Source organism: Sorex fumeus, unplaced genomic scaffold, assembly GCF_029834395.1.
Source record: "Sorex fumeus unplaced genomic scaffold, SorFum_2.1 ptg000070l, whole genome shotgun sequence".
In the NCBI taxonomy this organism is placed as follows: Eukaryota; Metazoa; Chordata; class Mammalia; order Eulipotyphla; family Soricidae; genus Sorex; species Sorex fumeus.
The window spans coordinates 3099710-3171798 of NW_026606127.1; the positions used below are offsets into that span (position 1 = coordinate 3099710).

The 72089-nt window shown below is 39.4% G+C and overlaps 3 pseudogenes; 2 read left to right on the forward strand and 1 right to left on the reverse strand.

Annotated features, from left to right (window-relative positions):
* Nucleotides 1-15437: 15437 nt before the first annotated feature.
* Nucleotides 15438-15534, forward strand: LOC130037145 (uncharacterized; annotated as a pseudogene).
* Nucleotides 15535-44270: 28736 nt separating this feature from the next.
* LOC130037206 (uncharacterized) lies at nucleotides 44271-44381 on the reverse strand (annotated as a pseudogene).
* Nucleotides 44382-50959: 6578 nt separating this feature from the next.
* LOC130036969 (uncharacterized) lies at nucleotides 50960-51056 on the forward strand (annotated as a pseudogene).
* The last annotated feature ends 21033 nt before the right edge of the window (nucleotides 51057-72089 follow it).

A 72089-nucleotide genomic window follows, 5' to 3' on the forward strand; every position in this document is an offset into this window, starting at 1 on the left:
ATATACAAATATATACAAATATAAATATAAATATACAAATATAAATAAATAAATAAATAAATAAAGACTCCAAAGAAATGTACCTTCATTTTACTTGTATGTTTATTGTGGTTCTATTTTCTTCTTAATATAGTTATCCCATGAACAATACAAATATGAACCTCTATATGATTTTTTGTCAATAATTATATTTTGAAACTTTTTTGGAGATTGGTATTGATGTAAAATAATTAAAGACGATCAATATATCCTAGAAATATCAAAAAATCTAAGACAAAGTATGCCATGCATGTATAAAATATATGCAGATAATTTATTTGATTGGCCCCCCGGAATTAGTAGAGGGGTTAAAGCACTTACAATGAACACAGTCAACTGAACTTAATGGCTGGCATCACCAGGAATGACACTTGAGCACAGAGTCAGAAGTCCCAAGCACCACATACTATGGCCAAAATACCCCACAAAAACAGAAATACAATTTATCACTTATTACTATAAAATACAAATTCTTTATAAAGATCATTATAAAATCCATTATAATTTTTTTAAAATGTATCAAAATTTACAGATTTACAGGCCACAAATAGCATTACTTGCAGACAATGTGAGTAAATATTATTAAAAACCATCTTCTTGGTCAACAGCAGACTATCTCTTATATTTGGGGGTTTTCAAAAGTTATATAGCAGTTGGCACCCTTAACCTCTATGTTACTCAAGAAACAGTTATATGTTTTTCTTTTCTTCCTTTTTTGTGGGAGGGTAGCACACCCAGATGTGCTCTGGGCTCACTTCTAACTCTGTAGTCAGACATCACTCCTGGCAGTGTCAGGGTTCTGGGGACTAAGCTCAGGGTAGCTGCATAAAAGGTAAACACCCTCTACATACTGCACTAGCTCTTTGGCCTATATGTTTCTTTTTAATAATGACATGTTAATAAAACATTTTTAATAATTAAAAATCATTTGCAAATTGTGTTTGAAGAAGGCAAAGAATACATGTTGTAAGTGACCATATAAAAGAAAGAAAATTAAAGTAAATTCCTTGGTAAGTTCTGGTAGTCTTGGAACCGTGTTGCCCATGGGGTAATCAGCTAGCTAAGTCTTCCTTAACTTGGATGTTCCTTGTTCACATCCCTGATATCACTCCTATCCTCCTCAGATCCCATTCCCAGTAAATGGTGTGCTCACCAGATCTTGTGGTTTCAAGCTTTGTTTTCAGAGGAACCCAAATTTCAAGTCCTTCCTTTTGCACTTATTGTCTATTTCCCATCATTTCAGACTTTTCTCCCAGCATTTTTTCCTCACTGAATACAACTGACCTTCAAGGGAGTTGAAGCTTGTTAGTTTTGAGAGATGACTGGGATCATTTTCCTCTAGCCATACATGAAAGGTAGCAAAACACTTTTCAAGTTTTTCTGTTCACAGCCATCCAACTACCCTTTCCTGGGAAAATTGATTAGCAGTTTAGTCTCAGTTCTGTCAGAAACTGCATTTGTTTTCCTCCATTTCCACCAAAGTAGTTACTGGTACCAAGCAGACTTAGTGAAATATATGTTCCTGTTAATACACTTGCTCTTGGGATACATGTGAACATATTTCATCTGGCATTTATGAAAGGTGGTCATCCAGTTTGCTTTTCTGGTGACATTCTGTTTCTCACTATTCCTCTCCACAGCTAAGTGATGTGAAAATACCATCTTTAGTAAATGGTATGATTGAAAGCTCCAGAAGGAATGCCAGCCCTTTCAGCTCTCTCGGTCTTATATGTAACCTGTTCTTTGAAACCTATCTTATTTTCATATTTTTGTTTTGCTTATCATTTACGAAAAACATGTTAAAGTATTTAGAAAACATCTACCAAATCTCCCATGCTGATCACCAGCTGTCCAGTTCCCTCCCCTTCCCGATTTCCTTCCCATCCATCCATCACTCCATTAACTCTCCTAGGACCATCTCTTTCCGCCACCAACTTCCACGCTCAAGGTTAAGCGGTACCAACCCCAAGATTCTACCAGTTGGTGGTTGGTTGGGTGGGAGAATGATGTCATAAAGTAGGCAGTTGAAAGGTAGAGGGTAGCCAATCAGGAGGTCAGATTCCCAAGAAGAAAACTGCATTGGATACAGAGAGATGTAGAATGAAGCAGGCTAGGGAGATGGAATCCTACAGGACAGTTATAACAGTTTCACCTTCCTCAGACTCTTCTGTTAGAAAAATACTCCCATTATACTCAAGAGCTTACACATTTCATTAACAAATCAAGAAAATTACTAAATAATCAATTATATTGCACTGTTCACCAACATCATTAGGTCTTATTATTAGTATATTTTATATAACTTTTGCAGCACAGTGGGTAGGGCATTTGCCTTCCAGGAGGCCAACCCAAAGTTTCATACACGCAAGCCAAGTGCTTTAGCCCTGAGCCACATAATCAGTCATCGGTAAGTTAACTGTTAATTACTGATCTTAAATAAACAATCAGAACATTAGACAAATAGATAAAAATGTTCACATCAATATAGACTGAGCAGTAAATCATTACAATTATGAAAAACTCCAAAAATTTATTGTCACTGAAATTTATTGTTTAAAAATCATGCGTGTGTATAGACTAATGTAAATACATAATTGAAAGACTATTGTAAAATCCATTATAAATTTTTAAATGTATCAAATTTACAGGTTTACAGACCACACTATCTTCGTTGTCTATGCACCAACATCTCATTATGATGAATGAGAAATCGAGAAGTTCTACATGGAGCTAGAGGAGTTCTATAAAGAAGACCACACCTTCTACAAGATCATTGTGGGTGATTTTAATGCCAAGATAGGACCGAGAAGATCAGCTGAAGAACTTCACATCGGGACCCATGGCCTAGAATGGAACAAACAGGGTGAGAGACTGTCTGAGTTCATCATGTTGACCAAGACCATTCATGGTAACTCACAGATCTAGAAGGCAGAATCTAAATGATGGACATGGGAGTCTCCCGGTGGACGATTCCACAACGAAATAGACCACATCATATTCAATCAACGGTTTTCCCTGACTGATGTTGCTGTTGTCACAAAATTTTGAACGGGATCGGACCACCGTCTCCTTCGTGCAAAATTCTACTTCACAGAGCAGGGAGAAAGGACTGCAAAGTTCAAAAAGAGAACTCCCAGAATGACTACCAACTGAGAACTCTTTGGTACTATTGCGGCAACATGGGAAGATGCCATTGTTGACAACATTGACAAGGAATATGATTCACTGGTTCAGCACCTCCATGAATGTGCGAGGAACGCCAAGAGAGAGATAGCCACAAAAAATCGCCTATCTTCGAAAACTCTTGAGCTAATTCGCCAGTGTGGTTTGGCGCATGCCTCAGGCAACCGCAAGCTAACGTCCAAGCTCGCAAAGCAGAGCAGAGATGTGATCAAGGAAGACCTCAAAGAGAGAAGAGCAGAAGTACTGGTAGATGCAGCAGAAGCCGGGAAAAGTATTCGTAACGCCCGCCAGTCCTTCGCCAACTATAAGACCAAGATGACTGCCCTCCGACGTCCTGATGGATCAATCACATCCTCCAGAACGGCAATGGAGAAGATTATCCATGACTTCTACTCAAATCTCTTCGATAGCCATGTCCACTTGCCGACATACCAAATTCCACAGGATGGATATGTTGTTCCCAAAGTTCTCCCTTCCGAAATCCGACACGCCATTTTGTGGGTAAAGAAACAAACAGCACCTGGCCCAGACAAGGTCAGACCTGAACACCTGAAGAACCTGCAGTCAGTACTCATCAATACACTGGCTTGGCTCTTCACTCGCTACCTGTCTGAATGCGAGGTTCCGTCCCAACGGAAAACCAGCAGGACCGTACTACTGTTCAAGAAGGGAGACATCCATGACATTGGCAACTATCGCCCGATCTGCCTATTGTCTGTCATCTACAAGTTGTTCACTCGAGTCATCCTAAATAGGATTGGCAGAACACTAGATGAAGGACAACCATGCGAGCAAGCAGGGTTCGGCAAAGGATTCAGCACCATCGACCATATCCACACGATAACCAAAATCATTGAGGTTTCTCGGGAGTTCAAGATGCCGCTCTGCTTAACGTTCATTGATTTAAAGAAGGCCTTTGATTCTGTTGAGACGGAAGCGGTCATTGAAGCCCTAGCCAATCAGGGCATTCAAGCCCAATACATCAGGATCCTCCGTGAGCTGTTTTGCGGATTCACTACCAGGATTTCACCATTCTACAAAGAAGTGATCCTTGATGTCAAGAGAGGGGTGCAGCAGGGTGATACCATTTCACCGAAACTCTTCAGTGCCACCCTTGAGAACATCATGCGAAGACTGGAATGTGAAGGAATGGGAGTGAAGATAGATGGTCGATAATTTGTATTTTAAAAAACCATCTTCTTGGCCAATAGCAGACTATCTCTTAAATTTGACGATTTTCAAATGTTATATAGGAGTTAGCACTCTTATTCTCTATGTTACTCAAGAATCATTTATATGTTTTTCTTTTCTTTTCTTCCTTTTTTGTGGGGAGGGGAGTGCACCTAGATGTGCTCCGGGCTCACTTCCCACTCTGTATCCAGAGATCACTCCTGGCAGGTTCAGGGTTCTGGGGACTGAGCTCAGGTTAGCTGCATACAAGGTAAACACCCTCTACATACTGCAATAGCTGTTTGGACTATATGTTTGTTTTTTAAAATGACATTTTAATAAAACATTTTGATAATTTTAAAAACATTTTAATAAAACATTAATTAAAATGATTAATGCAGGCAAATACTGTTTCAATTATTAAAGTAAATTTAAAAATTATAATCATACTCTGCAAAGCATAGAAACACAGCAAAAAGTAGATGGTATATATCTTATTTGAAAATTTGTAACTGTATCACATTGTCATTTTCCGTTTCAAGGATGAGATGAATCCATACAGTAGATTTGTTCACTCACAATGCTACATCCTCTCCTGGATGCTTATTTAAAAATACTTGCCAATGTTCCTGTTTCCAAATATTTTGAGTACTACTGTCCTGTTTGCTATTGTTAGACCTTTCTCTTGTTTTATTTTGTTTTGTTTTGTTTTATTAAACACCATGAGTTACAGTTGTGGACTTACAAGTTGTGTGCTTGGGTTTCAATTATACAATGATTGAGTACCCACCCCAACACCAGAGCCCATTCTTCACCCCTACCACTCCCAGTATCCCTCACACCCCCTATCCCCCATCCTGCCGTGCCTTTGTGGCAGGGAACTCCCTTTTCTTCTATCTATCCTTTTCGGTGCTGTAATATGTAGGAGAGACTTAGGGTGGCAATCATGTTCTGTCTATAGACTGCTGTCAGCATGCATCTCCCATTCTGGGTGGATCTGCTCAGCACCCTTTTTTTGGTGCTCCCTTCTCTATCTGAGCTGCCTTTACCCCTAGAGTGTGAGGCTGTTATTTTAGCCATGGAGTGAAGAACCTGGTATTTATCACAGCTGTTCTTGGTGTTATTCTCTTAGTTTGCTACTTTATGTTAACCAGTTGAATGCAGTCTTTCTATGTGTGTCCCTCTCTTTCTGACTCATTTCGCTTAGCATAATATTTTCCATGCAGTACCACTTGTAAGTAAATTTCATGACTTCATTTTTTTCTAAATGCTACATAGTACTCCATTGTGTAGATGTACCAACGTTTCTGTAACCAGTCATCTATTCTCAGGCAATCGGTTTTTTTCCATATTCTAGCTATTGTAAATAGTACTGCAATGAAAAAATAAGTGCAGGGGTCACTTCGACTATACATTTTTGCTTTTCTGAGGTATATTCCCAGGAGTGGTATTGCTGGGTCAAATGGGAGCTCAAATTCTAATTTTTTGAGAATCATCTCTACTGTTTTCCGAAAGGGTTGAGCCAGTCAGCATTACCACCAGCAGTGAAGGAGGGTCCCTTTGTCGCCACATCATGCCAACAAAGGTTGCCTTTGTTTTTTTGAATGTGGGCCAGTGTCTGTGGTGTGAAATGATATCTCATTGTTGTTTTGATCAGCATCTCCCTGATGATTAAAGATGTAGAGCATTTTCTCATGTGCCTTTTAGCCATTCGGATTTCTTCGTTGATTAAGTCTCTGTTGATTTCGTTGCCCCACTTTCTGTTGGGGTTGGATGTTTTCTTCTTGTGGAGTTCAATCAGTACTTTGTATATATATGATATCAACCCCTTCTCAGATGTGTATTTGGAGAATATCCTTCCTCATTCTGTAGACTCTCTCTGTATTTTAGTCATTGTTTCTTTTGAGGTGCAGAAGCTTCTTAGTTTAAGATATTCCCACTTGCTTGGCCAGTGACGTGACATCCTTGAAGATACCATTAGCTTCAATGTCATGGAGGGTTTTGCCAACTTTGTCTTCAATGTACCTTATGGGTTCCAGTCTGATGTTTAGGTCTTTGGTCCATTTTCATCTTACTTTTGTACATTGTGTTAGGCAGAGATCAAAGCCCAGTAGTTTGCACGTAGTCGTCCAGTTTTGCCAGCACCATTTGTTAAAAAGACTTGCCTTACTCCACTTCGCATTTCTTGCCCCTTTTTCAAAGATTAGATGGTCATATGTTTGAGGGGAGATGTCAGTATATTCAACCCCGTTCCATAGCTCTGCAGCTCTACCTTTGTTCCAGTATCATGCTGTTTTAATTATTACTACTTTTAGTAAAGTTTGCGGTTCAGGAGGTTAATTCCTCCCATTTTCTTTTAACCAAGAATTGCTTTAGCTCTTCGTGGGGGCTTATTGTTCCATATAAATTTCAGGAGTGTTTGCTCCAATTCTTTGAAGAATGTCATGCATAACCTAATAGGGATCGCATTGAATTTGTACAGTGCTTTTGGATGTATTGCCATTTTGGCAATATAAATTCTCCAGATCCATGAACAGGGGATATTTTTCCATTTCCTTGCTTCCTCTTTTATTTCAAGAAGCAGCGTTTTGTAGTTTTCTTTGTACAGTTCCTCTACTTCATTAGTTAAACTAATTCCTATGTAGTTGATTTTCTGGCACACAATTGTGAATGGGATTGTTTTCATCTTGTCATTTTCTTCTCTCTCAGTATTTGTGTATAGTAAAGCCATGGACTTTTAGGTATTTATTTTATACCTGTAAATTTACTCTCGAGTCTATCATTTCTAGGAGTTTCTTGGTAGAGTTTTTAGGGTTCTTTAAGTATAGTATCATATCATTTGCGAATAGAGAGCGCTTGATTTCTTCCTTTCCTATTTGGATGGCCTTAATATCTTTTGCTTGCCTAATTGCTATTGCTAGTATTTCCAGAACTATGTTCAACAGCAGTTGAGAGAGTCAGAATCCTTATCTCGTTCCGGATCTTAGGGTGAACGCTCTCAGATTTTCCCCATTGAGGATGATGCTTGCTGTATGCTTGTGGTAGCTGGCTTTAACTATATTGGGGTAAATCACCTCAATCCCCAATTTGGCGAGAGTTTTCATCATAAACGGTTGCTGTATCTTCTCAATTGCTTTCTCTACATCTATTGATATGATCATATGATTTTTATCTTTTGTTGATATGATGGATTATGTTGGTTGATTTCCAAATGTTAAACCATCCTTGCATCCCCGGGATGAATCCCACTTGGTCATGGTGTATGATCTTTTTGATGAGCTGTTGAGGTCTCTTTGCTAGTATTTTGTTCAGGATCTTCTCATCTGTGTTCATCAGTGATATCGGACTGTAGTTTTCTTCTCTCATGGTGTCTTTGTTTCCATTTGGTATTAGAGAGAGATGGGCTTCATAGAAACTGTTTGGGAGAGTTTCTGTTTTTTCAATTTCCTGGAAAAGTTTGAGAAGGACGGGCAGTAGATCCTTTTTAAATGTTTGGAAAAATTTGGTAGTGAATCCATCTGGACCTGGGCTTTTGTTTTTGGGAAGAATTTTGATTACAGTTTCAATTTCATTTTCATGACTAGGTCTATTCAGGTATTTTATATCCTCTTGACTCATTTTTGGGAGATTATAGGAATCCAGGAAGTTATCCATTTCTTCTAACTTCTCTTTTTTCTTGGCATACAGAGACTACTTTCAAAGTAGTCTCTGATGATCTTTTGAATTTCTTTGGTTTCCATTGTGATATCTCCATTTTCATTTCTGATTCGGTTTATTAGTTTTCTCTCTCTCTGTTTCTTTGTGAGTGTTGCTAGTGGTTTATCTATCTTGTTTATAGTGTCAAAGAACCAGCTCTTGGTTTCATTGATCTTTCAGATCTTTTAGCTGGTGTCAAAGAACCAGCTCTTGGTTTCATTGATCTTTCAGATTGTTTTTTAGGTTTCCATGTCGTTGATTCTGCTCTAAGTTTTATGATCTCTGTCCTTCTGCCCGATTTAGGCTCCTTTTCTTGATCCTTTTCTAAGATGTTGAGCTGTGAAATAAGTTGCTTATGTGCATCTTTTCTTTCTTCTGTCCTTAGATATGCTTGCAGAGCTTTGAATTTTCCCCTTAATAGGGCTTTAGCTGCATCCCATAAGCTCTGGTAGTTCGTGTCTTCGTTCTCATTTGTTTCCAGGTATCTTTTGATTTCTTCCTTGACGTCCTTCTTGACCCACACATTGTTCAGCAGTGACTTGTTTATTTTCCAGGTGTTCGATTTGGTTGTCCGTGTCTGCGTGTGATTCACATCTAGCCTCAGTGCATCATGGTCTGAAAAGATTGTTGATACTCTTTCTATCTTCCTGATTCTATTGAGGTATGTTTTGTGGCCTAGCACATAGTCGATTTTGGAAAATGTTCCAGGAGCACTGGAGAAGAATGTGTATTCTTTCTTTGGGGCGTGTAACGCCCTGTATAGGTCTATAAGACCTTTCTCTTCTATTTCTTCATTCAAAGCCAATGTTTCCTTGCTGAGTTTTGTTCTTGTTGATCTATCCAGAGGTGATAAGCGATGTTGAAGTCTCCATCTACTATTGTGTTGTTAGCACTGTCCTCTTTAAAATCTGTTAGCAGTTGTTTTAAGTATCTAGCTGTTCCTTCATTAGGTACTTATACATTTAAGAGTATGATTTCTTCCTGTGGAATGTATCCCTTGATGAAGAGAAAGTGGCCTTCGCTGTCCCTTCTAATATTTTTCAGCCTGAAATTAATGTTGTCGGATACTAGTGTGGCCATCCCAGCTTTTGTGATGGAGCTGGTTGCTTGCAGGATTGTTTTCCATCCTTTCACTTTGAGTCTGTGTTTACTCTGATTGTTCAGATGAGTTTCTTGTAGACAACAGAATTGTGGTTTCAGTTTCTGGATCCGTTTTGCCACTCTGTGTCTCTTGGTAGGTGCATTTAGACCATTGACATTAAGGGAGAGTATTGTCATGGGGTTTTGTGCCATCTTCCTGTAGGAGTTGATTGTGTTTACACGTGTTTTCATTCTTTTCTTACAGGAGTCCCTTTAGTTCTTCTTTTAGATTTGGTTTTGAGTGTATGAAGTTGCTGAGTTTGTGTTTATCTAAAAAGTGGTGTATCGTTCCATCGAATTTGAGTGAGAGTTTTGCTGGATAGAGTATTCTCGGTGAGGCGTTCATTTCTTTGAATTTTTTCACTATATACAACCATTGCCTTCGGCTTTGAGGGTTTCCACTGATAGGTCTGCTGTGAATCTAAGGGGTGCTCCTTTGTATGTAATTTCCTTCTTTGACCTTGCTGCTTGTAATATTGTGTCTCTGTCCACAGCATCCATCGTTCTGACTATGATATGCTTGGAGTGTTTTTTCTGGGGTCTCCTTTAGCTGATACCCTTCTGGCTCCTTGGATCTGGATGTCTGCTTTCCTTAACTCTGGGAGCTTTTCAGCAATGGTTTCTTTTACTCTAGCTTTTTCATTGGGGTTGAGGTCTTTTCCTATTGCTTGTTCTTCCCAGTGGGATTTCTGTTGCTCATCTTCAAGCTCGCTGATCCTCTGTTCAGCTGCACTTATCCTATTGCTAAGGGCACTTACTAACTTTTTAATTTCATCCACTGAATCCTTTATTTGTGACTCTTCTTTTTGTAGCTTTTTAAAATTCTGTTCTCTTTTCTTCCTGTATTTTCTTGGCTCTCTTTTCTATTGTTTTTTCATTTCTTCTTTTAGTCTTTGGATATCTATTCCATTGATTCTTTGAGTAGGTCCTTGAACACCCTCTGCATTTTATCCTGGAATTCTTTATCAAAGAGAGTGCAATTGTGGAAAACCTCGGTTGAGGATTCGGGATTCTTTTCTTCATATTCTCCTCGTGGTGGAGATTTGCGCTTTGGAGGAGGTACTTTTTAGTTTTGAGCTTGTACAGCACATTTCATACAGGTCTTTTGTTATAAATGGAGTAGGAGAGTGGGATGTTATTGTATTCTAGTAGAGGTGGTCAGAAATTTTTAGTCGGTATTAAGCGACTAAGTGAGAGATGAAAGTCCTGAGTGCCCAGATTGGGAAATATAACTGCGGCTGGCCACCCAGGAGAAGGCCACTCCCAATTCTGGGAGGAACTGCTCCCTATATGGTGGCCACGCATCTGGCTCATCCCAGGGTCACTCCCACCCAGGATCCTGGAATGTAGGAGGAGCAATGGAAAATCCCATGGAGCTGCCTCAGGTGTCCCCTGCTGGAGGGTGTCCAGTTCTGCAGGAAAAGTCGGGGGCTGGGGCTGAGGAGTGGAGGAGTGGTGAACCTGGCTTGTGCTCCCTCTACCCACCTGGAGGGGAGGGGCTGATTAGCTGATGGATAGTCCAAAGGAGTTGCTGCAGTTGTTGCCCGCAGGTGTACCCATGTGGAGGGTGTCGAGTTCAGCGGGAAAAGGCACGGAGCTCTTGTTTTATTTTTACTTTATGTTCCAATCTTAATGGTATCACCAGCTACTCAGTCAACCTAGCTAAACCCTAAAGTCTCTTCCACTTTCTCCTGCACAAGTCTCTGCTTTCTGACAAAAGGGAGGATGACAGAATGCTGACATAAATCTAATACCCAGGGCCGCAGGAGATAGTGTAGTGCTTATGGAACTTGTCTCACATGCATTCAATTTGACTCCCAGCACCACCTGCTTGCCAGAGTATCAAAGGCTGTTTAGCCTCAGAGGACCCCAAGCACCATGGCCACGTTTTCTGAGAATTGTCTGTGGGGCCCCCACACCTCCTGAGCATTGCTTTAGAGTCTCTCCCAGCAACCAAAAAATATGTAGTGCCCCAGAAACATGTACTTGTCTTAAATAGGGAGCCTCACTTGAGGTGAGGTTCACAAGGAAATATTGCATGAAAACATAAATCAAAGAGCAGGGGAGACAGTGTAAATCAAGTGAGTACAGATCATATATTTGGTGAAATGTGTTAAGATTCAGATGCCCTAGTCTTCGCACCAGGGATATTCCTTCAAAAATGCCCCAATATACTGGAAAGGTTCTAGAACATTAGATGACTGAAACTCAATTATGAGCAACTTTGTAACTTTGTATCTCTTGGTAATTCTAATCGTTAAAGTAAATTTTAAATACACCCATCAAAGTTACCTTTTTGCCACTAAATGGGAAAGATACTTTCTAATACTTATCCTCAGCAAAAGCTCAACAGAGTGTGACACTTGCCAGGAAATGTCCTCCCTTGTATTTTTCTCATGATACTTATTAGTACTTCACTCTTCTGTTTCTTCCCTTTACTCATGCCAAATCTTCCCATCTCCCTTGCAAGCTTCTGAAACATTATCCATTCAACATTGATGCACTTTGCCACTGCTCCTCTTGACGTCTTGTCCATGAACTGATTCTAAAACATAACATAGCTGCAATTACAGTATTTATGCAAAAGACAGTCATTGATATATCTTTGGGTTTAGCTTTCTACAAGCTATTGGCACACAGGTGAGTAAAATTTTTTTTCCTACAGAGAACACAAAAATAGATATGCTGGGTTTTAAAGTTCCATCAGTATTCTGAGGTACAAATGAAGGATATATATTTTTAATGTTTTATCCAATATCTGTGAGATAAACCATTGCAAATCTATTCATAATTTTCTTCCAGTCATACAACGATCCAACATCCATCACTCCTCTAGTGTACATTTCCTAAAACCAATATTCCTGGTTCCCTAAAACCATCCCCCAACACCCTACCCCCACCCCCAGTGTGTCTCTATGGCAGGCTCTTTAATTCTTTCTCTCTGTCTCCTTTTTATTTTGTGCATTAAGGGTCTCATACAGGTACTAAGAGGTCATCATGTTTGTTCAAGGAATTTAGCATTTTTATCAGGAAGGTAAGCCTGTAGTAGCTTTGAGGTATGGAAATGTCTGCTGAGGCTTCCATAAGTACAGGGCAGTGAGGGTGGGATGCCCATCCTGCCCAGAGAAAGCCTGGAGATTTCAGTCACAAAACCCGCATATCCGAATTTTCAGCTGTAATATTTCAGTGAGAGCCATCCTGAGACGATGGAAACCAGAGGAGAGCATGGTGGCGATTTTGGATTGTGGGAGCAAGTGGCTGCACTGGGTTCTGGTTGGGTGGGCACCAAACTAACCTGCCTCCCTCCGATTTACCCTAGTGTGTTCAGCCTTTTGCAGGTCCAAGGTTAACTGTGGCTGTTGATGTGTTCCAGATATGTCTATGGGCCTCTGAAACAAGACCAATGCATTAGCTTGTATAGCTGAGCCAGGGGTGGTTTGTGAACATGGCTCCCACATATCTTTTGGGAGTTTAATTTCTCGGGAAACGTAGTCCTGAGTTGTTGGGAGCCAGCCAGAGGTACAGTGGCGATTTGAGGTTATCAGGAAGCACCATCAGACTGTTGATGTACTCACCTGAGGGTACAGGTTGACTTCCTGCAGGCACTGCACCACCAGACTAACAAATATTCATTGAATGAATGAACGAATAATCAACATTTTCAAAATGTGTCTCTTTTTGCATTTCAGAAGGGTATCTTCTAACAGGAAAATAATCTTCATGGTATAATCAAGACCTACGATTTATTCTTAATATATTTAATAAAAGCTACATATTTTGGAAATTTATACAAAGAAATTCTTTTAAATTATCTGTCTTCATAATTTACTTGTAAATTACTAAGATATCACTGTTTATTCCACCGTTCTTAGCATAGAAATTTACAGACAGAATGTGCTAAGTAAAAATTCATTTTGGAACTTCTGTTCAATGTAGTACTGGAAGTACTTGGAAGAGAAAATAGATAAGAAAAAGATATTAAGGGTTTTTCATGTATGAAAATTAGAAATAATCTCTCACTCTTCACAGAAGATATCATACTATATTCAGAGAATACTAAAATCTCTACGAAAAACTCCCAGAGACAATAGACATTTATAGTAAAATTGCAGGCTATAAACTCAATACCCAAAAGTCTATGGCTTCTTTATATGCAAGTAATGAGAGAGAAGAAAGTGACATGAAAAAGCAATCCCATTCACAATCGTGCCTCAGAAAATCAAGAACCTTGGAATCAGCTTAACTAAAGAGGTAAAGGACCTATACATCAGGAAATTAAAAAGGACAAGAGGAAATGGAAACATATATACTGCATATGGAATGGGAGATTTAACATTGTCAAAATGGCAATTCTCCACGAAGCATTGTAAAAATTCAACTTGATCCCTATAAAGATACCCATGACATTCTTCAAAGAAATTGATCAAGCACTCCTGAAATTCACATGGAACAACAAACGCACACGAATAGCTAAAGCAATTCTTGGGGAAAAGACAATGGAGGCATCACCTTCCCCAACCTCAAACTCTACTACAAACGATAATAATGAGAACAGCATGGGACTCAAACAAAGGCTCAGCTGTAGACCAATGGAAAAGGATTGAATATACTGACACACACCCTCAAATATATAATCATCTAATCTTTATAAGGGAGAAAGAAATGTGAAGTGGTTCAAGAGAGTCCTCCTTAACAAACGGTGCAGAAAAAACTGGACAGCTACATGCAAAAAAAAAAAAATGGCTCAGACCTCTACCTAACACCATGCACAAAAGTCAGATAAAAATGGGTCAAAGGCCTCAACATCAGACCAGAATCCCTCAGGTTCATTGATGACAAGGTCGGCAAATCCCTCCACGACATTGAAGCTAAAGGTATCTTCAAATATAACACGACACTTGCCAAGCAACTGGAAACAGAGATAAACAAAGGGGACTATCTTAAATTAAGCAGCTTCTGTACCTCAAAAGAAACAGTGACCAGAAACAAAGACTCCGCCATGCGGGCAAGATACTCGCAGAAGCCTACCAGGTTCTCTGAGAGTGAGAACTGGACAATCAGAGTTGCTGTCTTCTAAATAGGATCCAGTCTCTGGATGTTGGCCATTGATGGCATTACATGGATCCAGGGGCAGTTCGTGGTTGTAGCACTGAATTATTAGAAGATGGGGGATCTGGAAGGAGGGGGCACAGTCTTGATCTGATCAGACATAGAGATCTCATCCCCCGGTTCTGCACATCTGGGTTCCTCTTCCAGTTCCTTCATGCATGAGGCTCCTTCAAGCTTGGGAAGGGTGGTCTTAAGCCTACCTATGGCTGGTTGCAGAGGTCTTCAGCTGCCAGGGCTCTAATCAGGTCCGTGAGGGAAATTCACCCCGGAACCTCCAAGGGGCCTCGGTGAGGAAAGCCATGTGCGAGGTCAGGACACTGTCGTTTTAGACATATTTGGAATTAATTTTAGATCGAAAAGTACACATCATTCAAAATACTTATGTGCTTAGTAATAAATTACTACGCACTTGGTCAATCACCTCAGAGACCCCACTCTGCTCAGAGAACTAGATTTTTTAATTACAGGTCTGTTTTTCCCATGTGTCATGACTGACAATCACTATCAGTAGATATGAAACTCACTACACACAAAGATGCACACAGGTTACTTTGAGTCATCTATGTTGTTAATGTGAGTTGGCCATTAAACTTCACTGAGACCCTTTGTTCTGTCCTTTATAGGAGCCTCATGAGTCTCACCTTCCATTCAAGTTGAACTTGTAATAAGGTGGAATGAAATCATCAATATGATCCTCACCTCATCCTTCAGGAGAAAAATCCTACATACATTCAAGGTGGTCAAAGTGCAGACAACACCATCCACCTTTTCCTGGAGATGTACACAGGACTGAGGTGAGAACAGCAAAAGGCTCTATTTTAATGTTCTTAATGAAGGATTCAGGGAACAACATTAAACAAACTCATATACCATCTTCCAAAAGAATTATTTTGTAAAACTAATGCCTAGGGGGTAGGGTAAACGATAATATAGTAAAAACCATATTTTTATTTCTGGGACATTAAAGTTCTAAATCTATTTATTCATGCTGCTTTGAAATACATTCCTTGATTAGCAATCATTGTCTGCCATAGGAGTGAGGAAGGACAACAGTCAAAGTAATAAGAAGAGAAAAATATGGAAAAATTAACTCCTAATAGGTTTGATAACACATATATTAAAATTGAAATGATACAATGATGAGCATGGTCCTTGTACAGAGATAACATGCAAACTTGTAAAGCATTCCATATTTTTGTTGCAAGAAGAATTAACAGGTATACTTTAAGCTAAGACAATCCCCACAAGTACAAAAATTATATATAAAGAGAGCACAAATCCCCAAAACAACAATCTCTCTCAATGTCAATGGACTAAATGTGCCAATTCAGAGGCACAGAATAGGAAGATGAATTAGAAAACTGAACCCAACATTCTGCTGCCTGCAAGAAACATGTCTGAACAATCAAAGCACCCATGGGCTAAAAGTAAAAGGCTGGGAAACAAGTTTTCAAGAAAATATCACCTCCGCAAACCTGGAGTGGCCATACTAGTATCAGACCACAAGAACTTCAGATTAAAGGTTATCAGAGACAGTGACGGTCATTTCTTAATGATCATGGGATATGTACATCAGAAAGAACTCACCTTCCTCAATGTATATGATCCTAATGACAGACCAGCAAAATACTTTAAAACAACTTCTAATAGACTTATAGAAAAACATTGATAGCAACACAATACTAGTAGGAGATTTCAACACTTCTTTGTCACTTCTCGATAGATCAAACAGACTGAAGCTCAGCAAGGAAATATTTTCTTTAAGGGAAGTAATGAACAACCGATGGCTTAGGGAAGAATCAAAGAGGAAATAAAAAGTTTCCATAAACAAATGAGAATGAGGACACGAGCTACCAGAACTTGTGGGACACAGCAAAAGCAGTGTTAAGAGGAAAGATTATAGTTCTGCCAGAATTCATCAGGAAGAAAGAAAGGGCCTACAAGAATAAATTAGAGCTCAAGATTTTGGAAAATAACCAACAAAAGTAGTCCAAACTAGGATGGAGGAAGGAAATAATAAAACTTGTACCAGACATCAATGAGCTAGAATCCCAAAATACAATCCAGAAGACCAATAAGAACAAAAACTGGTTCTTTGAGAAAATAAATAAGATCATTAAACCATGAGAAGCCTCTCAAAGGAACAAAGAGAAAGAATTCTAATAAATCGAATCAGAAATGCAAAGGGGGTATCCTAATAGAAAGTACAGAAATCCATAGGATCATCAGAGATTATTTTGAGAATCTTTGCAGCAGGAAATGAGAGAATCTTGAAAAAATTTATAAATTATTGGATTCCAATTACCTCCCAAGGCTGAACCAAGAAGATTTGGAATACTTGACCTATCACTAACAAGGAAATTGAAATAATGGTCAAAATTATACCCCCAAACAGAATCCAGGTCCCAGATGGATTCAATAGTGAACTATTTCAAACCTTTAAAGAGGAACTGCTTCCAACATTTTTAAGATTTTCCAGGAAATTGAAGAAACAGAAATACTCCCAAATAGTTTCTGTGAGGCAAAGATCACCCTAATACTCAAATCGACAGAGACACCACAAAAAAAAGGAAATTGCAGACCTATTTCCTTTGTGAATACAGATACAAAAATTTTCAAGAAAATACCAGCAAAGAGAATCTAGAAACTCAACAAAAGATCACACACTATGACCAAGTAGGTTTAGCTTGGGGATGCAAGGATGGCTTAACATTCTCTAGTCAATCAACAGAATACACCATCTCAATAAAATAAAGATAAAAGTCATATGATCATATCAATAGATGTAGATAAAGCATTTGATGAGATCCAGCACCCATTCATGATGAAAAACTCTCAAGAAAATGGGAGTTGAAAGTACTTTCCTCAATATAGTCAAAGCAAATTACCACAAACCCACAGCAAGTATTATTCTCAAGGGGGAAAAACCAAAGGCTTGGAGCAGAAATCAATGAAATAGAATTCCAGAATACAATCAGGCACAAAACAAGTTACCCACTCTCAAAACTCCTATTCTTCATAGTACTTGAAGTACTTGCCATATGATTTTGGTAAAAAAAAAAAAAATATCAAGGGCAACCATAAAAAAAAGGAAGAACTCAAGCTTTTACTATTTGGAGATAATATGATACTATACATAGAAAATCCCAAAGAATCTCCAAAAAAGCTCCTGGGAACAATAGATTTGTTTAGTAAAGTAGCATATTGCAAAATCAATATCTGGTACGCCATGGCTTTCCCATATATTAATAATGAAAGAGAAAAAAGAGATAGAGAAAAACAATCCCATTCACAATAATACCTCAGAAAATCGAGTATATTGGAATCAACTAAAAAGGTTAAGGTAAAGGTAAAGGTAAAGGCCCTCCCGTTGATCGTCGATTTGCTCGAGCGGGCCCAGTAACGTCTCCATTGGAGACTTTGTTGTTACTGTGTCTGGCATATTGAATACTCTCGGTAGCTTGCCGGGCTCTCCGAGAGGGGCAGAGGAATCGAACTCGGGTCGGCCATGTTGACCGCTTGTAAGGCGAACGCCCTACCCGCTGTGCTATCAACCCTTATGTCCTCTCTCCATTTTGAAAGAAATTTCAAATAATTTCAGCAGATCTCTTCAATAGATAAGAATTAAGCATGCATGTGTATGTGCACGCATACATAATACAATACGTCTAAAAATTAAAAACAATTTCTTAATACCATTCAATCAGTATTGACATTTTCTTTCTGTTTTGGAAGGTACATCCAGCAATACTCAGGGTTTACTTAAGGAACTATACCAAAAAAAAAAACCTACAAAACACTACTTCACAAAATAAGAGAGTATATGAGGAAATGGAATCACATCGCATGCTCATGGATTGAGAGGTTTAACACTGTCAGAATGGCAATAAACCCCAAAGCTCTATAAAGATTTAATGCACTTTCTATAAGGATACCCATAACATTTTTCAAATAAATAGATTAAACACTCTTGAAACTCATACAAAACCATAAACTCCCATGAAGAGCTAAAGCAATCTTTGGTAAAAAGAAGGGAACACCTTCCCCAACTTCAATCCCTACTACAAAGTTGTAGTCATCCAAATACCATGATATTCAGATAAAGACAGGCCTCAGATCAATGGAATATAGTCAAATATCTTGACTCTCGCCCTCAGATTATTATTACCTAATCTTTCATAAATGCTCAAGAAATATGAAGTTGAGCTAGGAAGTCTCTTCAGCAACTGGTGCTGGGAAAACTGGACAGCAACATGCAAAAAAAATGAACTCAGACCTCTTTATAGTGCCAGGCACAAAGTCAGATCAAATGTATTAAAGGCCTCACTATCATTCCTGAATTCTTAAGATATTTGAAGAAAAATGTGGGAAGATCCCTTCATGACATTAAAGCTAAGGGAAACAAAAGAGCAAGCAAGCAAGAAAGAAAGAAAGAAAAAAATTAAAAATTAAAAAATAATGCTGTTTGCAATGCTAAGGATCAATCCCAGATCATCATTTTCTTGCGTTTTTGGGTCACACGTGGCGATGCACAGTGGTTACTCCTGGCTCTGCACTCAGGATTTACTCCTCACGGTGCTTGGAGGGACCATACAGGATGCTGGGAATCTAACCTGGGTATGCTGTGTGCAAGGCAAATGCCCTACCTGCTGTACTATAGCTCCAGCTCCCCCCTCACTATGATTCATCATCTTGAGGGCCTCAGATTTATACCTTCCATTTGGAAACTTCATCTTTACATTGACACAGTAAATTGAAACCACAGAACCATTGAATGGCATGTTATAATGGTAGCAGCCATGAGCAAATTTTGATAACCCATAAGTTGTCATGAATGAATTCTGTTTCAGAGGCTTCACTTCTGAGGATACCTGTCACTACCTCCTTTCTGTTACGTATCCCAGGATCAGAATCTACATCAGGCCATCAGTAGAAATTGTCCACCCGAAATCTAGCCTTCCACTGGGATTAGAATCCTTGATCCATGTAACTTGTAATTTTTCATTCATGATTTGTTGACCTTGTTTCAGGTGGATGCATCCAGAGCATAAACTCAGCTTTCCCGTTGTTTCCACAGGAAATCCAAATACCTAAGAATGTTATCATTTCTGATGCCACTGTTACAGATTTTTTTGGAATCCCACGGTAAGATACTATCATTAATGTTATAATATTACTGTTCTCCATAGTTCAGATCTCCCCAAAGAACTCTCTACCCACCTCACTCCAAGTGCAGACTCCAGTTTATCATGATCCTGAACATACTTATAATAGTTTCACTCAGGTTTTCCCCTAAAGTGCACAAGTTAAGTTCATACCACTCCAAGTTCTTATTCCTAAACTACCAGAGTGGGCTTGGTCCTCAAGATTTGATCTCATAAGAAGAAATACCGTGCTTCCTTTCTCTATATCTCTCTTTGCTTGCTTTGTTAAATGACTGTTCTCGCTTGAACAATTATTCCATTCCACCCTACACCTGTTTCACAAGTTTCTGAGTGTTTTTCAGTAAAATCTATTTAGCTTCACTAAACTAAAAATTTTAAAACACCAGAGCATTGTTAAAACCAATATTTGTATCTTTTAAACCACAAATTTTGAAAATGAAAGGTGGTAAAGCAATGGAATACTACTCAGTTGTATGAAGTGAAATTTTCTTATTATTTGTATATAAAATGGATAACATGAGGAAATTATGTTTAGTGACATAAACCAGGCAGAGAAAGATAGGCATCCTACAAGTTCATGCATATGTGGCATATGGAGAAAACAAATTAAAAGAATAAAATGAGACAGACAAACATCTAAAACATTATTTATATTTATAATTCATAATTCAATTAACAATGGTTTCTCATACACATAATTCCAACATGACACTCCTCATTCTCTCAAAGAATAAACCCTTCCTCTCCCCCAATCCCCCATAATTCCTCACTCTCAATCCCCTGACTCAATTGTGTGGATCAGTTCTCCCCTTAAATTGCTCTTGAACCTTTGTTTCTACCTTGCTGTGTGTCTTTACATCCCACATATGAGAAAAATCTCTCTGTATCTGTTCATTTATTTAAGGCTAACTTTACATGCATGATATCCTCTAGTTTCATCCAATGTTGAAAATTGCATAATTTTAATCTTTTCAAAGCAATAAAAACAAACTTTAGAACTATGAGACTATTTAGTTACCAGATCGAAAAGTATAATCAAAGTGGAAAAACTGAACAATGGTGAATGACAGAGTAGGCCTTTCAGTAGTGAGTGTAATATGATACATGCACGTTGATTCTGCATAATCCTAAAATTTATGAAATTCTATAATGTAATTCTATAAGGTAATTTTAAATAATCAAAAAAGTATTTAAATAATTTACATTTATCTAAGATTTTGACGTATCTTTTGTGTCAAACTATCAGAAATAAAAAGAATGTGAGATAGAGATATGGTGTATCACTATACTTTTAAACAAGAGAAGCGCTAAAAATTTCTGTGTCTTGATGAACTCTCATATAAATTGACTCCAAAATCAAATTAATATACTCAAGGAAAAATAAAAGTCAACCAATGTAATCTTTTTCCTTCACTCAGGTTCCCATCTGCTGATCTCTCGCAGACAAAAAAAAATTTTTACTTTATTTTTTTAAAAAATTTTATTAGTGAAACACCATGATGTACAGTTGTACATTTACAAATTTTTGTGCTTGGGTTTCGATTATACAATGATCAAGTGCCCATTCCTCCGCCAGTGCCCATTTTTCACCACCATGGATTCCAGTATCCCTCCCACACCAATACCCCCCATCCCACCCTGCCTCTGTGGCAGGGCATTCCCTTTTGTTCTCTCTCTCCTTTCGGGTGTTGTGGTCTGCAAAAGAGGCATTGAGTGTCAATCATGTTCAGTACATAGTCAGAATTTTTATTTTCAAAGGATTTCTTGGCAGAGGTTTGGCATTCTTTGCTAGAAACCAACTCCTTTTCTTCTGCTTTTTTTTTCTAGAAATATATACTTATACTAAGACTGATTAGTCATGGCACCAAATTGACAAATGTCCCTGTTTTTACTTCAGTTCTGTTTCCTCATTATCACAAATTATTAGCAGTGGATAGAAAATAACTAGCCCAAAATTCGTGGGGGAAAGGGAAATGTTTATGCTTACCATAGTTTGGAAAATCCCTGTCACTAGTATTGTGACATTCATCTAAATTTGTAAACACAATGATTAAGAAGAGGTAAACCATGACTGCCACTTCAAGGAAGAACGGGCCTTCAGCAAATATCCATGGTTTCAGAAGGATGGCTCTGGCTTGGATGGGGGACAAACATGAGAGCTGTGAGCTACCGGCAGTTAACACATGCTCTTAGGCTATGTGGTGATACTGCTGAGAAATGTGGCAAGCCCTGATTAGGTAGGGTCATGGTGGAGAATGGAATGATGACAAGAAAACAGAGCAACAGGGCAAGATGATGGATTCCTTTGTATAAAATTTTCATCTCTAATGCATTAATCTCTGAAAAAGAGAACCAACTTTTTATCATTTTCCTGGCAATATATTATCCTTACATAGTGCTTCAGGAAAAAAACGCTTCCCTTGTTAGTTATTATAGCCTGAATGTCTGTGAGGTCTTTGAACTCTTTCTATATATACAGTGCTGATGACTGAAACCAATCTCACTTTTTAAGTATCTAAACTGCAATGTTCTCACCATTTAACTCACTAAACTCTGATGGCTCCAAATCTTCTAAGATTAGCTTTCATCTCTTCCATGATATCCAGGCTTCTCTTCCCAACTGTCAAATCTCCCTTTCTTTCTCCCTCTCTCTACCAACTATGGTCTCCCTGCCAAAATTTGCTAAGACAAGCTTTCTTGAAATATAGACGTAAGTTGACTTCTCTTTTTTTTAAAATTTAGGCAATTTTGATTTTCAAAGTCATTTATAATGGAGATTTGTCATACAATATTCCAATTCTAATCACACCACCAGTGTCTGCATGCTTCCACCAACAGATTACACATTTCTCCCTGCATTCCCACCGATTTCCTTGACAAACACATTTTGAAGTTTTACTATTGTACTTTGGGTTCCATACTTACAGTAGTGTTGGCATTGGTGGTTAAGACATACACCTCAAGTTTTTCATGCTGGCCTTCCTAGATCAATGCCCACTGACACTATGTAGGGGAAACATATGAGAACAAATCAGTAAGCTCCAAATTTTTCAAATAATCTTTAAACAATTCTGATCAAAAAGAAAACAGTGTTTACTGGAGGGGACAACACCCTGTCAGCCTGCAATGTCTTTTCATTTTTCCACATTACAAAAGAAGAAATCATTGAAGGAGGTCTGTCATTAGGCAAGTTAGGTGACCCTGCTGAGGTGTGGTCAACAGGGTGTTTTGTGCTCTTCTCTCCTTCCACCAGAAGTCCCAACCCTATGATTTTTGTCTCTTCAGTCCGCATAAAATGGAAAAAGTTTTACCACACAGACATCCATGTAATGAGCCCAGCCAAGGTGATAAAAGTAAATTTCAGCAAATTCATAGGTTAGTCATGCTGGTAGAAACTAAATATCATATTTTTGTATTGAATCTGCAGGATACACATATTACAAACCTTTTCATGATTCAGTTTCAATCATAGGATATTTTAACACCTAACCTCCACTAGTATACAGTTCCATTGCTAATGTCCCCAGTTTCTCTCCCACCACTCCCTCTCCCAACACCAAACCCCACCTGACAGCCTGCTTTCTCTACACTATGGCAGGCACCTCTCTCTCTCTCTCTCTCTCTCTCTCTCTCTCTCTCTCTCATCCTTTGGGCATTATGGATTGTAATACAGAGAGAGAGAGGTTCTCACGTTTATTCATTGGCCTACTTTCAGGACTCAGTTCTCACCCAGAGTTTTCACTCAGTTCTCACTTCCAACTATCATTGTCATAGCAGTCCCTTCTTTATTCCAAATGCTCGCCTTCAGCACTTGTGGCAAGCATCCAACAATTGACCAATTCTCCTGGCCTGTGTTTCTGCTATCATTGGGTATTAGTCTCATACTCTGGTTTTTTATATCCAAAAAATGGGGTAGTCCAATCGGTATACACCTTTCCTTCTGACTTATTTCATTGAGCATGATATTCTTCCCTGTACATCCATTTATAAGCAAATTTCATGATGTCAGTTTCCTGCAAACTGTGTAGTATTCAATTGTGTAGGTATACCATAGTTTCTTCTGGCTATTGTCAATAGTACTGCAGATGGTATTTCTGTTGTAAATATCATGTTTAATGTAACTTACATAGCAAAATACTTCCCAGGTTCCAAACATACATAATCCACTCACAAACACAACTTTATTTACTTCTTTAAAAAATATAATTTATTATGATGCTTTCTAAAAAACGGAAGCGATTAACAAAAACTCAGGGAAAACATATTCTATAAAAGCCAAAAAAATAACCTTAAGAAAGGACAACAGGTACGTGTTCTTTCTCCTCAAAAATCCATGTGTTTCTTGATATATTGTCAATATCTTTCTATAGCCTTAAAATTCTTCAACTTCATTTCTAAACACTATTTAAAGTTATATTAATTTAATAGGTAAAATAAGCTTTATAGAATATTTATTTGATTCTTTCATATTTTGCATAAACAACGTTTGAATTAACCATAGCACTGTAGCACTGTCCTCTCATTGTTCACTGATTTGCTTGAGCGGGCACCAGAAACGTCCCTATGGTGAGACTGTTTGGTACTGTTCGTGGCATGTTGAATATATCACAGGTAGCTTGCCAGGCTTTGCCATGAGGGAGGGTTACTCTCAGTAGCTTGCCGGGCTCTCTGAGAGGAGGAAAGCAACCAAACCCAGGTTGGTCGCTTGCAAGGCAAACGTCTTACCCACTGTGCTATGGCTCTAGCCCATATATATATTTATACATATATATGTGTATTTACACACACATATATATCTATATATTCCTCTTACATGGCTCTTAAGCTCCAACTCATATTTCTTTCTCCTCCAATTATTTACTACTTCTCTCCCCATACTTGGGGCGCAACTAATTTTCCGAGTGTCCTCAGATGCATTTCTGAGCACATGATAAAGGAATGCATAACACATACATGCAAGGAAGGCACAAAGCATATGTAGAGAAATTTCATATAGACATATAATTGTGATGACTAGTTTACAAACTGTATTCGCTTCAAGTACAGAGTTCCTGATCTCTGCAACTGTGTATTCATACTCCATGTACTGTCAAATATCCAGCTATTGTCCACAACCAACTAACAACACTCCCCTACGCATTTCAGTCATTTACTTCCCCTCCTATTAGGACGATTTTGATGTCAGAGTGTAAAGGTTTGATTTTACTTTTGTTTTATTAGTCCATTTAATTTTTTTCTTTATATTCCCGAAACAAATCAAATATTTTTTTTTTTAAAATTAAGGACAGTAGGTGATATCAGGCAACAAATGAAATAGTTGATGTGGCTGAGAATCAGCAAGAGTCTTCCAGGTCAGTGTGAGGAAAGGAACATCTAGTTGTAATTCCCAGCATATTTTCAAAGGGCTGGCTTGGAGCAATGTACATACTGGAAAGAACCGCAGGACAGTAGTAGTGTCTTGAACATATAGGGGCCTATTTTCTTCTTTGAAAATGTAATGGTATTGACCTCCATTGCAAACCGCAACACCCTAAAACAAAGAAAAAGCAAAGGGAATGCCCTGAGTTGGGGCAAAATGGGGGAGATGGGGGGTGGGAGGGTCATTGGGTTTCTTGGTGGTGGAGAATGTTCACTGGTGGAAAGATGTGTACTTGATTCTTGTATATCTGAAAATCAAGTACAAAGGTATGTAAGTCTACAACTGCACCTCATGGTGTTTCATTAATAAAAATAAATAAATAAAAATTAAAAAATTAAAAGTGCTATCAGCTGGTATAAGAAAAAAAGGTAATGGTGTTGACTAGATTACATCAAGATCATTTTTATCTATAGGATGGTATGATTCATCTTTGATTCACTGATTGATACTTTGAAATGTCCCAGTTCATCCTCATTCAGAGAAGTCATTTATTTCTTCGAGTATTGATTTGTACAGGGAATTCCTCACAACATTCTTTATATAATGTCTATTGCGGGACTCAAGGATAATGTTCTTATTACCATTTTCAAAGAATACAAAAATACTCTTTTAATAAGATTTTCTTGGTTCTCTATCTAAAAGCTACATGACAACAATTAAGTTTAACTCAATATTTTCTAAAGCGCATTACATTAGTACTTGAAAAGAAATTTTAAAAGACTCTGGGAGAGGGGAGGAGGAAAAGTCATGGATCTATAAGGATTAGTACAAGTCTTTGGGTGTGTGGGGCATGGGAGTGTGTAGAAAAGTTAAGATCACACTCAGCTATGTGATCTAATTTCTATATATCTATTCTCTAGATACCAGCGATATATTCACACAGGTGTATTCATATGACTATCATGTACACTAACCCTGTATCATGTACATTCACCTAATCCCAAAGGCTTCAGCGACATGGCAGCACTGAGAAGGATGAGAAAGGAGAGGCCGACAAAATCTCAAGGCCGACCTAGGCTGCCACAACGAAGGAAGACAAAAATGATCGTCTGTACTTTCAATGCATGTACGCTAGCATCAGATGCATCCATCGAGGACCTGATGGTACAAGCGCGAATGATCAAGTACGACATCATTGGTCTGACCGAGACAAGAAGACAAGAATCTCACGATGCCGTTTTCGACACTGGAGAATTGTTCCTGGGAACTTGCGATAAAAGAGGCGTTGGAAGTATCAGTGTCCTTGTCAACACAAACTTGGCCAAGAGCATTGATTCATTGGAATGAATAACAACCCGAATCAGAAATTTACATTTGAATAGATGTGGCTCACTGCCTGCAGTTTCTATCTTCTTTGTCTACGCACCAACATCTCATTATGATGAAAGAGAAATCGAGAAGTTCTACATGGAGCTAGAGAAGTTCTATAAAGAAGACCACACCTTCTACAAGATCATTGTGGGTGATTTTAATGCCAAGATAGGACCGAGAAGATCAGCTGAAGAACTTCACATCGGGACCCATGGCCTAGAATGGAACGAACAGTGTGAGAGACTATCTGAGTTCATCATGTCGACCAAAACCATTCATGGTAACACAGTTCCAGAAGGTAGAATCTAAACGATGGACATGGGAGTCTCCCGGTGGAAGATTCCACAACGAAATAGACCACATCATATTCAATTGACGGTTTTGCCTGACAGCTGTCTCTGTTGTCCCAATATTTCGAACGGGATCGGACCACCGCCTCCTTCGTGCAAAATTCCACTTCACAGAGCGGGGAGAAAGGGCTGTAAAGTTCAAAAAGAGAACTGCCAGAATGACCACAAACTGGGAACTCTTTGGTACTATTGCGGTAACATGGGAAGATGCCATTGTTGACAACATTGACGAGGAATATGATCGACTGGTTCAGCAGCTCTATGAATGTGTGAGGAACTCCAAGAGAGAGATAGCCACAAAAAATCCCCTATCTTCGAAAATTCTTGAGCTAATTCGCCAGTGTGGTTTGGCGCATGCCTCAGGCAACCGCAAGCTAACATCCGAGCTCGCAAAGCAGTGCAGAGATGCGATCAAGGAAGACCTCAAAGAGAGAAGAGCAGAAGTACTGGTAGATGCGGCAAAAGCCAGGAAAAGTATTCGTAATGCCGCCTGTCCTTCGCCAACTACAAGACCAAGATGAATGCCCTCCGACGTCCTGATGGATCCATCACATCCTCCAGAACGGCAATGGAGAAAATTACCATGACTTCTACTCAAATCTCTTCGACAGCCATGTCCACTTGCCGACATACCAAATTCCACAGGATGGACATGTCATTCCCAAAGTTCTCCCTTCCGAAATCCGACACGCCATTTCGTTGGTAAAGGAACAAACAGCACCCGGGCCAGACAAGGTCAGACCTGAACACCTGAAGAACCTGCAGTCAGTACTCATCAATACACTGGCTCGGCTCTTCACTCGCTACCTGCCTGAATACAAGGTTCCGTCCCAATGGAAAACCAGCAGGACCGTACTACTGTTCACGAAGGGAGACATCCATGACATTGGCAACTATCGCCCGATCTGCCTATTGTCTGTCATCTACAAGTTGTTCACTCGAGTCATCCTAAATAGGATTGGCAGAACACTAGATGAAGGACAACCATGCGAGCAAGCCATGTTCCGCAAAGGATTCAGCACCATCGACCATATCCACACGATAACCAAACTCATTGATGTTTCTCGGGAGTTCAAGATGCCGCTCGGTTTAACATTCATTGATTTAAAAAGGCCTTTGATACTGTTGAGACGGAAGCGGTCATTGAAGCCCTAGCCAATCAGGGCATTCAAGCCCAATACATCAGTATCCTCTGTGAGCTGTATTGCAGCTTCACTACCAGGATCTCATCATTCTACAAAGAAGTGATCGTTGACGTCAAGAGAGGGGTGCGGCAGGGTGATACCATTTCACCGAAAATCTTCAGTGCCACCCTCGAGAACATCATGCGATGACTGGAATGGGAAGGAATGGGAGTGAAGATAGATGGTCGGCAACTACACCACCTCCGCTTTGCTGATGACATTGTTTTAATAACACAAAACATCAGCCAAGCGGCACATATGCTGGCCGACGTTGACCGTGTGTGTGGAAATGTAGGACTACAGCTGAAACTTACCAAGACAATGTTTATGAGAAACAGCCTCGTTCCTGACGCCCCATTCACTCTCAATGGAACAACCATCTCCGAATGCAACAGCTATGTGTACCTAGGTCGAGAGGTCAACATGACAAATGACCTGGCATACGAGCTGTGCAGGAGGAAGAGAGTAGCTTGGAATGCCTTCAAGAATGTCGAAGAAATAGCTAAGAGGACGACGAACCTTCGGCTCTAGGCACATCTCTTTGATTCCACTGTACTTCCTGCATTAAAATATGCCTCAGAAACCTGGGCCTTACGCAAACAGGATGAGAACTCTATTCAGGTTTCCAAAGAAGAATAGAAAGAGCTATGCTTGGAATATCACGTTTCACTCAAATGAGAGAAAGAATCTGGAGTTATGACATCTGTTGACGATCATGAATCAAGGACGCTGTCTCTTTTGCCAAGGTGTCGAAAATCAGATGGGCTGGTCACGGAATGAGATTTAAAGACGACCGCTGGATTAGAGCTGTTACCCACTGGACGCCACGGAATGTCAAAAGACCGCATGGCCACCCACCTACTAGATGGTCAGACTTCTTCGTCAAGATCACGTATGATCGATTTGAGGCCCTTCATGTTCCCGGAGCGAACAGATGCCATTGCGCTACACTAGCCCGTGACAGGGACAAATGGAGACATTACTGGCACCCGCTCGAGCAAATTGACGACTAACGAGAAGTTAAGTGATTAAGTGATCATGTACACTAAGGAAATCCAGACAAATAATTCTTAGCACTGACATTCTTGGAAATTTAAGTAGTAATCAGATTTTTATAGTTACGTTGTTATGATTTCATAGGCAGTGTTTCTTTCCTTAACCAACCTGGAATGTCTTTAAAAGACCAAATATAGGAACATTCTTTCATTTTTAATTTAATATAGAAAATACTGAATATACAGGTTAAATAGAGATGAATATCTTTTTCAATAGTCTCTTTGGGACACTGTGCTTTACTTGTTTTATTAGGAACTAAATGTGGTACCCTATAATCTCTAATTCCATCCCTAGTCCTCCCTTCTCTACTTGTACCAATCAAGACAAACTTCAATTTAGACCGAGTTTTCAGTAATCTCAACTAAACATTAAAGTAAAAAATAAGTCTGATCATATAATTCTGTTATCCAACAGTTGTTTAAGATGCTTACACAAATGAACAGAATATTGAGAAAGAAATGAACACTCCAAATTGTGTTTTAAGAAGGCAAAAATACATGTTGTAATTTTCCATATAAAAAAAGAAAATTAAAGTAAATTCCTTGGTAAATTCTGGTATTCTTGGAACCATGTTGCCCATAGAGTAGTCAGCTAACTAAGTCTTCATTAACTTGGTTTTCCTTGTTCACATCCCTGATATTGCTATTTTCCTCCTCAGATCCCATTCCCAGTAGATCATGTTCCCACTAGATCTTCTTGTTTCAAGCTTTGTTTTCGCCAAATTTCAAGCCCTTCCTTTTACCCTTATTGTCTCTTTTCTCATCATTTCAGACTTTTGTCCCAGCAATTTTTCCTCAGTTAATACAACTTTCTTTCAAGGGAGTTGAAGCTTGTTAGTTTTGAGAGTTGACTGGGATCATTTTCCTCTAGCCATACATTAAAGGTAGCAAAACACTTTTCACGTTTTTTTGTTCCCAGCCAGTCAACTACCCTTTCCTGGGAATATCTATTAACTGGTTCTTCTCAGGTCAGTCAGAAACTGCGTTCATTTCCCCCCATTTTCAACAAAGTATTTACTGGTACCAAACAGAGTTAGTTAAAAATATGTTCCTGTTAACATATATTTGCACTTGGGATCCATGTGAACACCTTCCACCTGGCTTTTTTTGAAGGTGGTCATCCAGTTTGCTTTTCTGGTGGCATTCTGTTTCTCACTATTCCTCTCCACAGCTAAGTGATGTGAAAGTAACATATTTAGTAAATGGTATGTTTGAAAGCTCCAGAATGAATGTGAGCCCTTTCAGCTCTCTCGGTCTTATATGTAACCTGTTCTTTGGAACCTATCTTATTTTCGTATTTTTGTTTTGAATATTATTTACAAATAATATTTAACGTATTTGAAAAACATCCACCAACTATCCCATGATGATCACCAGCTGTCCAGTTCTCTACCCGTCCCGGTTTCCTTTCCATTCATCCATCACCCGATTGAGACTCCTAGGGCCATCTCTTTCCACCAACACCTTCCCGGCAGAAGGAGAACCGGTACCTACTGCTTTGGAAGTGGTGACCTAGTGCGCATGTCTTAGTCCAGTACCTCTGGCAACGCAGCCCCAAAGCCATTTATAACGTTGGTTCTTGTGTGAGCTGCAGTTAACAGCGATGTTTAGAGCAGGTTACAGGAACCAGGCACGATGGAAGACCAAGGACCAGTCCTTCAAGCTAATATAATTTGAGCTCCCGCACCAGAAATTTCCTGATAACTGGCTTGGCTACCTTGGGGAGTTTACAAATCCAAAGACTAACAGAGGCAATGGACCGCATTGTGAAAACACGCTAGTGAAGTGTCACCGTAACAGCAACTCTGAATATTGCTGGGAATAAGTGAAATGTTGCAGCTACGGGTGCTGAACAGAGGCCCCGAGGACATTGGTACTTATCTTTGCATCTCCCAGGAGCTGATCTTCAGGCTTCATGCTTCAATTGTTCTCTTGGTTTTGTCCCTGTTAAGAGTCATCCTTGAATGACTCTGAGGGCATTGATCACTCATCAGGTAGGTTTATTCCCCAGTGTATGAGTTCGAATCCCCCAGCCATCATTTATGGATAGACCACCAAAACCTTTTAGTGATGTGTCTCAAATTTGGTTATTTTCCAAAAGTGGCCAGGAGGCGTAAACACAGCCTCCATGGAAGAATTTTTACTTTTCTTCTGGTCATCTTAGACTCATCTGCCTTCCTCAGCCTATTCCAAAATTATTCTTTTAACCAAACACTGCAGATCGTGCCATTTCTCCCAATTTTTTTGTGGAGGACACCAGGTATGGGGAATACTTGATTGTGCTATGATCTTATCTCTGGATCTGTGCTCAAGTTTCAGATCTGGTGGGTCTCTGGGGACCATAAAAGACTGCAAGAAATGAACTGAGTCCTTCTTGTTTGCAGAGCAAATGCCCTGTAGGCTATAATGTTCCTCTGACCCTACCCCACTCTTCATCATACCCATGCAATTTCTCATCTGATGGGCTTTATAACCCTGGACCAAGTTTGTATTTCGTAGAGTCTTGTCTATTCACCCTTTTTCCTATCTCTAACTTCCCATTCTTTCCCATCCCATCCTTCAACCCCCAGCCACTCCCAAAAACAACCACAGTTGACAGCATCTAAAAATTCATAACTTTTATTAACAACCAATTAACTATGATGCATCTCTTTAATTTGAAAAAATATATTAGAATAAATAAAATGAGTATGGCATGTCAGTGTTTGCCTAGGAAAACCATCTGGTACCTCAAGTGGAACCTACCGTTCCAGCTACTCCCATTATGTAGCCATAGTAGAAAGAGATGTCCATCTCTTTTTCCCTCTCAATAAAGTTCTGCACTTTCACCCAAAGATGTGTGTTTGGCAGCGTTCTCACGCTCCTTCTGAGCCTTCCTTTTCATAGCCTCACGCTCTGGTCTCTGCTCTTTGGTGATGGGCTTTGACATGACTGGCTCGGGAACATTGGGCTTTCTCCATGGAATCTGTTGGAAACGGAAGTCTTGGAGGAGAAACTGACTCTGACATTTGGTTGGCAACTGCCGCTTGTCCACAAAGACAGGAGGAGGTTCCAGCTGGAGGGAAATGCCAGCTGCTATTGTAGGGATCAGGTCTAGAAGCTGTGAGGTGACGAATAGTCCGGATAGTAGGGTTCTGCAAACCTGGTCGAAATGGGTGGTTGAAATGGACTGAGCAAGTTTGGGAGAATCGACAAAAATGGAGTGTTTGACCGGGAAGAATTGGCAGTAGTTGGCTGAGCTGCATTGATAGATTCGGGCTTGGCAGGGTAAGCTGCAGCAGGACGATGTGAGGCCACAGATTGTCGTCTCTGAGGAACAGGTCTAGCTTGGGGACTCTTCATGGTAAGAAACGGCAAAGGTACCAATTTGACCTCCCAGGAGGTGGCAGCTCAGACTTGGATGGAGATGAGCGTTTTTCAGCACGGCTACTTGGTTTCTGTGCTTTGACCTGAGTTTTCTCAAGGCCTTTTCCATCCCCTGTAGCACCTAGCTATGACTTGACAGCTGAGGATGGCTTGACATCTTTAGGCTTCTTTGAGCTACTCAGGACCTGGGAGGAAGAGATTCCAGGTTTTGGATCACTCTTCTTCCCCAGAGCATGAAACACTTGGACCGAATCCAGCATGTGTATGCCTAGGTAGCGGCGGGGCTTTTTAACGGCCTCTTGGAAAAACTCAGGTTGACTTTTCTTGCATTTCATCTTGCCAATGGTGGACTTTTCTTCTGCCTTGACCTTGTTCCCTGGCTGCTTTACACTAATTAGCTTTCTTAGACTTTTCTCGGGTGTTTTTTGTCTTCTGCTGCTCATGCCTCTTTTTCTTGCTGATCCTGCTGGAGGCAGCTTTTTGAGGTTTGCTGTTAGTTTTGGCCGTGGTCACAGGACACCTATCACTGACTGCAGCATTACGAACAGTCCCCCCTCCCCCTAGCAAGCATTCTAGGACTTTTGGCTGGATTTTGGCCTTGGCTTCTCCCTCAAGAGTTTCAGAAGCCTCCTTTTTGTTCTTCCTTTCTGCATCGGAGGCCCCCTTGGTGCCACTTGAATTTTCTTGCACCTGCTTCAGAGTGATGGTGTCAGTGGTGTTCATTACCTGCAGATCTTTGCATTGTTCTAGGTCTACGGGGATCTGGTAGGTCTCGAGAGGTTTTGAAAGCCCAGTTTTCATCTGATCAAAATTCTTAACTTTTTGTTCCTGAGTGTGAGTTGGGGTCAGCGCCAGGTTACTTTGGCTGGAGATATTATGGGAACTTTCCGAAACTCTGGTGGTGGATTACTCACAGGTCTTTGAATCCTGCTACTGCAACATGGGGGCAATTCGGAAATTTGTGTCAGACCAAATGTCTTACCTGAAAGTTGTGATAACAGGGAAGTCCCTATCCCCAGGAAATTCATCACTAAAAAGGAACCAAGGAAGAAATCAGTGTCTGCGAAATGAGATATTCGGTCCACAAAACTAGTGGTGCAACAACTGTGCACCTACCAGCAATAGGCAGTGGATTGTTACTGGGTATTCTACGGATAATGGACAAGTCCTGTGCTTGAAGATTGGAGGTAAATGTTGTAGTTCTTACTGTTTGTCATGTAGTGCTCTTGTTTTTTGGTTTTCTTTGTATTTTAAGAATTTCTGTGTAAACTAACTTGAAAAATAAGAGACTTGGGAAGAGTGATAGTACATTTGTTAAGGCAATGGCCCTGCGCACACCTGACCTCACTTTGATCTTTCGCATCACCTATGATCTCCTAAGCATCTTCAGCAGTGATCCCCAGCACAGATCCAGGAGTAATCCCTGAGCACTTCGGTCTATGACACAGATTCAACGTCCTCCAAACAAAAGTTTTTTTTTTTTTTAAGTAATTATAGATTTTCAAACTAATACAGCTGGAGCGATAGCACAGCGGGTAGGGCATTTGCCTTGCACGCGGCCAACATGGCCAACCCGAGTTTGATTCTTCTGCGCCTCTCGGAGAGCCCAGCAAGCTGCCGAGAGTATTCGATATGCCAGACACAGTAAAAACAAAGTCTCCAATGGAGACGTTACTGGGCCCGCTCGAGCAAATTGATGATCAACGGGAGGGCCTTTACTTTACTTTTACAAACTAATAAGTGCCATATAGAGCTTAGCTTTGTAATGTATTGTACTGTCAATTTATTCACTTTCATGAACAAATAAAAGGCCGTTAATATCATAGAATAAGAGTATGAATGAAGCACTAATTCAGCGTGATATTTGTGCTGAGGTACAGATTCTAGGTTTCATGATTTGAGTCAGAATCTCTGAACCACAAGTGTATTCAGAACCTTGCTGTTCATTTATGGAAGGGAAAGTTAAAGTGGTACCATTACAATTAGAGTTCTGAAACTTCTTAAGAAAATAACAAAACACTAGTTTAAGAAATGTATTTTACTTTTAGTGTGGTAATTCTTGAGGCCTGCTGACATAGAACAGTGAAAAATGTAGCATTTCCTGCCACAGAGGCTGAGTGGGATGGGGGGTATGGGTGGTAGGAGGAATACTGGGACCGTGGTGCTGGAGAATGGGCACTGGTGGAGGGATAGGTACTCCATGATTGTATAAATGAAATCGAATCACAATAATTTGTAAGTCTACAACTGTCCCTCATGACGTTTAACTAATAAAAATTAAAAAAATGAAATAACAAGGGAAAAAATGTGGCATTCTTTTCTCTGCTCCTGACATTTCATTATAAGAAACTTAGATGTCCATTATACTATCATAACTTCCAATCTCCATTAGGAGCTCTTATATTGAGTGTGAAAATAACATGCTGTAAAATGAGTGAGGGGAGTAAACATGAACTGAGATTTTTTTTAATTTAAAAATCTCAGTGTATATGAATACCACCTCTCTACGATCAGTTTTCCTCTTATTTGACCCCAATTTTTGAATTTTCTTTCTCTTCTCTCCGTTTTCCTCACCTTGATAACTCAATTCTGTGATAGGTTGAGCAGACAGAGAGGTCATTCCAGAGTCGGAGTCTGGTATTTGGTTATTTGCGGGCTGAACCTCCTTGAGACCCATAACCATCTCTCGCGATGAGTTGCTGTAAGATTGGGGGCAGAGCCATTTAGCCCTGTGTATGAAATGGAGTCATAGAACAGCAGACCGGAAAGGAGAGTTCCCAGATTGCCTGGATGATAGTAATACACCTGGCTTCCTTCCTGGTAGGGAAGTGACAGGCTTTGACTCTGATGTGGAACCAGAAATGGTGTTCTTTCCACAAGACTGGCAGAAAGTGATGGGTACACAGACACCGTGTTGTTGGTATCTAGGATTTTCTCATAGCGAGCTGCCATAGACATGGAAGAGACAGCGGGGTCTTGGTCAAGAATAGTCACAGAAAAGTCTCCCATGGAAGATTTCTCTTCAGCACTTCCTGCAATATCCCATTCCAAAACACTCAGGTAGGAAGCAGCTGAGGTGGATATATGACTCTGGTGAAACACTCCAGACAGCATTGTTGTGCTGAAATGTTGGTAAAGATAGGCACTACCCATCAGTGGTTGGAAAGAGGTGCCAGAGGATGAGGGCAGGAGCCAAGCAGAACTACCAGCTGGAGCAGATACTCTGGAGTAGTTGCAGACACTTCCTGTTAGGGAAGCTGCATTGTTCACCACGGGAAGGGAAAGCTGCAGAGTATGTGCAGTTCCCAATACAGATGGATTTTGAAAATTTTCTGTAAGGAACAAGAGGGTGATGAAAAAAATCTGTGAGACTAATAATCTCCTTCAACACTGAGAGGAACAATATGAACTTAAAATTTAAGCCATCGAGATGCTTCTAGTACCAACAGTCAACTGAGTTTCCAAAATTCCAACAATTTGGGGTGATTCAAAGCCTGGAACTTTTTGGCACTTTGTGCATTTCGTATCGTGCTCCCAAAGTGAACACAGAACTGTAGAAGAGCCAGGTGATCATGTCTGTACCTGGATTTCTTGCTTACAGACAGTTCTCCTTACCCTAGAAATTCCTGTAGATTGCCTCCTACTGAGTCCTATGCTGTTTCCTAGAATGGAAGCTTTTTCAAATTAAGAAGTCTAAGAGAAAGGAAAACATTCAGTGGACAAGAAGAATTCTGAGGCCCAGAGATGGCAAAGAGATTTTCTATATTCCAATAAATTTTGTTGGGCGGGGCATAGGGTGGTGTAGAGTTTGGACCAACAACTGACAGTGATCTTGGGTTCTTCCTGGCTCTGCACTCTGGAGTGACCCCTTAGAACATTCGGGAGAGTGTATGCCATGACAGAGTTTCAACTGGATTGGCTGTGTACAAGACAAGTGCCTTATGCCCTCCAGTACTATCTCTCTCAGTGCCTTTTGAATTTCCAGGTTACACATCCTAAAGCATGTGGACTTTTGGCCAGGACCCTGCATGATCACTACAAGTCCAGAAACCAGAAGTAAGATACCTTACATTAATTTAGACATTTGGGGTCTTTACAACTATTACCATTGTAATCATCAGGTTTCCATTTGACTTGTGCCATGAGTACCTGTTACTTACTGTTCACATACGACTTACTCTTGTGGATGCATTGAAGTTTACCCTCATTTTTGATCCACTTCAAAAATGACAACTTGAGTGTTTTCAAAGAAATGTTTTTGAAGCAAAACTTTATTTAAACTCTGTGTCTTAAACTGTTTGTCTAAAATGTAGTTATTAATAATTCTAAGAAAAATAATGCATACATGAATATAATTTTTCTATTTCATGTGATTTACATAGGAGGAAGGGTAAAGAAAACATCATGAAAAATATGTATCACATAACTGAAAAAGAATATAGATATTTATGAAATCTGGACTCCGTGCCAAGTAGCGTAGTACAGTATGTTATGGAGAGCAGACCAAAGAGTAGGCCTTGAAAAACAGTGGCTGTTATCCCAAACAAAACCAAATAAAACAGTGCAATAAGGTTATTAATAAATTTTTCCACATATACAATATGTAGACAGTATTCTATTTTACAAAAAACTTCTAGCCAAAAAATGGAATAGAAGGTGATTTTTGAGTGCACACTTTACCAGTCCATTAAAGAGAAAGGATTTATCAGTAACTACATAACAAAAAGAAAATAGGATTATGCGTGATTGTATTTCATAGACAAGAAATGTTTTAAATGAGTAAAATACAGAAAGAAATTTCGAAAGTACAAAAAATTATTCTCATCAGTACCTTTGAATATTAACCAGCAAACAACACGTGTTTAACACAGCATAGGATTTCACTTGATCACACAAGACACAGAAAAGACCATTTAAAAAGTGATCACAAAATATTGCAAATTTACTTTCAACCCCTAGATTAGAATTAGCTTTATCAACCAGGAAAACGTTCTTCTCAATGTTTAATAAATGAGCACCAAAATCCAATAAAATATCTTTAATGTAGGAAAAATCTTAATTCACAAATATGACAAAAATGTGTAATTAGATCTGTGAGAATTGATTTTTCTTTTTCCTCTTAGGATTTAAAACAGAAGTTCACTATTATCAAAATACTTTCATGTTAGGAAGAAAAAATCACATGAAATAATATTTGTAAAGATGAGAAGCCGCTTTAACCTGGAACCTACTTACCACACAAATGAATCAAATCTCCTTATTCAAGTTAGAATATACCAATTTTTAATTTTAACAGGCAGTGTGTACATGTACTTAAAACCATAACGTAATAAAAACATTGAAGATTATGTGTCTTCCACCGCCCTAGATCAGCACTATTAACTATTTATGGGAAGCATCATTTCTGAAGCGTCTTTATACTCAAATTGTCAAGAACCAAGTACTGTGTTCTAAGAGATAATAAGGAAAAATGCCAGCAAGGATGGCTTTCTGATAATCTGCTTTACCTACTGGTACCTTTCTTTTTTGATTTTAAATCTGTGGTTCTCTTCAACATTCTGAACGAACGTTTTCCCCTTCCTTGATAATCGACGTCCCTATGCTTGCTTGCTTGCTTGCTTTCCTTCTTTCTTACTTTCTTTCTTTCGTTCTTTCTTTCGTATTTATTTCTCCCTCATCACGTCTAGCTTTCGATTGGTCTATGTTTGATGAAAGTGTTCCCAAACTTTCTTACCTTTGAGGGCTTGCCTCCCTACCCTCAGCACTCCACACCTTACACATGCCCCATATTTTCTTATTACCTGGCTAAAATCAAATCTCAAAGATCAATGATTATTACTTTGTAATATCACTATATTTAAAATACTGAAGTATGAATACAAGTGGAGAGACCATTACAGAGAACACATACTAGTATATATTAACAGTTTTCCACAGCATTTATATTTTGTTTCTGTAAAAATACGGTATCTGATTTACTTGTTTTCAATGGATATCATGAAAAATTCACTATTAAAAGGAAAAAGAAACACAGACAATCAACACTCATATATATACATATATATATGTATTTATGTATGTGTGTGTATTTGAGCTCCTAAGTATGTCTAAAATATAATGTAATCAATGAGGAAAAACACTTTGTATGTGAGAGAAAGTAAGCCAATGTCTAAAATCACACAGCAAATGTCAAAGTCAAGCTAAAATGAGGCTTATAAAATTCTACTTGAATATATTCTTTCATTACTATGTGCTGTTTTTCCTTGACTGCTAAGTTAAGGGATGATAAATCTAATGAAAAGCTTTGAAAAGTATTATTCCTTACCTGACATGGTCAGAGAAGAGGAAATACCGATGAAAGGTAGACGAGAAGAGGAGACGGTACGAGAGTACGTCTGAACACTGCAGCGGCTTAAGACCACAAGTGTTCAGTACAAACGACTGCTCACTGGTGATTGGTCATTGGTCACTCGTCACTTGCCATGCTGATTCAAATTTGTTTACAAACTACTACATGGGACTGCCAAGATTCTATCAGTTGGTGGTTGGTTTGGTGGGAGAATGATGTCATAAAGTAGGCAGTTGAAAGGTAGAGGCTAGCCAATCAGGAGGTCAGAATCCCAAGAAGTAGACCGGATTGGATAGAGAGCGGGGTAGAATGAAGCAGGCTAGGGAGATGGAATCCTACAAGACAGTTATAACAGTTTCACTTTCCTCAGACTCCTGTGTTAGAAAAATACTCCCATGTTACTCAAGAGCTTAGCTATTTCATTAACAAATCAAGAAAATTACTAAATAATCTTTTATATTGCACTGTTAAAGAAACAACATTTGTTATTACTAGTATATTTTAGATAACGTTCACAGCACAGCGGGTAGGGCATTTGCCTTGCAGGAGGCCAACCCTGATTCCGATTCCTCTGCCCGGCAAATTACCCAAAGTATCTCGTCCACATAGCAAAAGCCTGGCAAGCTCCCCATGACCTATTCGATAGGCCAAAATCAGTGACAACAAGTCTCACAATTTGGTGTAAGATGTTACAGGTTCCCGCTACAGCAAATAGATTAACCGCGGGAGGACAGTGCTACAGTGCTATGATTGAAAAAAATGGTGGTTTCTTTCAATATTACAAGACATACTAGGATAAATTGTAGATGAATCTAGATGTGTTAAAGTAAATCAAATGAGAAGAAATAGTAAATGCAAAGGTATTTTAATTGTACAAGACTAACAATTGTTCTCAGTTTAAAACTGTAGAAGATAAAGGAAAACATATGCTCACTTGTCCAAAATTTTACAATCTGAAAGAAAAGGACAAAAAGCAAATTAAGTGATCAAAAAACCAGCAACACCAACAAATACTGGCAATTATTATGATAGGCCAAGGATGAATGGTTTTAAAAAATTAGTGTTGTGAAATAAATCAATATTTCGCTATTAAACTTGATAGAAAAAATAAGCATAAACCATGATCATATAATGTCTATTGAAAGAAGTGTAAATGACTAGTAAACACAAGAGCAATTTTCTTTTTTTTTGAAATTTGTTTTGTTTTGTTTTGTTTTATTATGAAACACCATGAGGTTTAGTTTAGACTTACAAGTTGTTGCACTTGGGTTTCAGTTATACAGTGATCGAGTACCCATCCCACCACCAGTGGCCAATCTCCACTCCCACCAATCCAAGTATCCCTCCTACTCCCCATCCCCCATCCCACCCTGCCTCTTTGGTAGGGCACTACCTTTTGTTCTATCTCTCCTTTTGGGTGCTATGATCTACAAAAGGGACATTGGGTGGCAATCCTGTTCGGTCCATAGACTAATTTCAACAGGCATCTCCCATCCTGGGCAGATCTTCCCAGCACCCTTTATTGGGTGCTCCATTCTCTATCTGCACTGCCTTTACCCCTAGAGAGTAAAGCTGGCCTCTAAGTCATGGAGTGAACAACCTGGTATTTATGACAGTTGTACTTGTGTGTTAGTGTCTTATTTTGTTACTTTATATTACCCAGATGAATGCAATCTTTCTATGTCTGTCCCTCTGTTTCTGACTCATTTCCCATAGCATAATATTTTCCATGTAGTACCACACAAGAGCAATTTTCAAGTTCACTGGTAGACAAAGAGCACAAAATAAAATGATAAATTAAAATGTCCCCCAAATTACGAGTATTGAAATATCAGGTGCTATCTTTCCCTAGCAAAGATGCTAGAAAATAGGCCTTTTAAAGTTATTTTATTGAGAAATAAATCTGTACAATAGTTAGGCAATATATAGCTTAAAGCAGTTTAATGTTCATTAAGTCAATGTCACTGTCACTGTCCTCACGTTGTTCATCGATTTTCTTGAGCGGGCCCAGTTAGGTCTCCAGTGTGAGACTTTGTTGTAAGTTAGCTTTCGTGTGTGTATAAGAAAATTCAAGGATCAAACTCATAACCTCAGAAATGTGCGGCAAATATTTTACCACTGAAGCATATTTCCAAACACAGTTAATGATTTTGCTTTTGCTTCTATAGTGCTAAAAATAGAAACCAAAATTTCATACATGCAAGCCAAGTTCTTTTGTCCTGAGCTACATATCCAGTCATAAGTAAGTTAGCTTTTAAGTATTGATATTAAGGAAACAATTAGAAAAGTAGACAAATAGATATAAATGTCCACATCAATGTAATCTTAGCTTGAAAACATTACAATTATAATATCTCAATAAACAATTTATAGTAACAGAAATTGGATAATCTTCTCCATTGCCATTCTGGAGGATGTGATGGATCCATTTAGGACATCAGAGGGCAGTCATCTTGGTCTTGTAGTTGGCGAAGGACAGGCGGGTGTTACGAATACTTTTCCCGGCTTCTGCCACATCTACCAGTACTTCTGCTCTTCTCTCTTTCAGGTCTTCCTTGATCGCATCTCTGCACTGCTTTGCGAGCTCGGATGTTAGCTTGCGGTTGCCTGAGGCATGCGCCAAACCATGCTGGCGAATTAGCTCAAGAGTTTTTGAAGAAAGGCGATTTTTTGTGCTTATCTCTCTCTTGGAATTCCTCGCCCATACATGGAGGTGCTGAACCAGTCATATTCCTCGTCAATGTTGTCAACAATGGCATCTTCCCATGTTGCCGCAATAGTACCAAAGAGTTCACAGTTGGTGGTCATTCTGAGAGTTCTCTTTTTGAACTTTGTAGCCCTTTCTCCCTGCTCTGTGAAGTAGAATTTTGCACGAAGGAGACGGTGGTCCGATCCCGTTCGAAATTTTGGCACAACAGTGACATCTGTCAGGCAAAACCGTCAAGTGAATATGATGTGGTCTATTTCGTTGTGGAATCTTCCACCGGGAGACTCCCATGTCCATCGTTTAGATTCTGCCTTCTGGAACTGTGAGTTACCATGAATGGTCTTGGTCAACATGATGAACTCTGACAGTCTCTCACCCTGTTCGTTCCATTCTAGGCCATGGATCCTGATGTGAAGTTCTTCAGATGATCTTCTCGGTCCTATCTTGGCATTAAAATCACGCACAATGATCTTGTAGAAGGTGTGGTCTTCTTTATAGAACTTCTCTAGCTCCATGTAGAACTTCTCGATTTCTCTTTCATCATAATAAGATGTTGGTGCGTAGACAACGAAGATAGATGCTGGCCGACTTTGACCGTGAGTGTGGGAAGATAAGACTGCAGCTGAATCTTATGAAGTCAATGTTTATGAGAAGCAGCCTTGTTCCTGATGCCCCATTCGCTCTCAACGAAACGACCATCTCCGAAAGCATCAGGTATGTGCACCTAGTTCGAGAGGTCAACATGACAAATGACCTGGCACCCGAGCTGTGCAGTAGGAAGAGACCGGCTTGGAATGCCTTCAAGAACGTCGAAGAAATAGCTAAGAGGATGAAGAACCTCCGGCTCTGGGCACATCTCTTTGATTCCACTGTTCTTCCTGCATTAACATATGCCTCAGAGACCTGGGCCCTACGCAAACAAGATGAGAATGGTATTCAGGTCTCCCAAGGAAGAATAGAAAGAGTTATGCTTGGAATATCACGTTTCACTCAATTGAGAGAAAGAATCCGGAGTTCTGACATCCATCGCCGATCAAGAATCAGGGACGCTGTCTCATTTACCGAGGTGTCGAAAATCAGATGGGCTGGTCACGTAATGAGATTTAAAGACGACCGCTGGACTAGAGCTGTTACCGACTGGATTCCTCGGGATGTCAAAAGACCGCGTGGCCGCCCAACTTCCAGATGGTCTGACTTCTTCGTCAAGATCATTAACGATCGGTTTGAGGCCCTTCATGTTCCCGGAGCGAACAGATGCCATTGGGCTACACTAGCACGCGCCAGGGACAAATGGAGATGTTACTGGCACCCGCTCAAGCAAATCGAAGACTAACGGGAAGTTAAGTGATTAAGTGATTAAGAATACAACATTCCTTCAAGAGAGTTGAAGCTTGTTAGTTTTAAGTGATTTCTGGGATCAATTCCCTCCAGCCATACATTAAAGGTAGCAAAACACTTTTCACGTTTTTCTGTTCCCAGCCAGTCAACTACCATTTCCTGAGAAAATCTATTAACTGGTTAGTCTCATGTCAGTCAGAAACTGCTTTCATTTCCCCCCATTTTCAACAAAGTTATTACTGGTACCAAGCAGAGTTGGTTAAATATATGTTCCTGTTAACATATATTTGCACTTGGGATCCATGTGAACACCTTCCACCTGGCTTTTAATGAAGGTGGTCATCCAGTTTGCTTTTCTGGTGGCATTCTGTTTCTCACTATTCCTCTCCACAGGTAATTGATGTGAAAATAACATATTTAGTAAACGGTATGATTAAAAGCTCCAGAAGGAATGCCAGCCCTTTCAGCTTTCTGGGTCTTATATGTAAACTGTACTTTGGAACCTATCTTATTTTCGTATGTTTGTCTTGAATTTCATTTTCAAAAATATTTTAACGTATTTGAAAAAAATCCACCAATTATCCCATGATGATCACCAGATTTCCACTTCGCTACCCTTCCCGGTTTCCTTTCCAACCATCCATCACCACATTAACTCTCCTAGGACCATCTCTTTCTACCACAACCTTCCAGGCTCAAGGTCAATTCGTACTAACTGCTTTGGGAGTGGTGACCTAGGATGCATGTCTTTGTATGGTACCTACCACAATGGAACCACAACGTCATTTATAAAGTTGGTTCTTGTGTGAACGGCAGTTAAAAGCGATGTTTAGAGAAAGCTACAGGCAACAGGGACCATGGAAGACCAAAGACCAGCCCCTCAAGCTAATATAATTTGAGCTCCCGCCACCAGAAATTTCCTGAAAGCTGGCTTGGCTAACTTGGGGAGTTTACAAATTCAAAGACTTACATAGGCAATGGACCGCATTGTTGAAACTCACTAGTAAAGTGTCACCATGATAGCAACTCTGAATATTGTTGGGAATAATTGAAATTGTGCAGCTAGGGGTGCTGAAAAGAGGGCTCGAGGACATGGTGTCTTATCTTAGCATCTACCAGGAGCTGATCTTCAGGCTTCATGTGTCAACTGTTCTCTTGGCTTTTTCCTTGTTAAGAGTCATCCTTGAATGACTCTGAGGGCATTGATCACTCATCTGGTAGGTTTATTCCACAGTGTATGTGTTCGCATTCCCCAACCATCATTTATGGATAGACCACCCAAAACTTTTAGTGATGTGTCTCAAATTTGCTTCCTTTCCAAAGGAGGCTATGAGGTGTAAACACAGCCTCTATGGAAGAATTTTTACTTTTCTTCTCATCATCTTAGACTCATCTGCCTTCCACAGCCTATTCCAAATTTATTATTTTAACCGAAAACTGCAAACCGTGCCATTTCTCCCATTTTTTTCGAGGACACCAGTGATGGGCATACTTGACTGTGCTCTAGTCTTACTCTTGGCTCTGTGGTCAAGTTTCACATCTGGTGGGTCTCTGGGGACCATAAAAGATTGCAAGAATTGAACTGTGTCCTTCTTGCTTGCAGAGCAAATGCACTGTCAGCTTACTCTTCCTCTGACCCTACCCCACTCTTCATCAGGCCCATGCAATTTCTCCTCTTAAGGGCTTTATGCAGTCGAGTTTCCCACATTTGGGGAAATCGCAGGGGTCAGCACATCCCAAGTGCAATGGATGGGCCTCACCCTGGGAAAACCACCTACATGATCATGGTATCTCCCCTGCCCTGGACCATGTTTGTATTTCTTAGAGTCTTGTCTATTCCCCCTTTTTCCTCTATCTAACTTCCCATTCTTTCCCAGCTCCTCCTTCAACACTGAGCCACTCCCAAAATCAACCACAGTTGACAGCATCTCAAAATTCAGAACATTTATTAACAATCAATTAACTATGATGCATCTCTGGAGTGATAGCACAGCGGTAGGGCATTTGCCTTGCACACAGCCAACATGGCCGACCCGAGTTCGATGCATCTCTTTAATTTGAAAAAAAAAATTAGAATAAATAAATGGTGTATGGCATTTCAGTGTTTGCCTAGGGCAACCATCTGGTACCTAAAGTGGAACCTACCATTCCAGCTCTTACATTACGTAGCCATAGTAGAGAGAGATGTCCAACTCTTTTTCCCTCTCAATAAAGAACTGCACTTTCCCCCAAAGAGGTGTGTTTGGCATCGTTCTCACGCTCCTGCTGAGCCTTCCTTTTCATAGCCTCACGCTCTGGTCTCTGCTCTTTGGTGATGGGCTTTGACATGACTGGCTCGGGAACATTGGGCTTTCTCCATGGTTTAGGTTGGAAACGGAAGTCTTGGAGGAGAAAGTGACTCTGACGTTTGGGTGGAGACTGGCGCTTGTTCACACAGACAGGAGGAGCCTCCCGCTGTAGAGAAGTGCCAGCTGCTGTCTTGTAGGGATCAGGTCTAGAAGCTGCAGGCTGATGAATAGGCCGGCTACTAGGGTTCTGCAAACCTGGTCGAGATAGGTTGGTTGAAATGGACTTAGCAGGATTGGAAGGACCAGTCAAAAATGCAGTGGTTGACGGGGAAAAATTGGCAGCATTTGGCTGAGCTGCATTGGTAGAGCCAGGCTTGGCAGGGTTAGCTGCAGCAGGAAGATGTGTGGCTTCAGATTTTCGTCTCCGAGGAACAGGTTCAGCTTGTGGATTCTCCATGGTAAGAAACGGCAAAGGTACCAATTTGACCTTCCCAGGAGGTGGCAGCTCAGACTGGGATGGAGATGAGCGTTTATCAGCACTGCTACTTGGTTTCTGTGCTTTGACCTGAGTTTTCTCAAGGCCTTTTCCATCCCGTGTAGCACCTAGCCATGGCTTGACAGCTGAGGATGGCTTGACATCTTTGGGGTTCTTTGAGCTACTCAGCACCTCGGAAGAAAAGATTCCAAGTTTTGGATCACTCTTCCCCAGAGCATGAATCATTTGGACAGAATCCAGCATGTGTATGCCTAGGTAGCGGCGGGGTTATTTAACTGCCTCTTGGCAAAACTCAGGTTGAGTTTCCTTGCATTTCATCTTGCCAATTGTGGACTTTTCTTCTGCCTTGACCTTGTTCCCTAGCTGCTTACACTCATTAACTTTCTTAGAGTTTTCTCTGGTGTTTTTTATCTTCTCCTGCCCATGGCTCTTTGTCTTGCTGATCCTGCTGGAGGCAGATTTGTGAGATTTGCTGTTAGTTTTGGCTGTGGTCACAGGACACCTCTCACTGACTGCAGCATTACAAACAATCCCTGCTCCCCTCAGCAAGCATTCTCAGACTTTTGGCTGGATTTTGGCCTTGGGTTATCCCTCAAGAGGTTCAGAAGCCTCCTTTTTGTTCTTCCCTTTTGCATGGGAGGTCCGCTTAGTGCCACTTGAATTTTCTTGCACCTGCTTCAGAGTGATGGTGTCAGTGGTGTTCATTACCTGCAGATCTTTGCATGATCTAGGTCTACTGGGATCTGGTAGGTCTCCAGAGGTTTTGAAAGCCCACTTTTCATCTGATCAAAATTCTTACCTTTTTGATCCTGAGTTGGAGTTGGTGTCAGCGCCAGGTTACTTTGGGCTGGAGATATTATGGGAACTTCCCCAAGATCAGGTGAGTACCTGTTACTTATGGTTCACATACAACTTAATCTTGTTGATGCATTGACGTTTACCCTGATTTTTGATCCATTTCAAAAATCATTACTTGAGTTTTTCCCAAGAAATATTTTTGGAAGGAAAACTTTATTTAAATTCTGTGTCTTAAGTTGTTTATCAACAATGTAGTTACTCATAACTCTAAGAATAATAATGCATACACGAATATAATTTTTCTATTCAATGTGATTTACATAGGAGGAAGTGTAAAGAAAACATCATGAAAAATATGTATCACAGAACTGAAAAAGAATTATGTAGATATTAATGAAATCTGGGCTCTGTAGCAAGCAGCATAGTACAGTATGTTATGGAGAACAGACCCAAGAGTAAGCCTTGAATAACAGTGGATGGCATCCCAAACAAAACCAAATAAAACAGTACAATAAGGTTATTACTAAATTGTTCCACATATACAATATGAAGACTCTATTTTATTTTAGTAAAAACTGCTAGCCAAAAAATGGAATAGAAGGTGATTTTTGAGTGACACTTTACCAGTCCATTAAAGAGAAAGGATTTATCAGTAACTACATAACAAAAAGAAAATAGGAATAAACGTGATTGTATTTCATAGAGATGAAATGTTTTAAATGAGTAAAACACAGAAAGAAACTTCGAAATTACAAAAAATTATACTCATCAGTACCTTTGAATATTAACCAGCAAACAACATGTGTTAAACATAGCAGAGGATTTCACTTGATCACACAAGAAACAGAAAAGACCATTTAAAAAGTGATCACAAAATAATGCAAATTTACTTTCAACGCCTATATTAGAATTATCTTTATCAAACAGGAAAACTTTCTTCTCAATGTTTAATAAATGAGCACCAAAATCCCATAAAATATCTTTATGTAGGAAAACTCAGAATTCACAAATATGACAAAAAATGTGTAATTAGTCATGTGAGACTTGATTTTTCTATTTCCTTTTAGGATCTAAAAACAAAACTTGACTATTATCAAAGTACTCTCATGTTAGGAAGAAAAAATCACATGAAATAATATTTGTAAAGATGACAAGCAGCTTTAACCTGGAACCTACTGACCACACAAATGAATCAAACCTCCTGATTCAAGTTAGAATATACCATTTTTTTTAACAGGCAGCGCATACATGAACTTAAAAACCAGAATGTAATAAAAACATTGAAGATTCTGTGTCTTCCACCGCCCTAGATAAGCACTATTAGCTATTTATGGGGAGCATCATTTCTGAAGCGTGTTTATACTCCAAATTGTCAAGTACCAAGTACTGTGTTCTAAGAAATAATAAGGAAAAAAGCCAGGAAGGATGGCTTTCTGATAAAGAGCTTTGCCTACTGGTACCCTATTGAAGGCATAGTATATTTCTAGTCCTGACATTTATTGAAGTAAAATTCTTTGACTTGCTCTCAGTGAATTATTCTCAGCATATTTCATATATATATTCTTTCTTTTTTGATGTTAAGTCTTTGGTTCTCTTCAATTTTATGTCCAAACGTTTTCCTCTTCCTTGATAATCGAAGTCCCTATTCTTTCTTTCTTTCCTTCCTTCTTTCTTTCTTTCTTTCTTTCTTTCTTTCTTTCTATCCTTCTTTCTTTCTTTCCTTTTTTTTTCTCCCTCATATTGTCTTGGTGTCGATTGGTCAATGTTTGATGAAAGTGATCCCAAACTTGCTTACCTTAGAGGTCTTGCCTCCCTAATGCTCAGCACTCCGCACCTTCCCCATGCCCCATATTTTCTTATTACCTGGTTTAAATAGAAATCTCAAAGATCAATGATTATTACTTTGTAATATCACTATATTCACAATACTGAAGTATAAATACAAGTGGAGAGACCACTACAGAGAACACATGCTAGTATATATTAACAGTTGTTCACAGCATCTATATTTTCTATTTCTGTAAAAATACTGTCTCTGATTTACTTGTTTTCAGTGAATATCATGTAAAATTCTATATTAAAAGGAAAAAGAAACACAGAGAATCAAACCTCATATATATATATACATATATATAAATATATATGTTCGTGTGTGTGTGTATGTTTGTTTGTGTATTTGAGCTCCTAAGTATGTGTAAAATATAATGTAATCAATGAGGAAAAACACTTTGTATGTGTGAGAAAGTAAGCCAGTGTCTAAAATCACACAGCAAATGTCAAAGTCAAGCTAAAATGAGGCTTATAAAATTCTACTTGAATATTTTCTTTCATTACTACGTGCTGTTTTTACTTGACTGCTAAGTTTAGGGATGATAAATCTAATGAAAAACTTTGAAAAGTATTATTCCTTACCTGACATGGTCAGAGAAGAGGAAATACCGATGAAAGGTAGACGAGAAGAGGAGACAGTAGGAGATTACGTCTGAACACTGAAGCAGCTTAAGACCACAAGTGTTCAGTACAGAGACTGCTCACTGGTGATTGGTCATTGGTCACTCGTCACTTGCCATGAAGATTCAAATTTGTTTACAAACAACTACATGGGACCCCCAAGATTCTACCAGTTGGTGGTTCGTTTGGTGGGAGAATGATGTCATAAAGTAGGCAGGTGAAAGGTAGAGGCTAGCCAATCAGGAGGTCAGAATCCCAGAAGAAGATCGGATTGCATAGAGAGTGCAGTAGAATGAAGCAGGCTAGGGAGATGGAATTCTACAAGACGGTTATAACAGTTTCACCTTCGTCAGACTCTTGTGTTAGAAAAATACTCCCATGATGCTCAAGAGCTTAGCTATTTCATTAACAAATCAAGAAAATTACTAAATAATTGTTTATATTGCACTGTTAAAGAAACAACATTTGTTATTACTAGTATATTTTAGATAACGTTTACAGCACATCGGGTTGGGCATTTGCCTTGTAGGAGACCAACCCTGATTCCGATTCCTCTGCCCGGCAAGCTACCCAGAATATCTCGTCCACATAGCAAGAGCCTGGCAAGCTACCCATGACGTATTCGATAGGCCATAACTAGTGACAACAAGTCTCACAATTTGTTGTAAGATGTTACTGGTTCCCGCTCGAGCAAATGGATGAACCACGGGAGGACAGTGCTACAGTGCTATGATTGAAAAAATTGGTGGTTTCTTTCAATATGACAACACTTACTAGGTTAAGTTGTAGATGAATCGAGATGTGTGAAAATGTAAATAAAATGAGAAGAAATAGTAAATGCACAGGTATCTTATTTGTACAAAACAAACAGTTGTTCTCAGTTTAAAACTGTAGAAGATAAAGAAAAACATATACTCATTTGTGTCAAAATTTTTCAACCTGAAAGAAAAGGACCAAAACCAATTTAAGTAATCAAAAAACAAGCAAAACTAACAAATACTGGCAATTAATATGATAGGCCAAGGATGAATGTTCTTAATAAATTAGTGCTGTGAAAAAAATCAGTATTTAGCTATTAAACTTCAATATTAAAAATAAGCATAAACCATGATCATATATAAAATGTATTGAAAGAAGTGTAAATGACTGGTAAACACAAGGGCAAGACACTCGCAAATGCCTACCAGGTTCTCTCAGAGTGAGAACTGGACAATAATTGTTGTCTTATCAACAAAATCCAGTCTCTGTATCTTGGCCATTGATGGGATTACATGGCTCCAGGGGCAGTTCATGGTTGTAACACTTAGCTACTAGGAGATGGGGGATCTGGTTGGAGGGGGCCCAGTCTTGATCTGAGCAGCCTTGGAGATCTCATCCCCCGGTTGCGCACACCTGGGTTCCTCTGTCAGATTCGTTCATGCATGAGGCTCCTTCAAGCTTGGGGAGAGTAGTCTAAAGCGTACCTATGGCTGGTTGCAGAGGTCTTCAGGTGCCGGGGCTCTGCTCGGCGCGGTGAGGGAAACTCAACACACCGCCTCCAAGGGACCCTGGTGAAGAAAGCCAGGTGTGGGGTCAGGAGACTGTCATTTTAGACATATTTGGAATTAATTTTAGATCAAAAAGTACACATCATTCTAACTACGTATGTGCTTAGTAATAAATTACTACACACTTGTTCAATCACCTAAGAAACCCCACTCTGCTCAGATAACTAGATTTTTAATTATAGGTCTGTTTTGCCTGTGTGTCATGACTGAGAATCACTATCATTAGATACGAAACTCACTATACACAAAGATGCACACAGGCTGCTTTGAGTCATCTGTGTTGTTAATGTATGTTGGCCATTAAACTTCACTGAGACCCTTTATTCTGTCCTTTACAGGAGCCTCATAAGTGTCAACTTCCATTCAAGTTGAACTTATAATAATGTGGAATGAAATCATCAATATGATCCTCACCTCTTCCTTCAGGAGAAAAATCCTACTTATATTCAAGGTGGTCAAAGTGCAGACAACACCATCCACCTTTTCCTGGAGATGTACACGGGACTGAGGTGAGAACAGCAAAAGGCTCTAGTTTAATGGTCTTAATGAAGGTTTCAGGGAAGTGCATTAAACAGGACTCATATAACATCTTCCAAAAGAATTATTTTGTAAAACTGATGCCTTGATTATGGTAAAAGATAATATGGTAAAAACCATATTTTTCTTTCTGGGACATTAAAGTTCTAAATCTATCAAGCTGCTTTGAAATACTTTCTTTGATTAGGTACCACTGTCTGCCATAGGGTAAGTAAGGACAACACTCAAATTAATCAGAACAGAAAAAATAACTCCTACTAGGTTTGGTTACACATATACTAAAATTGAAATGATACAATGATGAGCATGGTCCTTGCACAGAGATGACATGCAAACTTGTAAAGAGTTCCATATTTTTGTTGCAAGAAGAACTAACATGGCTACTTTAAGCTAAGGCAATTCCCACAAGTACAAAAATTCTACATAAAGATAGCACAAATCCCCATAACAACAATCTCTCTCAATGTCTATGGACTAAATGTGCCAATTCAGAGGCACAGAATAGGAAGATGAATTAGAACACTGAACCCAACATTCTGATACCTGCAAGAAACATATCTGAGCAATCAAAGCAACCATGGGCTAAAAGTAAAAGGCTGGAAAAAAAGTATTCAAGAAAAGAACACCTCCACAAAGCTGGAGTAGCCATACTAGTATCAGACCACATGGACTTTAGGCTAAAGGTTATAAGAGACAGTGAATGTCATTTCTGCATGATCATGGGATCTTTACATCAGAAAGAACTCACCCTCCTCAATGTAGATGCTCAATGACAGACCAGCAAAATACTTAAAAACAACTTCTAATAGACTTAGAGAAAAACATTGATAGCAAAACAGTACTAGGTGGAGATTTCAACACTACTTTGTCACTTCTCAATAGATCAAACAGAATAAATCTCAGCAAGGAAATATTTTACTTAAGTGAAGGAATGAACAACCGTTGGCTTAGAGAAGAAATCAAAGAGGAAATAAAAAGGTTCCAGAAACAAATGAGAATGAGGACGCGAGCTACCAGAACTTGTGGGACACAGCAAAAGCAGTGTTAAGAGGAAAGATTATACCTCTGCCAGAATTTATCAGGAAGAAAGAAAGGGCCTACATGAATAAATTAGAGCTCAAGATTTTGGAAAATGACCAACAAAAGGAGTGCAAACTAGGCTGGAGCAAGGAAATAATAAAATTTATAGTAGAAATCAATGAGCTAGAAACCCAAAATACAATCCAGAAGACCAATAAAAGCAAAAGCTGTTTCTTTGAGAAAATAAACAAGATCAATAAACCTCTAGAAGCCTCTCAAAGAAACAGAAAGAATTCTAATAAATCGAATCAGAAATGCAAAGGGGGGTATCCTAATAGAAACTACAGAAATCCATAGGATCATCAGAGATTATTTTGAGAATCTTTGCAGCAGGAAATGAGAGAATCTTTAACAAATTGATAAATTAATGGATTCCAATTACCTCCCAAGGCTGAACCAAGAAGATTTGGAATACTTGAACCTATCACTACCAAGGAAATTGAAATGATGGTCAAAATATCCCCCCAAACAGAATCATTGGCCCAGATGGATTCAATAGTGAAATATTTCAATCCTTTAAAGAGGAACTGCTGACAACATTTTTAAGATTTTCCAGGAAATTGAAGAAACAGAAATGCTCCCAAATAGCTTCTATGAGGCAAAGATCACCCTAATACTCAAAACAGACAGAGACACCACAAAAAATGAAAATTACAGACCTATTTCCTTGATGAATACAGATACACAGATTCTCAAGAAAATACCAGCAAAGAGAATCCAGAAACTCAACAAAATATCACACACTATGACCAAGTAGGTTTATCTTGGGGATGCAAGGATGGCTTAACATTCTCTAGTCAATCAACAGAATACACCATCTCAATAAAATAAAGATAAAAGTCATATCATCATATCGATAGATGTAGATAAAGCATTTGATGAGATCCAGCACCCATTCATGGTGAAAAACTCTCAAGAAAATGGGAGTTGAAAGTACTTTCTTCAATCTAGTCAAAGCAAACTACCACAAACCCACAGCAAGCATTATTCTCAACGGGGAGAAAACTAAAGGTTTGGAGCAGAAATCAATGAGCTAGAATCCCAGAATACAATTAGGCACAAAAGAAGTTACCCACTCTCACCACACCTATTCAACATAGTACTTGAAGTACTTGCCATAGGATTTCGGTAAAAAGAAAAGATATCAAGGGCATCCATATAAAAAAGGAAGAACTCAAGCTTTTACTATTTGGAGATAACATGATACTATACTTGGAAAATCCCAAAGAACCTACAAAAAAGCTCCTGGGAACAATAGATTTGTTTAGTAAAGTAGCATATTACACAATCAATATCCGGTAGTCCATGGCTTTCCCATATATTTCAAATGAAAGAGAAAAAAAGAGATAGAGAAAAACAATCCCATTCACAATAATACCTCAGAAAATCGAGTATATTATATTAGAATCAACTAAAATGTTAAGGAACTATACTTTGGTACTATTGCGGCAACATGGGAAGATGCCATTGTTCACAACATTGACGAGGAATACGATCCACTGGTTCAGCACCTCCATGAATGTGTGAGGAAAGCCAAGAGAGAGATAGCCACAAAAAATGGCCTATCTTCGAAAACTCTTGAGCTAATTTGCCAGCATGGTTTGGCGCATGCCTCAGGCAACCGCAAGCTAACATCCGAGCTCGCAAAGCAGTGCAGAGATGTGATCAAGGAAGACCTCAAAGAGAGAAGAGCAGAAGTACTGGTAGATGCGGCAGAAGCCAGGAAAAGTATTCCTAACGCCCGCCTGTCCTTCGCCAACTATAAGACCAAGATGACTGCCCTCCGACGTCCTGATGGATCCATCACATCCTCCAGAACGGCAATGGAGAAGATTACCATGACTTCTACTCAAATCTCTTCGATAACCATGTCCACTTGCCGACATACCAAATTACACAGGATGGATATGTCCTTCCCAAAGTTCTCCCTTCCGAAATCCGACACGCCATTTCGTTGGTAAAGAAACCAACAGCACCCTGCCCAGTCAAGGTCAGACCTGAACACCTGAAGAACCTGCCGTCAGTACTCATCAATACACTGGCTCGGCTCTTCACTCGCTACCTGTCTGAACGCAAGTTTCCGTCTCAATGGAAAACCAGCAGGACCGTACTACTGTTCAAGAAGGGAGACATCCATGACATTGGCAACTATCGCCCGATCTGCCTATTGTCTGTCATCTACAAGTTGTTCACTCGAGTCATCCTAAGTAGGATTGGCAGAACACTAGATGAAGGACAACCATACGAGCAAGCAGGGTTCCGCAAAGGATTCAGCACCATCGACCATATCCACGCGATAACCAAGCTCATTGAGGTTTCTCTGGAGTTCAAGATGCCGCTGTTTAATGTTCATTGATTTAAACAAGGCCTTTGATTCTGTTGAGACGGAAGTGGTCATTGAAGCCCTAGCCAATCAGAGCATTCAAGACCAGTACATCAGGATCCTCCGTGAGCTGTATTACAGATTCACTAGCAGGATCTCACCATTCTACAAAGAAGTGATCGTTGATGTCAAGAGAGGGGTGCGGCAGGGTGATACCATTTCACCAAAACTCTTCAGTGCCACCCTCGAGAACATCATGCAACGACTGGAATGGGACGTAATGGGACTGAAGATAGATGCTCGGCAACTACACCACCTCCACTTTGCTGATGACATTATTTTAATAACACCAAACATCAGCCAAGCAGCACAAATGCTGGCCGACTTTGACCGTGAGTGTGGAAAGGTAGGACTACAGCTGAATCTTACGAAGACAATGTTTATGCGAAACAGCCTTGTTCCTGATGCCCCATTCGCTCTCAATGGAATGACTGTCTCCGAATGCAACCGCTATGTGTACCTAAGTCGAGAGGTCAACATGACAAATGACCTGGCACCCGAGCTGTGCAGGAGGAAGAGAGCGGCTTGGAATGCCTTCAAAAACGTCGAAGAAATAGCTAAGAGGAAGAAGAACCTCCGGCTCCGGGCACATCTATTTGATTCCACAGTTCTTTCTGCATTAACATATGCCTCAGAGACCTGGGCCCTACGCAAACAAGATGAGAATGGTATTCAGGTCTCCCAAAGAAAAATAGAAAGAGCTATGCTTGAAATATCAGGTTTCACTCAAATGAGAGAGATAATCTGGAGTTCTGACATCTTTCGCCGATCAAGAATCAGGGACGCTGTCTCTTATGCCAAGTTGTCGAAAATTGGATGGGCTGGTCACGTAATGAGATTTAAAGACGACCGCTGGACTAGAGCTGTTACTGACTGGATTCCCCGGGATGTCAAAAGACCGCGTGGCCGCCCACCTTCCAGATGGTCAGACTTCTTCGTCAAGATCATGAACGATCGGTTTGAGGCCCTTCATGTTCCCGGTTCGAACAGATGCCATTGGGCTACACTAGCACGCGACAGGGACAAATGGAGATGTTACTGGCGCCCGCTCGAGCAAATCGACGACTAAGGGGAAGTTAAGTGATAAATGATAAAATTTTAAGGAACTATACAAAAAAAACCCTAAAAACTCTACTTCACGAAATAAGAGAGTATATGAGGAAATGGAATCACATCCCATGCTCATGGATTGAGAGGATTAACACTGTCAAAATGGCAATACACACCAAAGCTCTATAAAGATTTACTGCACTTCCTATAAGGATAGCCATAACATTTTTCAAAGAAATAGATTAAATACTCTTGAAACTCATACACAACAATAAACTCCCATGAAAAGCTAAAGCAATATTTGTTAAAAAGAAGAAGGGAACAGCTTCCCCAACTTGCAACCCTACTACAAAGTCGTAGTAATCAAAATATCATGATATTCAGATAAAGACAGGCCTCACATCAATGGAATATAGTCAAATATCCTGACGCTGGCCCTCAGATTATTATTACCTAATCTTTCATAAAGGCTCAAGAAATATAAAGTTGAGCAAGGAAGTCTCTTCAACAAGTGGTGCTGGGAAACCTGGACAGCAACAGGCAAAAAAAAAAAAATTAAACTCAGACCTCTTTATAGTGCCAGGCACAAAGTCAGATCAAATGTATTAAAAACCTCAATATCATACCTAAATTCTTTTTTTTTATTTAAACTTTATTTCATTGAGTATTTTCACTATGTCCCACCACTGTTTTCGGGCCATGTGGGTTTCATCAGAAAAATCAGCTGTAAATTTTAAGGATGCTCCTTTGTAAGAGATTTCTTTCTTTGATCTTGTTGCTTTCAGAATTTTGTCTCTGTCTAAGGTTTTGGTCATTTTGATCAGGATGTGTTGTGGGGTATTTTTATTTGGATTTCCTCTAGCTGGTACCCTTGGGGCCTCCTGAATGTGGTCACAAGTTTTCTTCAGCTCTGGAAACGTTATAGAAACAAGAGATGACTTAATAGAATACACATCTTGAGAGAAAAGACTGAAAAGTCATATTGCTTCAGGTGTGCAAACAAGGAGAGATGAACTGCTACTATAAATGATAAAACAGAGAAGTATATACCCTCACCCTCAAGAACATAAGAACTTTGCTGCTATATCATCCTCACATAAACTCTGGTTATTTAATATATCTAATCACTTTTCCCATGACAAGAATTTTTTAACCTCAACATTGATCCTAATCTTTTTAAAATTTTTTTTGTTCTTGTTGTTTTTATTTATATATTTATTTTTTTATTTTTTTAAATTGAGTCACCAATGAGATACAGATACAAAGCTATTCCTAATCAGGTTTCAGTCATACAATAATCCAACACCCATCCCTCTCCCAGTGCCCATTTTCCACGACCAATGGCCCCAGTTTCCCTCCTGTCAACTTCCCCAACCTACCTCTAGGCTCTGTGGCAGACATTTTCTTTCCATCCCCCCTCTGTCTCTCTCTCTCTCTTTATGTCTCTCTCTCTCTCTTTATGTCTCTCTCTCTCTCTTTCTCTTCCTTTCACACTCTCACGTTTTCGCTTTTTCCAGACAAATACTTCAAAGACTTATTCCCCTCCTACATCTCATGTGAACTATCTTATAAGGAGCATGATGTCAAGTTCCTTCCTTGTCAAGTATACAAGAATGGAACTCTACTGTGGAGGGAATGTTTGCTTCCTACGACTTCCAAAAGCAAAGAAAAAATATATAACAGTGATATATTGAAACTGGCTCCAGTTTAGAGATAGATTCTCAAAGTAGCACCTTTGCAGAATGGATCTTGTACATAAACTTAGATATGTACCATTTTCATCAACTTGGTCTCTAAAGGACTGATACAGGCATTTATTAGGATAGGGTCTGATATAGTATCACGGGGGTGAAGAGTAATAGACACTTTGCTGGTGGTGCTATGAGGTAACTTTATACCAAGACTATAAATGTTAATACCATTTTAAATATATGACCTTACCTATAATAAATTTTTTAAAGAAAAAGAATATCAAACATACCATCACTATCACCTATAATTCCAATGCCACCACTATCACTTGAATTTCAAGCTATCTCCAAAGATAAAAATTTCAAAACAACTTTATTATAAGCACATACATGAATTCTTAAGATATATGGAGAAAAATGTGGGACGATCCCTCCATGACATTAAAGCTAAGGGAAACTTCTAGAATGAAACACCACTGACCAAGGAAGAGGAAATGAAGATAAACAAATGAGACTACATTAAACTAAGACGTTGCTGCAACTTAGAAAAAATGGTGACCATCATAAAAAGACAGCCCACATAATGGGGAAAAATTATTTATGCACTACCCATAAAATTAAACTCAAAATTCTGACTGCTGTATCGTTAAGAACACTAAATAGTTCCCGTGAATTTTATTCTTCTTCACATATATTTACTCTAAAATATTTTAGATTTCATTTTAAACCACAGGTAAAAAATAAAAATTATAATTTTTTTTAAAATTAAAAATAACCCCTATGCATAGCCAGGTGCGATCCAAAAAAAAAAAAACAAGAAAAACAAGCAAGCAAATAAGCAAGAAAGAAAGAAATTAAAAATTAAAAAATAATGCTGTTTGCAATGCTAAGGATCAATCCCAGATCATCATACAATGGAAGGCAAATGCTCTATCCCTGAGTTATATCCCTGATCTTAAACATTTAAAAAGGTCTTTTTTGATGTCTCATTGCATTTTATTTTTTAAAAAATGCTTTTCTTAGTATACCTGGTCGCCATCGTACCGCCTACTTCTTGACCTTTTCTTCACTTGTATATTTTACCTCTAAGATTCAGTTGTCATCTTATACTTCCTATAGCCATGCTTTCCTTTGACAAACTTTCCAAGATCATGTCTGGCTTGCTTTAACATGGCATAAAATGGAAACGTTATTTTCTCTATGCTCTCACGCAAGAGGTGATGATGTTTTCGACCCAGGAGAACTCTTTTCTGGTGAGCTTCCTGGCTGTTTCTACTTGACTTCAAAATATCTAAAGGTAAGGCATCATCTTTTTGTTTTTGCGTTTTTGGGTCACACCTGACGATGCACAGGGGTTACTCCTGGCTCTGCAGTCAGGAATTACTCCTCACGGTGCTTGGGGGGACCATACAGGATGCTGGGAATCTAACCTGGGTAGGCCGTGTGCAAGGCAAATGCCCTACCTGCTGTACTATAGCTCCAGCTCCACCCGCCTCCCCATAATTCATCATCTTGAGGGCCTCAGATTTTTACCTTCCATTTAGAAACTTCATCTTTACATTGACACAGTAAATTGAAACCACAGAATCATTGAATGGCATGTTATAATGGTAGCAGCCATGAGCAAACATTGATAACCCATAAGTTGGCATGAATGAATTCTGTCTCAGAGGCTTCACTTCTGAGGATACCTGTCACTACCTCCTTTCTGTTACGTATCCCAGGATCAGAATCTAAATCAGGCCAGCAGTAGAAATTGTCCACCCAAAAGCTAGCCTTCCACTGGGATCAGAATCCTTGATGCATGTAACTTGTAATTTTTCATTCATGATTTGTTGACCTTGTTTCAGGCAGAGGCATCCAGAGCATAAACTCAGCTTTCCAGTAGTTTCCACAGGAAATCCAAATACCTAAGAATGTTATCATTTCTGACGCCACTCTTAAAGATTTTTTTTGGAATCCCACGGTAAGATACTATCATTAATGTTATAATATTACTGTTCTCCATAGTCCAGATCTCCCCAAAGAACTCTCTACCCTCCTCACTCAAAGTATAGACTCCAGTTTATCATTCTTCTGAACGTACTTCTATTTGTTTCACTCAGGTTCTCCCCTAAAGTGTACAAGTTAAGTTCATACCACTCCAAGTTCTTATTCCTAAACTACCAGAGTGGGCTTGGTCCTCAATCTTGTGTTCTTCCTTAAAGAAATACCGTACTTCCTTTCTGTATGTCACTCCTTGCTTTCTTTGTAAAACAAGTGTTCTCTCTTGAACATATATTCCATTCCACCCTATGCCTGTTTCACAAGTTTCTAAGTGTTGTTCAATAAAATCTATTTTTCTTCACAGCGGTAGGGCGTTCGCCTTACAAGCGGCCAACATGACCGACCCGAGTTCGATTCCTCTGCCACTCTCGGAGAGCCCGTCAAGCTACCGAGAGTATTCGATATGCCAAACACAGTAACAACAAAGTCTCCAATGGAGACGTTACTGGGCCCGCTCGAGTAAACCGACGATCAACGGGAGGGCCTTTACCTTTTCTTCACTGAACTAAAAATTTTAAAACACCAGAGCATTGTTAAAATCAATATTTGTATGTTTTAAACCCCAAATTTTGAAAATGAAAGGGTGTAAAGCAATGGAATCCTACTCAGTTATATGAAGTGAAATCTTCTTATTATTTGTATAAAAAAGCATAACATGAGGATAATATGTTTAGTGACATAAGCCAGGCAGGGAAAGATAGGCATCATACAAGTTCATGCATATGTGGCATATGGAGAAAACAAATTAAAAGAATAAAATGAGACAGACAAACATCTAAAACAATATTAATATTCTATGATTTATAATTCAATTAACAATGGTTCTTCATACATATTATTACAACATAAGACTCCTCATTGTCTCAAAAAATAAACCCTCCCTCTCCCCCAAACCCCCAGAATCCCTCCCTCCCAAACCCCTGACTCAACTGTGTGGATCAGTTCTCCCCTTACATTGTCCTTGAACCTTTGTTGCTACCTTGCTGTGTGTCTTTACATCCCACATATGAGAAAAATCTCTCTGTATCTGTTCCTTTCCTTAAGGCTAACTTTACATGCATGATATACTCTAGTTTCATCCAATGTTAAAAATTGTATAATTTGGATCTTTTCAAAGCCATAAAAACAAACTTTAGAACTATAAGACTATTTAGTTACCAGATGGAAAGGTGTAATCAAAGTAGAAAAACTGAACAATAGTGAATGACAGAGGAGGCCTTTCAATTGTGAGTGTAATATGATACATGCATGTTGATTATCCATAATCTTAAAATTTATGAAATTCTAGTAATTCTATAATGTAATTTTAAATAATCAAAACAGTATTTAAATAATTTACATTTATCTATGATTTTGACTTATCTTTTGTGTCAAACTATCAGAAATAAAAATAATGTGAGAGAGATATGGTGTAACACTATACTTTTAAACAAGAGAAGTGCTGAAAATTTCTGTGTCTTGATGAACTGTCATATAAATTGACTCCAAAATCAAATTAATATACTCAAGGAAAAATAAAAGTCAACCGATTTAATCTTTTGCCTTCACTCAGGTTCCCATCTGCTGATCTCTGGCAGACGAAACAATTTTTATTTTATTTTATTTTTTTAAATTTTTATTAGTGAAACACCATAATGTACAGTTGTACATTTACAAATTTTTGTTCTTGGGTTTCGATTATACAATGATCAAATGCCCATTCCTCCGCCAGTGCCCATTTTCCACCACCATGTATTCCAGTATCCCTCTCACACAGATCCCCCCCATCCCACCCTGCCTCTGTGGCAGGGCATTTCCTTTTTTTCTCTCTCTCCTTTTGGGTGTTGTGATCTGCAAAAGAGGCATTGAGTGGCAATCATGTTCAGTCCATAGTCAGAATTATTATTTTCAAAGGATTTCTTGGCAGAGGTTTGGCAATCTTTGCTAGCAACCAACTCCTTTTCTTCTGCTTTTTTTTTTTTCTAGAAATATATACTTATACTCAGACTGACTAGTCATGGCACCAAATTGACAAATGTACTTGTTTTTACTTCAGATCTATTTCCTTATTATCACATATAATTAGCAGTGGATAGAAAATAACTAGCCCAAAATTCGTGGGGGAAAGGGAAATGTTTATGCTTTTCTTAGTTTGGAAAATACCTGTCACTAGTATAGTGACATTCATCTAAATATGTAAACACAATGATTAAGAAGAGGTAAACCATGACTGCCATTTCAAGGAAGAACTGGCCTTCAGCAAATATCCTTGGTTTCAGAAGGATGGCTCTGGCTTGGATGGGGGGCAAACATGAGAGCTGTGAGCTACCTGCAGTTAACACATGCTCTGAGGCTATGTGGTGACACTGCTGAGAAATGTCGAGAGCCCTGATTAGGTAGGGTCATGGGGGAGAATGGAATGATGACAAGAAAACAGAGCAACAGGACAAGATCATAGATTCCTTTGTATAAAAGTTTTCATCTCTAATGTATTAATCTGTGAAAAAGAGAAACAACTTCTTATCATTCTTCCTGGCAATATATTATCCTTACATAGAGCTTCAGGAAAAAACGCTTCCCTTGTTAATTATTATAGCATGAATATCTGTGAGGTGTTTGAACTCTTTCTATGTATACAGTGCTGATGAATGAAACCAATCTCACTATTTAAGTATCTAAACTGCAATGTTCTCACCATTTAACTCTCTAAACTCTGATGGCTCCAAATCTTCTATGATCAGTTTTCATCTCTTCCATTATATCCTGGCTTCTCTTCCCGACTGTCAACTCTCCCTTTCTTTCTCCCTCTCTCTACCAACTATGGTCTCCCTGCCAAAATTTGCCAAGATAAGCTTTCTTGAATTATAGACATAAGTTGACTTCTCTTTTATTTTAAATATAGGCAATTTTGATTTTCAAAGTCATTTATAATGGAGATTTGTCATACAATATTCCAATTCTAATCACACCACCAGTGTCTGCATCCCTCCACCAACAAATTACCCATTTCTCCCTGCATTCCCACCGATTTCCTTGACAAACACATTTTGAAGTTTTACTATTGTACTCTGGGTTCCATACTTATAGTAGTGTTGGCATTGGTGGTTAAGACATACACCTCAACTTTTTCATGCTGGCCTTCCTGGATCAATGCCCACTGACACCATGTAGGGGAAATATGTGAGAACAAATCATTAAGCTCCAAATTTTTCAAATAATCTTTAAACAATTCTGATCGAAATGAAAACAGTGTGAACTGGAGGGGACAACCCCCTGTCAGCGTGCAAAGTCTTTTCATTTTTCCACATTACAAAAGAAGAAATCAGTGAAGGAGGTCTGTCATTAGGCAAGTTAGGTGACCCTGCTGAGGTGTGGTCAACAGGGTGTTTTGTGCTCTTCTCTCCTTCCACCAGAAGTCCCAACCCTATGATTTTTGTCTCTTCAGTCCGCATAAAATGAAAAAAAATTTTACCACACAGACATCCATGTAATGAGCCCAGCCAAGTTGATAAAAATAAATTTCAGCAAACTCATAGGTTAGTCTTGTTGGTAGAAACAAAATATCATGTTTTAATATTGAATCTGCAGGAGACACAAATTACAAACCTTTTCATGTCTCAGTTTCAATCATAGGATATTTTAACACCTAACCTCCACTAGTATACAGTTCCATTGCTAATGTCCCCAGTTTCTCTCCCATCACTCCCTCTCCCAACCCCAAACCCCACCTGACAGCCTGCTGTCTCTAAACTATGGCAGTCACCTCTCTCTCTCTCTCTCTCTCTCTCTCTCTCTCTCTCTCTCTAATCCTTTGGGCATTATGGATTGTAATACAGAGAATGAGAGGATCTCACGTTTATTTCTTTACCTACGTTCAGGACTCAGTTCTCACCCAGAGTAATCACTTCCAACTATCATTATCATAGCGGTCTCTTCTTTATTCCAAATGCTCGCCTTCAGCACTTGTGGCAAGCGTCAAACCATTGACCAGTTCTCCTGGCCTGTGTTTCTGCTATCTTTGGGTATTAGTCTCATATTCTGGTTTTTTATATACAAAAAATGGGGTAGTCCAATCAGTATACCCCTTTCCTTCTTACTGATTTCATTGAGCATGATATTCTTCCCTGTACATCCATTTATAAGCAAACTTCATGATGTGATTTTCCTGCCAACTGTGTAGTATTCAATTGTGTAGGCATACCATAGTTTCTTCTGGCTATTGTGAATAGTACTGGAGATGGTATTTCTGTTATAAATATCATGTTTAATGTAACTTACATAGGAAAATACTTCCCAGGTCCAAACATACAGAATCCACTCACAAACACAAGTTTTTTTACTTTTTTTTAAAAAATAATTTATTATGATGCTTTCTAAAAAACGGAAGCTATTAACAAAACTCAGGGAAAGCATATTCTATTAAAGACAAAAAAATAACCTTAAGAAAGGACAACAGCTACGTGTTCTTGCTCCTCAAAAATCCAAGTGTTTCTTGATATATTGTCAATATCTTTCTATAGCCTTAAAATTCTTCAACTTCATTTCTAAACACTATTTACAGTTATATTAATTTAATAAGTGTAATCAGATTTATAGAATATTTATTTGATTCTTTCAAATTTTGCATAAACAACGTTTGAATTAACCATAGCACCGTAGCACTGTCCTCCCATTGTTCACTGATTTGCTCGAGTGGGCACCAGAAACGTCCCTATGGTGAGACTTGTTGTTACTGTTCATGGCATGTTGAATAGATCACAGGTAGCCTGCCAGGCTTTGCCATGAGGGAGGGTTACTCTCAGTAGCATGCCGGGCTCTCTGAGAGGAGCAGAGCAATCAAACCCAGGTTGGCCGCATGCAAGGCAAATGTCTTACCCACTGTGCTATGGCTCCAGCCCATATATATATTTATACATATATATGTGTATTTACACACACATATATATCTATATATTCCTCTTACACGGCTCTTAAGCTCCAACTCATATTTCTTCCTCCTCCAATTCTTTACTACCTCTCTCCCCATACTTTGGGCTCAACTAATTTCCGAGTGCCCTCAGATACATTTCTGAGGCCATGATAAAGGAATGCATAACATATACATGCAAGGAAGGCACAAAGCATATGTAGGTAAATTTCATATGGACATATAATTGTGATGACTAGTTTACAAACTGTATTCGCTTCAAGTACAGAGTTCCTCATCTCAGCAACTCTGTATTCATACTCCATGCACTGTCAAATATCCAGCTACTGTCCACAACCAAGTAACAACATTCCCCTACCCATTTCAGTCATTTAATTCCCCTCCTATAAGGACTATTTTGATGTCAGAGTGTAAAGGTTTGATTTTGCTTTTGTTTTATTCATCCATTTAATTTTTTTCTTTGTGTTCCAGAAACAAATCAAATATTTAAAAAAAAATAAAGGACAGGAGGTGATATCAGGCAACAAATGAAATAGTTGATGTGGCTGAGAATCAACAAGAATCTTGCAGGTCAGTGTGAGGAAAGGAACATCCAGTTGTCCTTCCCAGCATATTTCCAAAGGGCTGGCTTGGAGTAGGGTACATGCTGGGAAGAACCGCAGGACAGTAGTAGTGTCTTGAACATATAGGGGCCTATGTTCTTCTTTGAAAATGTAATAGTATTGACCTCCATTGCAAACCACAACACCGTAAAACAAAGAAAAAGCAAAAGGGAATGCCCTGAGGTGGGGCGAGTGGGGGGTGGGAGGATCACTGTGTTCCTTGGTGGTGGAGAATGGGCACTGGTGGAGATATGGGTACTTGATTCTTGTATAAATGAAACCCAGGCACAAAGGTATGTAAGTCTACAACTGCACCTCATGGTGTTTCACTAATAAAAATTAATAAATAAAAATTAAAAAATTAAAAGTACTATCAGCTGGTATAAGAAAAAATGTAATGGTGTTGACTAGATTACATCAAGATTATTTTTTCTATAGAATGCTATGATTCATCTTTGATTCACTGATTGACACTTTGAAATTTCCCAGTTCATTCTCATTCAGAGAAGTCATTTATTTCTTCGAGTACTGATTTGTATAGGGAATTCCTCACAAAATACTTTATATAATGTATATTCAGGGACTCAATGATAATGTACTTCTTACCATTTTCAAAGAATACCAAAATACACTTTTAATAAGTTTTTCTTGGTTCTCTATCTAAAAGCTAAATGACAACAATTAGGTTTAACTCAATATTTTCTAAAGCGAATCACATTAGTACTTGAAAAGAAATTTTAATAGACTCTGAGAGAGGGGAGGAGGAAAAGTCATGGATCTATAAGGATTAGTACAAGTCTTTGGGTGTGTGGGGCATGGGAGTGTGTAGAAAAGTTGAGATCACACTCAGCTATGTGATCTAATCTCTATATATCTATTCTCTAAATTAGATACCAGCGATATAGCCACACAGGTCTATTCATATGACTATCATGTACACTTGTGAGATCCAGGGAAATAATTCTTAGCACTGACATTCTTGTAAATTTAAGTAGTAATCAGGTTTTTATGATTAAGTTGTTATGATTTCATAGGCAGTGTTTGTTTCCTTAACCAACCTGGAATGTCTTTAAAAGACCAAATATAGGAACATTCTTTCATTTTTAATTTAATATAGAAAATGCTGCATTTACATGTTAAATAGAGATGAATATCTTTTTCAACAATCTATTTGGGACACTGTCCTTTACTTGTTTTATTAGGAACTGAATGTGGTACCCTATAATCTCTAATTCCATCCCTAGTCCTCCATTCTCTACTTGTACCAATCAGGACAAACTTCACTTTAGGCCCAGTTTTCAGTAATCTCAACTAAACATTAAAGTAAAAAATAAGTCTCATCAAATTATTCTGTTATCAAGCAGTTGTTTAAGATGCTTACACAAATGAACAGAATATTGAGAAAGAAAAATTCTGCTTGAAGAAGGCACAGAATTCATTTTCTAATTGACCATTTAAAAGAAAGAAAATTAAAGTAAATTTCTTGTAATTTCTTGTAGTCTTGGAACCATGTTGACCATGGAGTAGTCAGCTAGCTAAGCCTTCCTAAACTTGGATTTCCCTTGTTCACATCCCTGATATCACTCTTTTCCTGCTCAGATCCCATTCCCAGTATATCATGTTACACCCAGATATTGTTGTTTCAAGCTTTGTTTTCAGAGGAACCCAAATTTCAAGCCCTCCTTTCACACTTATTGTCTCTTTTCCCATCAGTTCAGACTTTTCTCCCAACATTTTTTCCTTAGTGAATACAACATTCCTTCAAGAGAGTTGAAGCTTGTTAGTTTTAAGAGATTACTGGGATCAATTCCCTCCAGCCATACATTAAAGGTAGCAAAACACTTTTCACGTTTTTCTGTTCCCAGCCAGTCAACTACCCTTTCCTGGGAAAATCTATTAACTGGTTAGTCTCAGGTCAATCAGAAACTGCGTTCATTTCCCCCCATTTTCAACAAAGTAGTTACTGGTACCAAGCAGAGTTAGTTAAATATTTGATCCTGTTGACATATATTTGCACTTGGGATCCATGTGAACACGTTCCACCTGGCTTTTATTGAAGGTGGTCTCCCAGTTTGCTTTTCCGGTGGCATTCTTTTTCTCACTATTCCTCTCCACAGCTAAGTGATGTGAGAATACCATCTTTAGTAAATGGTATGATTGAAAGCTCCAGAAGGAATGCCAGAACTTTTTAGCTCTCTCGGTCTTATATGTAACCTGTTCTTTGGAACCTATCTTATTTTTGTATTTTTGTCTTGAATCTCCTTTACAAAAAATATTTTAACTTATTTAAAAACATCCACAAACTATCCCATGATGATCAGCAATTTTCCACTTCCCTACCATTCCCGGTTTCCTTTCCATCCATCCATCACCCCATTAACTCTCCTAGGGCCATCTCTTTCCACCACAACCTTCCAGGCTCAAGGTCAACCGGTACCAACTGCTTTGGGAGTGGTCACCTAGGATGCATGTCTTAGTATGGTACCTACCGCAATGCAGCCACAACGCCATTTATAAAGTTGATTCTTGTGTGAGCTGCAGTTAAAAGCGATGTTTAGAGAAAGCTACAGGCACCAGGAACCATGGAAGACCAAAGACCAGCCCCTCAAGCTAATATAATTTGAGCTCCCCCCACCAGAAATTTCCTGAAAGCTGGCTTGGCTAAATTGGGGAGTTTACAAATCCAAAGAGTTACAAAGGCAGTGGACTGCATTGTTGAAACTCACTAGTAAAGTGTCACCATGATAGCAACTCTGAATATTGTTGGGAATAAGTGAAATGGTGCAGCTACAGATGCTGAACAGAGGGCCTGAGGACATATGACTTATCTTTGCATTTCCCAGGAGCTGATATTCAGGCTTAAAGCTGCAACTGTTCTCTTGGCTTTGTCCCTGTTAAGAGTCATACTTAAATGAATCTGAGGGCGTTGATCACTCATCTGGTAGGTTTATTCCCCAGTGTTTGTGTTCGCATCCCCCAGCCATCATTTATTGATAGACCACCCAAACCTTTTAGTGATGTGTCTCAAATTTGGTTATTTTCCAAAGGTGGCCATGAGACGTAAACAGAGCATCCATTGAAGAATTTTTACTTTTCTTCTGGTCATCTTAGACTCATCTGACTTTCTCAGCCTATTCCAAATTTATTCTATTAACCAAAAACCGCAGACTGTGCCATTTGTCCCATTTTTTTCGAGGACACCAGGGATAGGCATACTTGACTGTACTCTGGTTTTACTCCCTGCTCTGTGCTCAAGTTCCACATCTGGTGGGTCTCTGGGGACCATCAAAGTCTGCAAGAAATGAACTGAGTCCTTCTTGGTTGCAGAGCAAATGCCCTGTCAGCTATACTCTTCCTCTGACCCTACCCCACTCTTCATCAGTCCCATGAAATTTCTCCTATGATGGGCTTTATAACCCTGGACTAAGTTTGTATTTCGTAGAGTCTTGTCTATTCATCCTTTTTCCTGTCTCTAACTTCCCATTCTTTCCCATCCCATCCTTCGACCCCCAGCCACTCCCAAAAACAACCACAATAGGCAGGATCTCAAAATTCAGAATTTTTATTAACAAACAATTAACTATGATGCATCTCTTTAATTTGAAAAAATATATTAGAATAAATAAATGGTGTATGGCATGTCAGTGTTTGCCTAGGAAAACCATCTGGTACCTCAAATGGAATCTACCATTCCAGCTACTCCCATTACGTAGCCATAGTAGAGAGAGATGTCCATCTCTTTTCCCTCTCAATAAAGTACTACACTTTCCCCCAAAGAGGTGAGTTTGGCAGCGTTCTCACGCTCCTGGTGAGCCTTCCTTTTCATAGCCTCACGCTCTGGTCTCTGCTCTTTGGTGATGGGCTTTGACATGTCTAGCTCGGGAACATTGGGCTTTCTCCATGGAATCGGTTGGAAACGGAAGTCTTGGAGGAGAAACTGACTGACGTTTGGGTGGCGACTGCCGCTGGTTCACAGAGACTGGAGGAGGTTCACGCTGGAGAGAAGTGCCAGGTGCTGTTGTAGGGAGCAGGTCTAGAAGTTGTGGGTAGACGAATAGGTCGGCTACTAGGGTTCTGCAAACAGGGGTCGAGATGGGTTGGTTGAAATGGACTTAGCAGGTTTAGCAGAACCCGACAAAAATGCAGTGGTTGACCGGGAAGAATTGGCAGCGGTTGGCTGAGCTGCATTGGTAGAGCCAGTCTTGGCATGGTAAGCTGCAGCAGGACCATGTGAGGACACAGATTGTCGTCTCCGAGGAACAGGTCGAGCTTGTGGATTCTCCATGGTAAGAAAAGGCAAAGGAACCAATTTGACCTTCCCAGGATGTGGCAGCTCAGACTTTGCTGGCGATGAGCGTTTTTCAGCACTGCTACTTGGTTTGTGTGCTTTGACCTGAGATTTCTCAAGGCCTTTCCCATCCTGTGTAGCACCTAGACATAGCTTGACAGCTGAGGATGGCTTGACATCTTTAGGCTTCTTTGAGTACTCAGGACCTGGGAGGAAGAGATTCCAAGTTTTGGATCACTTTCCTTCCCCAAAGCATGAAACACTTGGACAGAATCCAGCATGTGTATGCCTAGGTAGCAGCAGGGCTTTTTAACTGCCTCTTGGCAAAGCTCAGATTGAGTTTCCTTGCATTTCCTCTTGCCAATGGTGGGCTTTTCTTCTTCCTTGACCTTGTTCCCTGGCTGCTTACACTCGTTAGCTTTCTTAGAGTTTTCTCTGGTGTTTTTTATCTTCTCCTGCCCATGGCTCTTTGTCTTGCTGATACTGCTGGAGGCAGCTTTGTGAGATTTGCTGTTAGTTTTGGCTTTGGTCTTAGGACACCTATCACTGACTGCAGCATTACGAAAAATCCCCGCTCCGCTTTAGCATGCATTCTCGGACGTTTGGCTGGATTTTGGCCTTGGGTTCTCCCTCAAGAGTTTCAGAAGCCTCCTTTTTGTTGTTCTGTTTTGCATGGGAGGTCCCCTTAGTTCCACTTGAGTTTTCTTGCACCTGCTTCAGAGTGATTGTGTCAGTGGTGTTCATTACCTGCAGATCTTTGCATTGATCTAAGTCTACTGGGATCTGGTAGGTCTCCAGAGGTTTTGAAAGCCCAGTTTTCATCTGATCAAAATTCTTAACTTTTTGTTCCTGAGTTGGAGTTGGTGTCAGCGCCAGGTTACTTTGGCTGGAGATATTATGGGAACTTCCCGAAGCTCAGGTGCTGGATTACACTCAGGTCTTTGAATCCTGCTACTGCAACGTGGGGGCAATTCGGAAATTTGTTGCAGACCAAATGTCTTCCCTGAAGGTTGCGATGCCTGGGAAGTCTTCCTCCCCAGGAAATTCAATACTTAAAAGAACCATGAAAGAAATTAGTGCCTGCAAAATGAGATATTCACTCCACAAAACTTGTGGTGCAACAACAGTGCACCTACCAGCAATAGGCAAGGCATTGTTACTGGCTATTCTAAGGAAAATGGACAAGTCCCTGTGCTTGAAGATTGGAGGTAAATATTGTATTTCATACTGTTTGTCATGTGGTGCTCTTGTTTTTTGGTTTTCTTTGTTTTAGAAAGAGTTTCTGTGTAAACTAACTTGAAAAATAAGAGACTTGGGACAGAGGGATAGTACAGTTAGTAAGGCAATGGCCCTGCGCACAGCTGACCTCAGTTTGATCTTTCGTATCACGTATGATCTCCTAAGCATCTTCAGCAGTGATCCCTAGCACAGATCCAGGAGTAATCCCTGAGCCCTTCGGTCTCTGACACAACTTCAACGTCCTCCAAACAAAAGGTTTTTTAAAAAAATATATAGATTTTCAAACTAATAAATGCATACAGAGCTTAGCATTGTAATGTATTGTACTCTCAATTTATTCACTTTCATGGAAAAATAAGAGGACGTTAATATCATAGAATAAGAGTATGAATGAAGCACTACTTCAGCATGATATTTGTGCTGGAGTACAGATTCTAGGTTTCATGATTTGAGTCAGAATCTCTGAACCACAAGTGTATTCAGAACCTTGCTGTTCATTAATGGAAGGGAAAGTTAAAGTGTACCATTACAATAAGAGTTCTGAAACTTCTTAAGAAAATAACAAAATACTAGTTTAAGACATGTATTTTACATTTAGTGTGGTAATTCTTGAGGACTGCTGAAATAGAATGTGAAAATTGTGGCATTCCCTGCCACAGAGGTTGAGTGGGATGGGGGTTATGGTGGTGGGAGGAATACTGGGAACCGTGGTGCTGGAGAATGGGCACTGGTGGAGGGATAGGTACTCCATCATTGTATAAATGAAACCAAGCACAATAATTTTAAGTCTACATCTGTCCCTCCTTATGTTTAACTAATAAAAATTAAAAGTAAATGAAATAACTAGGGAAAAATGTCGCATTCTTTTGTGTGCTCCTGAAGTTTCATTATATGAAACCTAGATGTCTAGTTAACATCATACCTTCCAATTTCCATTAGGAGCTCTTATGTTGAGAGTGAAAATAACATGCTGTAAAAGGAGTTACGGAAGTAAGCATGAACTGAGTTTAGTTAAGTTCTTTTCATAAACTTAAAAATCTCAGTGTATATGAATACCACCTGTCTACGGACAGTTTTCCTCTTTTTTGATCCCAATTTTGAATTTTCCTTCCCTTCTCTCCGTTTTACTCACCTTGATAACTCGATTCTGTGATGGGTTGAGCAGACAGAGAGAAGTCGATTCCAGAGGAGGAGGCTGGTATTTGGTTATTTGGGGGCTAGACCTCCTTCAGAGCCATAAATATTTCTCTAGATGAGTTGCTGTAAGCTTGGGGGGCAGAGCCATTTTGACCTATGTATGACATGGAGTCATAGGACTGCAGGCCAGAAAGGAGAGTTACCAGAGTGTCTTGATGATTGTAATACACCTGACTTCGTTCCTGGTAGGGAAGTGACAGGCTTTGACTCTGATGTGGAACCAGAGATGGTGTTCTCTCAACAAGACTGGCAGAAAGTTATGGGTACACAGACACCGTGTTGTTGGTATCTAGGATTTTCTCATAGCGAGCTGCCATAGACATGGAAGAGACAGCGGTGTCTTGGGCAAGGACCGTCACAGAAAAGTCTCCCATGGAAGATTTCTCTTCAGCACTTCTTTCAATATCCCATTCCAAAACACTCGGGTAGGAAGCAGCTGAGGTGGATATATGACTCTGGTGAAACACTCCAGATAGCATTGTTGTGCTGAAATGTTGGTAAAGATAGGCACTACCCAACAGTGGTTGGAAAGCGGTGCCAGAGGCTGAGGGCAGGAGCCAAGCAGAAATACCAGCTGAAGCAGATACACTGGAGTATTTGCAGACACTCCTGTTACCGAAGCTGCATCATTAACCATGGAAAGGAAAAGCTGCAGAGTATGTGCATTTCCCAATAATGATGGAATTTGAAAATTTTCTGTAAGGAACAAGAGGGTGATAAACAAAATCTGTGAGAATAATAATCTCCTTCAACGCTGAGAGGAACAATATGAACTTAAATTTTAAGCCATCAAGATGCTTCTAGTACCAACAGTCAACTGAATTTCCAAAATTCCAACAATTTGGGGTGATTCAAAGCCGGGAACCTTTTGGCACTTTGTGTATTTGGTATCGTGCTCCCATAGTGAAC